The 70,609-nt window shown below is 45.0% G+C and overlaps 3 protein-coding genes across 10 annotated transcripts; 1 reads left to right on the forward strand and 2 right to left on the reverse strand.

Annotated features, from left to right (window-relative positions):
- Positions 1–2,332: 2,332 nt before the first annotated feature.
- Positions 2,333–5,577, reverse strand: LOC124352558 (phospholipid phosphatase 3-like). Of its 2 annotated transcripts, none has more exons than XM_046802089.1 (7): positions 4,932–5,577; positions 3,848–4,002; positions 3,542–3,771; positions 3,360–3,477; positions 3,147–3,262; positions 2,995–3,055; positions 2,333–2,918 (listed from the first exon to the last, which is right to left on the reverse strand). In XM_046802089.1, exons 1-7 carry the CDS (start codon positions 5,065–5,067, stop codon positions 2,697–2,699), a joined length of 1,038 nt encoding a protein of 345 aa, XP_046658045.1. In that variant the 5' UTR covers positions 5,068–5,577; the 3' UTR covers positions 2,333–2,696. The 2 variants fall into 2 exon arrangements, with proteins under 2 accessions (XP_046658045.1, XP_046658046.1); XM_046802090.1 differs by lacking the exon at positions 4,932–5,577 and adding an exon at positions 4,117–4,627.
- Positions 5,578–7,695: 2,118 nt separating this feature from the next.
- On the forward strand, positions 7,696–53,898 carry LOC124310759 (tyrosine-protein phosphatase Lar-like). 7 transcript variants are annotated; one of them, XM_046774725.1, is made up of 19 exons: positions 7,696–8,045; positions 17,841–18,033; positions 23,005–23,323; positions 33,471–33,527; positions 34,770–34,894; positions 35,729–35,894; positions 40,968–41,168; positions 41,676–41,786; positions 41,934–42,206; positions 42,328–42,618; positions 42,884–42,907; positions 43,787–43,887; positions 44,205–44,534; positions 44,664–44,814; positions 45,807–46,118; positions 46,825–46,836; positions 49,118–49,257; positions 49,324–53,262; positions 53,349–53,898. In XM_046774725.1, exons 3-19 carry the CDS (start codon positions 23,233–23,235, stop codon positions 53,421–53,423), a joined length of 6,399 nt encoding a protein of 2,132 aa, XP_046630681.1. In that variant the 5' UTR covers positions 7,696–8,045; positions 17,841–18,033; positions 23,005–23,232; the 3' UTR covers positions 53,424–53,898. The 7 variants fall into 7 exon arrangements, with proteins under 7 accessions (XP_046630681.1, XP_046630680.1, XP_046630682.1 ...); XM_046774724.1 differs by lacking the exon at positions 7,696–8,045 and adding an exon at positions 14,544–15,169; XM_046774726.1 differs by lacking the exons at positions 7,696–8,045; positions 46,825–46,836 and adding an exon at positions 14,545–15,169.
- Positions 53,899–54,917: 1,019 nt separating this feature from the next.
- Positions 54,918–55,828, reverse strand: LOC124310761 (sterile alpha motif domain-containing protein 13-like). Its single transcript, XM_046774731.1, has 2 exons — positions 55,420–55,828; positions 54,918–55,316 (listed from the first exon to the last, which is right to left on the reverse strand). Exons 1-2 carry the CDS (start codon positions 55,756–55,758, stop codon positions 55,176–55,178), a joined length of 480 nt encoding a protein of 159 aa, XP_046630687.1. The 5' UTR covers positions 55,759–55,828; the 3' UTR covers positions 54,918–55,175.
- Between the last annotated feature and the right edge of the window lie 14,781 nt (positions 55,829–70,609).

Below are 70,609 nucleotides of genomic sequence, written 5' to 3' on the forward strand. Positions count from 1 at the left end.
TAAAGGGTCCCAAGATTCCCCGCCAGGTTCGCTAGGTTAGGAGGCCCATCGCCTCTCGGAATTATAGTAAAAACTAGAGCACCTCGTTCGCTTCCGAAGGAACTATAACGACCATCCATTCCATTGACGAGCTATACCCTTCTCGACTCGCTCGACACTTCTCCATCCAATAAGAGTTTTCTACAGATCCTTTATATACAATTTAACAGAAGACATAACACCGATGACGTCATTCGCTTAGGCCTACATTGTTTCAAAAGTTTTTAAAATGTAATACCTTTTGAGCGCACCGATATAGGCCCTATGCCGTTGCAGGGCAGTCAAGTAAGGTGCTATGCGATTCCATCAGCAGCATGCGAGCCAATTACTTCGTGCTGTGTGTCAGTCGGAAAAGCCAACTGACGATTTAAACATTCAATAATCCTTTTAAATGTTAAAAATTATTGAAGAATATTCGAAAATTAATTACGCTTACCGGAATAATAATCATTTTGGAGCAACTAAACAATATAGATGACGAGCAACCTGAGCCCCGTTCAAATCCGGGGAACTTTGGTCTAGCGTAAATTCGAACTCTTTTGGTATTCGCATTTCTGTAGCTTAATCATCTGCCCGTATTAGATTTTACCGTGGGAAATCTGCCCAGTGACTAACTTACTTGAAGATTTCGTCATCACTACGATGCTATAGACATCTGGTGGTGATGCTGGTTGTTGCGTCATGGTCAGGGACATCACAGATTGCGTCATCACGGCGACGCTATAGACATCTGGTGGTGATTTGCATATTTGGGCATGTCTGGGCATGAATAAGCTCCTCCCCCAAAATGTTCGTGACATTATCCGTGACATTATCCGTGACAGACACAGGCTCCTCCCCCAAAAGCTTGCTGTTTTATTATATATGGATAAACAATTGTTTTAATGCAGCAAGCGACGCTGCTGCGTAACTTGCGTGGCGCATTTCGTTGCTTATAAGTTATACGAGCAACTGAGCCCCGTTCAAATCCGGGGAACTTTGGTCTAGCGTAAATTCGAACTCTTTTGTTGTTCGCTTTTCTGAAGCTTAATCATCTGCCCGTAATAGATTTTATCGTGGGAAATCTGCCCAGTGACTACCTTACTTGAAGATTTGCTATAGACATCTGGTGGCAGATGCTGGTTGTTGCGTCATCAAAGATTGCGTCATCACGGCGACGACATCTGGTGGTGATTTTTTCGGGCATGTTTGGGCATGTTCCATTTTGGGGGAGGAGCCTGTGTTGACACATTATCCGTGACAGACACAGGCTCCTCCCCCAAAAGCTTGTTCTTTTATTATATATGGATTTTTTGTTAAAGATGAATTTTTTTATTCATTTTTAATATTTTTTATTCATTTTTAATATTCAAAAATAGAATCAACAAAAATAAGTAATTAAAAACAATTGGTTTGATTTTTTTGGCGCAATTTTCAAAAATTTGCGACTAAACACCAGCCGTTTCTTCCAAGAGACTGGGAAAGCGCGAGAGTGTACCTTTCCTATTATATCGTGCACCAACAATAAATAAACTGTAAAAAATTGGGATTATCGGTTATGTTGAGCGCCGAAAATAATTCAATTCAGCGGAATGACCCAATACATGATTACAATCTCATTGGATCCAGCAGCGACCACGAAACAAGCAGACGACAAAATTTTGTAAGTGCCATCTGGCGAAAAAGAAGCACATCAGAAAGATGGCGAAAAGTTTGAAAAGTTTTCGATTTCATCAAAATAGAAATTTTTTCTAAATAGTTTATTGCCCTTTTTTACAGGGCAATGAGAATAACTTACAAAAAAAGTCAGGAGAGGATACATCACCTTATATTAAAAAGCACCAGATCCCACAAAAACAAACAATTTGATAAAGTCATAAAACAACTTTCTTTCGATTCTGCTTGTTTATCAGCTAAATAAAATTCAGAGCTGAAGGACGAACGAAAAGGTCTTCGGACTCAACTATTACACCTGTAACCAAAGAAAGTTCGGGCGATTCCGAGAAGAGATACTCAATTGATTGTATTTTCGCCGTCGTGTGATTGTTTCCATGTCCTTGAACAAGAAAGTTGCGACATCCACCGCATGATGCGGAAGAATAGATGAGAGATAAAGGTAAACACGGTAAATCGTCGCATTTTACTGATTGAATAAAATTTGTCGAAAAATTTGCAGGCTCGTTCTTTTAGTGTTTTTACTGTCCTCGGTTGAATTTTATATCCCAACATCAAGCGAAAGAAAAAAATTAGAAACCGCTGAATGCAAGACCGACCGTGCGTGACTTTAAAAAGAGCAGAACAGGGAACAGTAAAATCTTATTCCTACGTATATTCTTTCAGTATATTCACAGACCGATAACAGCGTAACGTATAGGTTTCTTTTCTTTTCGTCTGATAATCAAAGGCAATAAGATAATAATAAAAGACCCGGTGCCACTGTCACTATGCAAGGCGAAATCAAAACAAAACATACTGAAGCGGCACTTGGATGGGACGTTGCTCTATAATTACAGTCCATCGTCGAGTGAATGCATCTTTACGCGGAAAAATGGGAGAAAGTATTAATAATAACTTCGTTTGACGTAGTATTTGTGTTTTTAAAAAAATCGCACGATGAATGTCAACACAACAATTGAAACAAAACAAAAAAAAAGTGGGGCCAAGAATGAAGCTCTTCTTTAAATATTGATTTCGCTGTCTTCTGCGATAGTTGTGGCAGCCGAGGAAGTGGAGAGCAGCCGGCGAACGGAAGGTCGTTTGTTGTTTGACGAGGGATTGTTCGACTTGAGTTGGAAATCTGCACGACCGCTGCCGTCCTTGAACTGATTTGTTGAGTCATTACTGGCGGAATCAGAGTCGTCGTCGTCTCCCCATCGAATACTCCGACTCACGGCTTGAACCTTGTTCGATTCCATTTCAAATAAGAATGTAGTTTTAAAAAAAACAGGGAAATTTGCACGTTAAGTGGTCAAATACCAGCATGAAAGCGACTGACAATCCCAAGGTGCCTCCGGCCAACACGTCCCACCAGTGGTGTCTGTTGAGAGAAAAAGAATAATGGATCATGTTCCGCTCGGCGAAATAATAACACGCAGCGCGTTTTGAGTTTCGTCTAGTCATCGTCTTACCTTCGGTCGGTGATACGAGTCAGCGCGCAGAGGATTGCGAAACACGCCCACACGAGTTGAAGGCACGGCTTAAAGAAGTAGGAATGGCGCCAGTGAACGGCGCGATCTAAGTACCACTGCGAGGGTGAACGATAATAAAATAAAAGAGAGAAAATCAGGATTTTGTACGCTCGTTGGCTCAAATGTGACACGAAACGGGGATCTCGTACGCACCATCATGAAGGCGGCCACGAAAAAGGAGACGGAAGTGTGACCCGAAGGAAACGATTTCTGTGCATCCAAGATCTTACGATTGCTGTAATCCGAGGTGCAATTGAAGTCGACGATATAACTGTAGACATTCAAGACGCGGGTTATTAGAGCTAGGGCAGCCGGAAGGAAGTGATTCAAATTACCCCGAATCGCAGATTTCTTTGGTGACGTTCGGTTGGCAAGTGTCCCAAAAGTGTGGGCGCGCTTCAGAGATCAAACTCTTGGAGATCTCTGTCAATACTAGAACCGATAAATTTCCTAGAAGCACAGCCCTCCAAACCGACCACGATTTCTTCCAGGCGCTCGCCAAATAAGAGCGAACCGCTGCCTCCCGCGACTTTCTCCATTTCTTCACCAGTTCAATTGGCAGAATCTATAAATATTCAAAAATGTGTGTCATTCGACTTGTATGGTCAACGTAATGAGTTGCTGATGAAAGTGAGCCTTACAAAGAATATCGGTGCCAGCAGACTTCCAAGAAAGAGTTGCACAACCGAAACAGTGTCCCCTCTGTAGGGGAATTTGATGGTGTGGTCATCACAGTAGAATCCTGCTCCACGAGGGCGGATCAGCCCAGAGTAGGACAAGCTCAATCCTCCAATAACTGTTACAGAGCAAATGAAAAGTTCACAGTTATTATGCAACTACAAAAACAGGTATCGGCACATATGGGGAATGAATAACTTAAAAGTGTGCCAACGGTCAAAAACTTTCTTACACCACTTCCACAGCTTTGTCCCAAGCAGCACATAGGCAGACTGACTGAACCTGTTGACGTTGTACATGACCAATCCCAGCCAAGAAAAGACTAACCGAGTTAATAAGATCGAATCTAAGAGACACTCTTTTAATGATGACAAAAAGGAACAAAAAAAAAGCTAGTCTGAGACACACACACACAACTGGAGAGTGATGTCAGGGTATATTACATTGAGCTCTGGCCTTCAGCTGTCAAAACTAGAAAGCCGGACGGAGAGAGAGAGAAAAAGAGAAAGAGAAGTGAAAACTTTATATACGCGTCTCTACTCGGCAGTGACAGCGGCGCAAGTTGCCAACCAAATAAACACTCGAAGAGTAGGTTTGGAATTTGGCAAAAAAATGATTTATACAAGAACAACTTGGAAATGGCAGTGGGAAAGCACTTGGAGTTAAATAAGCGTGCTTGTTTTTTTCTTCAACACATCTCGCACACAGTCGACACAGTTCGATAAAAAAGAAAACAATTTTGACAGATAAGTTGCAAGGCAACGTTGCCGTTTTATCGGTAGAAATAATTCTCAAACTGCCGATCGAGAATTGTAAAAAATTTATGTTTGATTCGTGCGGCGCGTGAAATGAGCACTCACGAAATTGTTATCATGGCTTATAGCCGGCCAAATGTGATAAAACAATAAATAATGTGATAAAATACTTCATATGGCTTTCTCCCTTTGACCTAGTGTCCTAGTCCACCCCATAAAATGACCGAAAATGACAATTGACGGCTCGTAAAATTTGAAATTATAATTGTAAATTATAATGAATTGTATGTACCGAGAACGAGGACGATGACGTCAAGGATTCGCCCAGTGACTTTGATTGTGCAAAATTTGAGTAACCGGCCCATGGCGGTGGTCATAGGCGGGTGAATCTGAGGATGAACGGAGGTCGGCAGTGAATTTTCCGTCATGAAGGAAAAGTTGGCGACTCTCAAACAACAACAACAGTTGTACAACAACGTCACACACACTCACACACACTGAGAGCACAACAACAACACTTTTGGTAACGTGTGTGTGTGTGTGTACTCGACGAGTTTCGGTCGTAAAGTGACACACACACAAGTGTTGGAGTTTAGGAGGACCCCGGCAACACTTCCGCAAAATTTCGTTTCAAAAAAAAAAGGGAAAACCAGCAACACTAAGAAAAAAAACGACCTTCCCCAAGGTGGAAAGGGAATTTGAATAATCAGTGAAAAACCAAGCTGCGAATAATCGAGAAACAAAACGGCCAGCGCGGTTAACAACCCAAGGAAATAAAAGGAGCTAAACCATTGAGAACGATGGATGGGCCGTAACTGGGGGGAATGCCAGTCACTCCGGAGTCGGTGTGGATTCAAATTTCGTATGGGAGGGGACTAAAAACAAAAAATAAAACGCCTTTTTTTTTTAAATAACAAAAAAGAAGAGAGGGTTATTATTTAATTTTTTGGTTTTAATTTCGTCTTTTTGGGGGGGGTTTAATTTTCGAGGCGGGGCTGTTAACTGCCTGTATGCTTTGCTGCTGCTGAGACTGTGTGGCTGCTAGTTGATTGCCTTGATTTCAGCCTTCCTTTCTCTTTTTCTCTGATGTGCTGTGTGAAGTGGGCTGGGTCACGCTTTCCCTTATGCTCCCGCTTTTATTTCGTTCCTCTTTTTTAACTTTTCTCTCTCTCTCTCTCCGTTCTCTTCTTATTATTACGAAAGACGAAAATAAAAAGGAGGTACAACTAGTTGATGGTGTACGAGAGAGTTTCATCCGGTTCAAATTTTTTTTTTCTATCAGTTTATTTCTTCATTCTCGTTCCTTTCTTCTTCTTCTTTGCTCTTTCGCTCTCTGCCGGATGACGATATCGTGGCACCAGATCGACCGGAGCAGGAAATAAAAGACGACCGCACGACAGACGCGCAGCACTCCGTTGCTGCTGGCAGAATCTGTTTACACCAAAAATCTAAACAAATTTTTCCTTTTTTCTTTTCTTCTTTTTCTTCTTTGGAAAATCAAATCATTTTGAATTGCGAGGCTATTTCCAAAACAGACGCTAACCAGAAATCAGAGATTTTGATTTGAAGCCATTCGAGTGCTGGGATGCAACAGCTGATAAACTGGTCGTCGAATGATTGAAATCTTTTTTCTATTTTCTTTTCTTTTAAAACAAAATTTATTTAAAAAAAAAAGTCGATAAGAAGATATTTGAAAGAGGAAAATGTCAGAGGCCCGCAGCCATTTATGGAAATGAATTCAAAAAGAAAAATGAAAAATGAATATAAATTTTCCCCCCATTTGTTTCCCGATAGGAAAATTCCAAACAAGGCCGTGACGGACTGTGCGTCTCGACTTTGTGTCTGAGTGACGTCAAAAAGATTTATGCGGCCCAGGCACTGGACTAACTGCTGCTGCTGCTGCTACTGCTGGGTCCCATATTCTTTGACCCAAATGGAGGAAATATTACAAAACTCCCCAACCACAAAACGAGGATCTTATTTAAGAGACCCACAATTCATGTAAGGGCACGCGTGCATTGCACACACACATACACACACATCATAGGGGCCAACACATCATTTGCTTGATCCGCTTAAGCATTCCGAAACACAGTGGCAGCAGCCAGGATATTGCGCTTGGGGTTTTCTTTTTTCTATACGGGACTCACGAAATTCCGCCCACTTCCTTTTTTATTTGGCGGCCGCGAAATCGAAGATGATGACGTCACATCAACATCAGAATTGTTTTTTTTTTCTTATATATTCCCCAATCCGGAATGGACCTTTGATCTTCTTTGACCATCGACGGGGCAAGAAAAAAAGGAAAATGTTCACGTGCCGGGAATTCCTTGTTCTTTTGGTATTTTTTTGATTTGATGCTGCGCGGGAAAAAGAAAAGAAGAAAAAGTCTCTTGATGACTTGACATTGGCGTCCGTCTTTCCATCCGGAAGAAAAAAAAAAAGAGCCATCACGCGGGTATATGGAGAGACGTATATATATATATATATAAATACAAAAGATCCCAATATGAAAAGCCGGAGGGTAGAAAAAAAAATAAAATGTTTGAACGAAAATGAGAATCTCACGCAAGTCGTCTGAATGGCGATCATTGTGTGCGCCTGGCCCCTGGATATGTGTGGGTGGGTAGGGTCTACCCCCGCATCGTCATTGTCTGGGAAACAATAGGGCGACTCCATATACCATACGACCAGATTCAAATTTCGCGCTCTCAATCGGAAACGAATTTCCTCACAGCACAAAAGGTGTCGAGCCCCATTTCTTTTTTTTCTTCCCTCTCTCAGAATCCAGAAGGTCACCACAAACAAAAAGAAATAAAAGACCAATCAAAATCTAATCACCCAAAAATAAAAAAATGACTCCCGCGTGAGCGCTGCGCTGCACAACCGATCGATGAATGGGCGTTGCTCTTTTTATATAGCCACCCCGGCCAGTGGAATCGTCTCACATATCGGGTGCGGTGACTTATGGTATCCGCACGCGTCTTCATCTTTGCGATAGAGTCGAGACATCCGCACGTTGGTGGGGGACGACGAGGTTTTCTTCCGCCGGCAGCAGCTCAGAACGAAGAAATATCTGCGACGACGACGATATTCATATCGCTGTGCTCTGCTTGCGCTGCCGAGTTGATTGATGTAACAGAGCGCGTCTACTAATCAACTCGCGTCGCTCCTTTTTTTGGCTTGTCTTTTGTGTCTGCTGTGCTGGGCGTCTGCGAGTTATACGCGGTGCGGATTAGATGTCAACAGTGCGGATGACATCGTTATTCTATCGCCATCCAAGCTGCGGGTGGATAGACAATTAGACATTGCTGAAATCTCATCAAGTCCAATCTAAAAGCCACGCCCTTCTATCTTCTACTTCTACTCAGACTGACGTCTAATTGGAATTACTTGACATAATCAGGTGAGTGAATACCTCTCTCCTTATATCCTGATTGCCGAGAGTAGTATGTATTATAGAGTGCTGGCCAATGCGCTGGCCATGCCAGCAACGGGTGAAATTCATGTCAAACGAATAACGGACGGACGTCGGATTGTGCTTCTACTTTCTCGCATTACAAACGTGCAAAATCAAAGCCGGGCTGGCATCGATCGACGTCGCCGCCGACACCACTCAACATCTCATGCGATAATGAACAAAAAAGGAGGGAAATACAAATCCGCCGCAGTATATAAAGGGGGAAACAAGGCACTCTAGCAAATTAGACAGATAGTATAACGCAAAACTTGGCTATTTCTTTTTCCCCCCATCCTCGGCTCATATCCTCTGAAGCTTTATTGCATTAGCTCGAGTCTTATCTATTACGTCGGAATATCATTTAAAACAAAATAAATGCTGCTGCTGCTGCGAGGCCCTCGGATATATTTATGGCGGCTAAATGACTCGACTAGATCGTCTAGCGCGCGCGCGCGTTATTAACTGCCGCAGAAATGTGTAGCGCATCCCATGATGGAGTATACTACTATATATAAAAGTATATAAATTTACCGGGAAATCAGAGTGGGAGAAAAAAGTATAAAGTTACAGCTGGTAGCTGCCTGATAAGGCGAAATTTTCTCGCTCCGCCGCCTGATTTATAGACACACAACAACAGCAACAACACGACTATATATACGGCACGAGCTGGTAGAATCAGAAAGAATAAGACAGAATATAACCGAAGAGAGAACTCTATCACTTTTGTGCTCCAAGTGCAGCGAGCTGTGTTCCGTTTACATTTGATTGCCATTGCCTATATAGATTTCGATACACAAAAGACTCGACGCTGATTGGCCGTTAGTCAAGCGAATCGATGCGGATTCGACGAAATTTCAATCCTCCACCAGAAAATAGAAAATCGCTTGGCGAAACATTTCACGGAAATGCGGAATTTTGATTTTATTATTGGATGCGCTGGAGAGAAAAGAACGAAGGTTCTGGGAATCGATTGAATTATTCTTTTTCCAATAGACTGAAATCGTCATGTGGGTGGCAACTCTGAATATCCCCAAAAGGGAAGGAATATAAAAATATGAAAGAATATGGGCCGTGTTGGTTTACATGGAGTAAATATTACATGCACCTTACGTGGGAGAGAATAAAGAAGAAAGAGACGATATGTGGGTTGTCAAAATTCCTCAAATGTCAACCGCCCCTGCTGCTGATCTTTGGTTGTGTGCTGCATCAGGTGGAAAGAGGAGAGCTGTAAATAAATCTCGGTCGTGACGTCATCATCATCTCGACATTCATCGATATTTCATTTCCCTGCATGCGCTCACGTAGACAGCACGCACACACACACACAAAAGCCCAGCAGTGAAGATACTATTATATGATAGAGATATTGGATATGTCTTCTAACGTATATGTTGGAGAACTCTTCTTCTTCTTCTAGCAACAGCAGAATATATAAAGAAGAATCTTTACAAGATTCAGCCAGCAGCCATTTTGTGTGTGTCTAGGATAACATGGGGGTCTTATTTTCTGATTTCCTCCCAGTCAAGATTTTCCATATACTAGATTTCGCTTTTAGACGATGAGATTGACTGTTATGTGTATAGCTAGCTATAATATGATCAACTCTAAAATATTTAAACTCCGCCGAGTTTGAACTTGCGAATATTGGACCAACCTCTGCGATGATTGAATTTCAATTTTGGGATGACGCAGGTTACATTAGTTAGCTGCTGCTCTGGCGTTATTCTAGTATGTGTGTAGTGTAGTCGAAAGTTAGTTTTGCCACTGTGTGATGCTCTATACATACACATCTACAGGCAATTTCGACATAATGAAGTTATAAGCTCCTTTGGCTCTCCTGTTGTTTCGCCAGCGGCAGTGATTGTCCATTTTCGCCGTAGAGAATAAGAGAGAGAGAGGAGCTTCTCCGAAATGATATGAGATGTTCTTTTGTTTATTTTCCTATTAATTACATGTGAGACACAGCCGAGGCAAGCTAGACTATACCACTGTGAGCTGCACAAACTCATTAGTTGTTTTTCTCCTTAATTGTAATACTCTGCGCTTCTTCTTCTTCTACTTCTTCTTGTGTGGTGACGAGCAAATCTCCGTGAATATAAGCCGCACTCTATTCTGGTTGATGGCTGGATTATAAAATCTTTTATCATCAAGTTATTTATAACAAGTCGCCAAAAAAACAACAAACAACAAAATGATGAAGTTGAATCACGGAAAAGAACAAAGTCTAAATGTAACTTGTTTCTTTGTTTTGGAGGGGTAGTGGTGGTGATGGTTTAATGCGAGCAACATTTACATAACGTAAAATATGCGACATCCGGCCGCCGCTCGTGTCAGTTTGAATAAGATGAATCACCGCCCGTCGTCGTCTACTAGCTGCTGCGGTTGAACAGCTCTACACACATTCTCGTGTATATGTACACTAGTACATGTGTGCCATCAAACGGAATAACATTCTAGTGTTAACTCTACAGACATTTCATTATTTCAAGACTGTCTGTTATAATAATAAATGGACGGGGTGTACTTTATCTCATCAACAATTGAAGGAAACGTATATACAAACACAGCAGCGGACAAAATGAAGTGAATTTATTTATTGACACGGAATTCCATTTTTGACGTATACACACAACACACAACAGGACAACTAATCACAATCATTATACCAGCCAGTCCTGAGTACATCATATAAGCAATAATACAAATAAATGATGATGAATAACTGTTTGCCTATGCTGTATATACTGTATACCTATATAGGAGATACACACGTGAAAAAGGTATTTCCAAGTATATCTAATATTCATATGTGCGGGAATCAATCAAAACCGAAAATGCCGGTCGTGATGGATATCCGCCAGGCGCTGCTGGAGGGCGGGATTTATACCTTGTAACCAAACAGGAGAAGTTGAATAAGGGCGGAATATCAAAAAGAAAGAAAGAAAGAAAGAAAAAAAAGGAGAGATCAAATCTATCAAAAGAGCGCGAGCTTCAACTTGTGTGTGACTCGGAACGTGACAGAAATCACGCAAAGGCTCCCCCCCCCCCTCTTTTCTCAATATAATAATAATATGATACAATAATATTGACTCTATATCTTGTATGTTCTTTTACGGGTGATGATATCTCTTTCGATATGATCCTATATATTGCGTAACAGCCAAAGAATAAGAAAGAAAAAGAAATACAAGAATTCGATAACGACGTGCATTGTCGAAGGAAGAAAAAGGAGTGGGAATCACCCGCGGGATCACATTTACGACATTGTGTATCGCCATGTTGTTGCTGTTGTTGCGATATAGTATAGATCGTCAATCAAACTTTCGGCCAGGCTCTATGCGTATATAGTAGTACCAAGTCCATATCAAGCTGGAAAAAGAAATGGCCGCCTTCAAACTGTGTGTGTAATTCGCTTTTGGTGGAATTCCACGACAACGCAAAACGATTTCCCCCGGTCAAAATGAAAAAAAAAAAAAAGGTAAACGGACGAATATACAAAAAAAAGAAAAGGGGGGCCCGAATATCATCAGTTTGCGTGTTTATCTCGTCTGTGTGCATTTCAAAAGCTGTGCAAGGCAGGAGAATGCGATTCTCCATTTCCCCTTTGATTCGCCAGCCCTTTGGTGCGCATGGTAGACGTAGTATAACAATAATGCACATTTCGCCATGTGTAATATAACACAGTAGACCGCTACTGGCTGCTGCTGCTGGATCCAGTGTGCTAGTATAGTAGTATATCTATTTGGGCTGTTTTTCTTTGCCATCGGAAATCAATGCCCAGCCGACAAAACCTTAAAGGCAGAGAGTTGTGGCCGGTCACTGAAACACACATCTTCTTGCGCTAGCTAGCTGTGTATAGTTTCGCCTTAGACTTTATTTTGTTTTTTCTCCTTTTTTCCCGCTCGGATAACCAGCCGAGAGCAACTATTATTATACACAGCCGAGTGTGTGTGTGTGTATATATTTCTCCAACGAAAATTGTGTCTGAATAGGAGCGAGAGCGCAGTCGGGGTGTGTATTAAATTGCAATAAAACGCGTTGCGCGGGGTCGGAGAGAGAGAAAAGTTGTGACATGATTGCGTCAACTTATATGGAATAAGAACTAAGAAGAAATATAGAGAAGAAGAAAAGACCCTGCTGTGCTGTAATAACATGGGCGGCACTATATACGACGACGGCGGCCGTTGGGTAGAATTTAACTCGTCCATCTATCGATCCCCTCCAACGACGACGACGATGCGGATATGTGTGTGTGTGCATGTCAAAGGGACGACGTTAGCTCCATTACTGCATGTGTATAGTACTAGCTATAGTATATAACGGACGTGGGAAATGATTCAGGTGTTGTGTGCGTATTCATATTCCACTCATCGTTAGTTTAGACTTTGGACACAAAAGAAAAATGTTTAAATTCCTTAGAAAAGTAAAAGGAGATGATGGAATCGTGTAGTAAAACCTCCGGCGACCCTGGTTATTATATATAGGCCTATTTCAGTCAACTTTTTTTCGTCGTCAAATATCTTATAACTGAGACGACAAAAGAGTGTACACGGAGAACTGCCAGGATACTACATACTACTACTACGTACTGCGCTATATAAAAGGAAAAGATGAAGAACCCGCAGTGTACCAACAAAAGAGGAGATTTGAAAAATAACAATATGGTGACCAGCAAGAGATATTATAAGGTGGATCAAAAAATAGAAACTTATTCAAATCGTTGTGTGGTTCTACTGCACGCATGTACGACCAGCAACTTGTTTTATGTGCAGCAGAGAGAAAAAAAAACAACTTTGGTCGCGTAGAGCTATAAATATATCCGTCCAATTATTGTTATTGTTATATTCCACTGGAAAATCCCCTCTTCTTATGAATTTAAAAAATAGAATTTAAAAAGGGGAAAAAAAAACACGTCGCGGGTATAGACGGGAGCCATCCAGCAACGGTCTATGACACACAATACGACCCGACCGCAGACCCTGGGCTTTTGTGCTTGATATGAAGCCTCATATCAATTAGCTCATTGCTATTGATGTACCCTGGAGAGCAGCAGCAGGCACTTGTATGGGGTTTGACGTCAAACCCATCACTTTTGGCCTTGTGCACTCTAGATCTCTCTTAACTGCAATTACACTTGGACTTTGGACTAGAGAGAGCTAGCTATACTGGATTGGCTTTCGTTTTTCTCTCTATTCCCCATCGAAGCGGACGTGGGATTGAACTGTTGGCTGCTGGTCGTCGTCCGAAAGTGGTGAGAAGATCAGAGCTCCTTTTCTGTATCGTTGATAACAACAGTTGGACGTGAGAGCTCTAAATAAATGTCGAGGAATCATCGTCAATCAATTTGATAATAATCGGATGATCAGTTAGCGACGCCATCTGATGACGACATTTATTCGGGCCCATCTCGGACGTAACCGACGGGCTGGAACGAGTCCAATCGGCGCGAGATCATTGACAATGGCCAGCGGGTCTCGTCTTGTGGATAGTTAATGGAATGACACGGGCCCACGCCTGATGACCTCCACCATCTTCTCTCTCTCTCTGGCGTATATAGGGCCGGCCATTGGCAGCGACTGCAGCAGCACCTGTCAGAGAGATAAAACGGGGTGGCCGGCAACACAAAAGCGACAACGATGTATAGCACTACACGTCACAAAGTGGCCGAAAGTGGCTGCATTCCAACAACAACAGAGCAACAACAGCAACAACAACAAACAAAGCGGCCAGACTGAAACATGGACAAGGAAATGGACGAGGCTCAGCTGTCATCGTCGAGTCGTGATGAATCCGAGATTGGATTATCCGGCGGCAGCTCCTGCTGCCTATAGCTGGGCCTGTTTGGGTGTGTATAACTGACGTCCTATACGATACTGCGTTGTATAATCGGCTTTTGATTCGGGAGAGCCGGGCCAATCGTGTCACTGCCGAGTAGACATGTTTCCCAGTGTGTTGTTGTGGTCGGTCGCAATGTCGCCTGGATCAATGACACCTCGAGACTCGGCAGCTCCTACGACCCGTGCCGCTTCCTATCACGTCACGACCGACGGCTTCATCATGAATATTTCATCGGGTTTCATGCCCCCCCCCCCCATCCTTCCCGTGATGTCGGAGCATTGGCTCGCGGGGGCTCAGCAGCGACTCTGTCAGCCCCATCAACAATTCATTCATTCTCAACAACTCCAATCGATTCTTCTTTCTTTTCTTCTTTTTATTGTCGGAAATATGATCGCGCTAGATCTTGTCCCTCGCGGCTGATTTGTCTTTCGACGTGCAACATTTTTAGTTCTCGCTCTGTGCGAAAAAAAAAAAACAAAAGAGAAAAAAACCCCGTCCCGCCGGCCGAAAATTTGAATTTCCGACGACGGTTGGATTTGTCAATGATCTGGCAACGCGGCATTAGGCTCCGCCCACCCCTCCGCCAGTTGTTTGCCAGCGCCCACTGCGCCAGTGGCGCCCCCCGTGTCAGACTTTGACTTTAGTTAGTAGAGGCAGCCCTATGGTAGTAGCAGCAGCAGCAGTTACAGCCCCAGCTTTTTTTTTCTTATTTCAGAGAGTCGTGAAACAAGAACTGAAGAACAAGTTCCACCAAAGTTTTGTGTGGTGCCCACACACCAGTCAGTCGTCAGTTTGGACCATGTTTCCTCTTGGCATCTGCTCACCAAGTTCCTAGTACTACCAATGCCGATGTTGAATCGGTTCGACGTTTAGTGAATTTGTTTCCGGCCCACAGCTATGAAACGTCTCGTGTGAAAACAATCGAGAGCTAAAGTCTGGCTGCCCCCCTCACTAGTGATTGATTGGCCTGCAACGCCACAACACACACAAGACAGACGAAAAATAACCTAAAACCTAAAACTTAAAAGAAAAACTTTTTGGTGCTGCTGAATTTTGTGTTTCAGTGTGCTGCAGCTTGTGTTGTGTTTGCATTTCAAAGTGTTTGTTCATCACATCACTGACGCCAGTTTTTTCGTTTTCGAACCTTTCGTTTTGTTTTTTTGGATCGACCATTGGAATTTTACACACACACACTCGTTTAAACATTGACCGAAAATCCCCAGAAAAAAAAGGTAAAATTGTTCATCCCCCCTTCCCCTACCGTGTGCAATGGCGGCGTCTGAAATCTTATTGGGGGTTTTTCTTTTCCCCACAAGAAAAAATTCTCTTTTTCTCGACTGCACCCCGTTACCCTTAAAACAAAAAAGATATTATATTTATTTTCCCAAAGAGAAGAGAAAAAAGAAAAAGGAAAAAAAAGAATATGAAAAATGGATGAGATAACGCCCTGGAGCATCGATTTTCTTTTTTTTCTCTCCATGTTGTTGTTGTTTCGAGATCGATGTAAAAGAAAAAAACAAGTTTACATTTTTTTTTCTCTCTCTCTAGTCCAACGACATTTATCGCTCACTTGTTTCTTCTTTTTGTTTTTGTGATTTGGCGATCGTTTTGTTGTCGTCGTGGCCAGTTAGCCGGAGATGTTGTTGCAGCTGCAACAACAAGAAAGTCACACAAGTTGGCAAAAGGTCTAAATAAAATGTCTGGTTGGGAAAAACTTTTGTTTTCCAACTCGTTGCTTTTCATTAGATGCCCTAGGAAAAAAAAGAAAAAGAAAAACTTTTTAGATTCAATCGCATTTTTATTATTACTTTTATTTCTTTTCTTGCCGGTCGTACGACGTGACCCTCACGTCCGGTCTCTTGTTTACTTTTTTTGTTTTTCACGCCGGCAAACGAACGCCCGATGCTCCCGTGTGTCGGTAACAGAAGAAGAAGGAAAAGAAAAAAGGGTCGTAACTCTAAACGCTTTTTTAGATTTGTTGTTTTCCTCTCAACCGGAGAAGGAAATCGCCAGAAAACGTCTCCTATTTTTCATTCTCTCCATTTTGTTGCCGTTTAGTTTTGACGTCATCCTCCCCCCCCCCCCCATTCAAGAAAAACATCTTTGCAAGACACCTTCTCAATCTAAAAATAAATAAATATAATTTGTTATTCTTTATTTCGTTTCCTAATCTTGCTCTGGTTACAGGTACCCCCTTTATTTGTAGACTAAAGGAGTTTGTTATTTTTACCTTTGAGGGGGGGGGGGTGGCGAATTTCTTGTCAATTTTCTGATTGTCGAAACACATTTTACTTGTCAAGTCGCCACGAGTTTTTGATGGAGAAAAACGAAGAAACTTGATCTGTTCACCGTTGAGAAAAAAAGAGTTGGTCCTCCTCCCTCGGTCCTAACTCGGTTTCAGTTTTCTTCGAGTCAAAAGGAGAGATGGTGAATAGGTATTTTCCTTTTTATCCAAATGAAAATTTTTTTCCCTTTGAATATTTAAACAGAAAATGTTTCTCTCGTCGGGAGAGATACGCCCTCGTGGTTCACTTTTACAGCTTCTCAGGGGCTCTTTAATGATAAGAGATGGAACACACACACCAACAAAAAAATCCTTTTTTACTTTCTTCTGAAGTTAACAAACACGTGTTTTTCCTACCCTGGCTGGCGCCAACTGTGTCCAGCTGCCTCTTTTCTGATAATTTCCCCAGTCGGTAGAGAATAGACGGGAGGGGGGTTCTCCCCTTCTCCATCAAACCGATCGATCCCTTTCAAGTCTTGCCCGTCTCTCCTCTCTCTCTTTCTTTTATAGAGTCAATCGATGGCGCATTTGTTCAGGCGCTGGGCGTCAAAGTGCGTCTAAAAAAGAGAACAGGCAAAGGGGGGACCGTTCCCTCTCTCTGTCTATTGATCTGTTTCGCCCCAATGTTTCGATCCAGTCCAGTCACCCGTGTAAAAAGAAGAAGAAGAAGTTGAGAGGCACCCACAACCTAGTAAAAGAATTCGGATCGATTTTTTTTTCCTTTTTTTTCTGATTCCCGCCGACTAGTCGTCGTCGGCGTAGTATTTGACTCGTTACTTATTACGTATTACATGGATCACTGTGTCTATTATCGTTGTCAAATAAGTGACGTCGCGCACAGTCGACTAGTGGGGGAAAAGATGTTGGTGCAGCTGTGCAGCCTTAGACTTTTTCTGCTTTTTCAATCACCTTCTTACTTCTTTTCTCGACGCCGTCAAAGGGCCGAACGCTTGAAATTGCTCCGACGTCAATCTCGTGTCGGCTTCAGGGCCGGGCTTCTTCATTTACTTTTTTTCTTTGCTGGGCGCCCAGACGCGCACGCCGGCCAAAAAGGAATAGGATGGATGGTGGGGGGTTTCCCCCCTTTTATTTTCTCGTTTCGTTGGCAACTTCATTTTGTTTCCTCCGATTTTGTGACTTGTTTACAAGGACCTGAAAGGACTGGTTGGAGGACGACCCGCCAGCTGGTTAACGTTTCCATTCGCTCCGTCACTTTGCGGGCCCCGTTTTCTAATAAGAATACGGGATCGATGGGATGCCCGTCTCGAATTTCCCCTTTTGTCTATTCGGTCGCTTCTTCCGAACTTCCGTTTTGGGCTGAATCCAAGAAATTCGATGAATGTCGTCGTCGGGCCGCCGAGGAGAATTGAGTCTATAGGTGCCGTACCATGCCTTTGGGATATTTGTCAACCTTTTTGGGGTTCGGGTGATTTATGACGTGATGGGGGTCTATCTAAGAAAGAAAACGATGGGACCCCCATCTTCATGTGTATTTTCCGTTGGTGGCGGGTTGCTGGAGACGTTCATAGACTCTCTTTTTTTTTTTGCTTTGCAAGTTGTTGTGTGTTTCCTCCCAATATTTAAACATCTTTTTTTTTCCCTCTATATTGTTTGTTTAGGTGTTTCCTTTCTTCTCTTTGGACTCGCTGGGTGGTGGTGGTGTGGCCCGCTCCTCCTGGATGGGAGTTCTTCCGAGAAGATTGCAGCCACGACGACCGACTCCGGAGAAGACGAAAGAATTTCGTTTTTCTTTATCATCCGCCTCCCGTTTCAACCAGAATCCTTCTTCTGCTGCTTCTTCTTCTTTGAGAGGTATATAGAAACAAAACCAGAAACGCTCCGTCATTCCGGCACGACGATCTCGAGTCCATTTCCATAGATACAAAAGACACACATCTAAGCTGCTGCCAGCTGTATCTATAATATTCATAGGCATACAGACATGTAGTGTGTGTGTCTCTCTCTCTCTCTGTATGTGTATGTGGAGAGAGAGAAAGAGAGGGCTAGCCCCCTAAAGGGCTGCTAGACAGTCGCACAGCATCTTTTGTATCTATGGAAATTTTCTTTTTCTATTTGTGAGTTTCAATTTTTCCTTTTTTCGAAATTGTTAACAAGAGAGCAGACGAGAAAGAAAAAAAAAGAGTATCATCCGTTGCAACTGTTTGGTGGGAGGGTGGGCCCTTAGAACTAACGATTCCACGTAGCATACATTCACGGCAATAAGAATAACAAGAAGATGGTGGTTCTCTGGCGTCAGGATCGATAATCAAAATAACTCTACACGGCGTTATTGCAGCTCACGACGAGCAGCAGCAATAACAAAGTCAATAAGTCAAACTAGAATCAATCGGCTAGTAGTTTTAGTAGACGATTTTCATCTTTTTAAAAAAAATTTGAAATGCCGAGAGACTATTTTGACGTGACGGACGGATCTATACGGGAAAATGGTTGTTTGGGTGTGTGTGTGTGTGTAAAGGCTAGACGTTTTGGGGGTCGCCATGGGGGTGGAGCTGGAAAAACGCACGACTGTCGAGAGAGATGTAATAGATGGATGCAAGTTTTTCCCTGGTTGGTGAGGCAGGAGGGGTTGGGGGAATTGAAGAGGGGAGAGAGACACAAGAGTTTTTCTTTTTTTCTTTTTACGACCCTCAAAACTCGAGCCGAGAGAGAACAAGGGGGGATTATATATGCCGACCAACGTGCCTGTCGGGTGGGTAGGAGGGGTGTGTGTGTGGCGTGCGTGGTGTGGTTTATTGATCGATGCCTACACTAGTGCCCGATGCGGCGTGAATTGTCAAATACAACCGAGTCGTCTCGCCCACCGTTAGATGGCATGGGTGTAGTGACGTTGCCTTAAATTTGGGATTGGGACCTTTTTGGCGGGCCGATTCGATCGACCTTAATTGAATTGAATCGATTTTAATTATCGGTCCGAGTTTTAAGCCTGGGAGGACACAGAAAGAGTCACGAACAGCAATCGAAAAAGAACAAAAGGTCATCTCGACCACGGCCAATCGACTTGTTCTTTTCTCTAACAAACAAACCCAAACAGCTCCAAACTCGTCGCTCAAGAGAAAATGAAAAATAAGAGAAATTGGAAGGTACTCTCTTCCATTTGTGCGTGTGTGGGGGTGTGTGATGATTGACGTTTTTTCTTTCTTCTTCTTTGGGTCCCTATTGATTTGTGGCTTTTCACAGGATACCTAACCGGTAACAGAGAGAATAGAAAGGGGGGGGGGGGAGAAAGGACTTGGTCTTAATACTCGCTGTCGGTCCCTTTGGGAAAAGCTTTTAATTTAGAGGTTTTCATAATGAAAAGGTGTTGAAAAACAACGTCAGAGACGGGAGAAGAGGTCTTTGTTTTCCCGTCAACAGGGGAGATATTTTTACCTTTTTTGTTTCTTTCTCTCTCCTTTGAAGATTATGTGAAAACGTAAGCCAAAGTTGGACAGGGAAAGGATTTACCCTGGGAATGGACACGTCCAATGGAATTCACCTTCACCCATTGTTTTTTTCTTCTTCGGAGACTTGGGAGAGAGAAACGGCTCGATAGGATTTCATAAAAATAGTCGAAACGATTCCGTTATTTCCGCGCATTTGCTTTCGGATTGGGAAATGATTTTAAAAAAAACATGAGCCTGGGATTGTTTTTTGTTTCGTTATTTCTGTTGTGATAGGTAAATCCCGAAAGATAGAAAGAGGATTGACTGACGGTATAGTCTATTAGTTTGCCTCCTCCCAGGTTCTCGTTGAAAGGGAAAAAAGAAAAGAGATTTGAGAGAGAAGATAGGGCAAGACACACGTCCATACCTCACACACCCTTTTCCCCAGTTGAAATTTTTTTTTGTCATTGGAAGTCGTCGTCTTCCTGGAAGAAGAAGAAAAAAAAGGATCGGGAGAAAAGGACAGTGTAATCCGATCAGAATCGCCTTTGCCAATGTTTTCACTTGACGAAAAAGAAAAGAAAATGCCAATAGAGTTTTTCTTCTTTCTTTCTTCTGGGAGGTGAGCTTTTTTTTGGCTTTTCTCGATATCGTACACACTCAAAGTTTAGTGTTGTATTTCATCCAGTTTGGGATATTGGCCGGGGTTTAGACGACACGCACGCATATACGCTGAGCTGCCCGGCCCCACTCTCGTCGACCGGCATTTGTTTTCCTTTCATTCTTTTTCAATGGGATTCGTTTCGTATTCAGGTGGGATACGGAGTGATGGTTTCGATAGACAAAACACGAGCAATACACACACACACACGGACGACGAGAGGGGGGGGGGGGTGGAGGGGCCAGTGTCATCGGACACAGACACGAACACAACACGAAAGACAAGCCAACAGTTTTTGACTTGCAATAATAATCCCTTCCTTTCCCTTTTTTTTCTTCTCCACTCCACTACCGACGGTGGATGGACGGATGGAATGTCTTAGCCGACGCAAGAGAAGGGTGGTTGGTGGGGGAGGGTTATTTGTCTTGTTTGTCTTCTTTCGTCTTTCTTCTCGCACACAGTGGCAACATTCTTCGTTGAAACTCTATACAAACAAGGCATAAGCCGATTGAATATTTAGACCGTGAGCCAGGGGGTACGCTACTCGAACAGGGAAATAAAGAAAAAGAGGCCCAACACATTTCGGGAGAAGTAGAAGCAAGAAGAAGAAGAAAAAGAAGAATAACGAGTTGGCCGGTCATGTCGAGCTGTAATGCGATTAATCAGTCCCGGGGAAAGGTAGACGCGTGAGTTCAGTACCTGTGGGTGTATGTGTGCTCTTGCTTGGGGTAGTAGTGAGTTACACAAGAGTCGCAAGTCCAAATGAATAGGCCGCTCTCTACCTCTCATCCGCTGGCTCTCAATCCATTAACGACGTGAAAAGAGAAGATGGGAGTTGGGAGGAGGGGGGGGGGAGCTGCACTAGCAGTAATAGAATTCCGCACTTTACTTTACTCTTTATCATGGGGGCGGCGGCCCCGAGTCTTATTTTTTGCCTTTGCTTTCCCACCCTGGAACTGGCGGAATGCTTGGGAGGGTCGGGAATTGGGATGAAGCCGGAAGAGAATCGTAAGGCGAAAAAAAGAAAAGTAATAATCAAAAAAGCTTCTTTCTCGTTACCTTTTGTTTGATTGTGCAATCAGAGTGTAGTGTAGTTGGGTGTAGAGCGCAGTTGGTCGGTGACTGCCGAGCAGAGGGGGACGACGACGACGTCAGGTAGCCAAGAGATGACTGGGCAGACTAGGGCGCTCCTTGGGTTCAACACTTGGATGGAATCGGGCGGCCCGGCCCAGGAACTCTTATCCTCGTTCGTGGACTGGTGTGCGCCGATCTGATGAAAGAACCCCCCCCCCCCCCCCACACACACACGGAGGGAGAGATAGAAAAGCGACTTGCGCATTTGAGCGATCCTTTCCAGCGGCGTTCCAGCTACTCATTTAGTCTGCCGTAGTCAGGGTCACAGTGCGGATGTGTACAAGTTTGCGCTTCACAAGTAACGAAACTCATCGGAGCACATTTTGGGCGCCAAAGTTGATTTTGATTTCTCTCTTCACTTTTTGTTGACCAGTGAATCGTCCGTCCGTCCGTGTGTCTCCCCCCACCTTTCCCCTCTCTCCCTCCCCAGTGTCCAGGGGCCCACCAACTTTCAATGATTGATTAGCAATTACCGAAAAAACCATTCCGCAAAAGGGTGTTCCGCTGGGTGGGGTGTGTGTGTTTGTGTGTGTGTGGTTGGAGGTGTACACACACGAGTCAAATAAATAATAATAAGGAAAAGAAGAAAAAAAGGGCCGGGTTCTAACGATCTAGTAATCCAGTCACTCACTCAATGGAATGGAATCCATCCAGCAACAGACCGGAAAGGAAGAAAGTCGTTGAAGAAAATGGAAAGGGATAATAATAATAACCAAAGAAAAGGAGGGGGCTAAAAAAGGGCAAATAAGGAATCGATGTGAAACACGCAAACTTGTCGTTGCCGTCTCCTATTAGGCTCCTAGTAGAGTCCCGCTATCCCGTCGACAAAAGGATCTCGTATAACCCACCCTCCACTAGCTTATTCAATTCCTGTTTGTGTGTGTGGGGTCACCGGAACGTTTCTTTATTTGGCCCCGACCATCAATCGTCTCTTCACCACCACCGCCACCCTTCTCTTCTTCCTCCCTGGACGCCCGGTTATTGGCACAACAATAGAAAGGGGGAAATGTCCACCAAGATTAGCGTAGCACAATGACTCATCTGTCGTTGGTTATCACCTGGAAAAGGCACGAATGAAAACATTATCTGATTGGGTATTTTCCTTGTCAGGAATAGAAAAGAGAGAAATTGAATAAATTACCATTATTATTATGCGATCCCACTTCCTCCTTCCCTCCTCCCGGCTGAAAAGCGACGACTCTCTGCCATAAAAACGGGACAAAAATGGCCGTCAGAACAATAAGGAAAGAGCAATTATAAGGTTGTTTTGTTTTGTTTTCTTCTTCAGTCTGTGGCGTGGAATGTGCAACTTGAACGGATGATACTCGACGTATTGGTTGTTACTCTCTTGTCTGCTCTTGTGCGCAATGTGCTTCAGAGTTGTCGATATCCCAGTGATATTCCTCCGTTTGCTCTTTCTGTCTTTCCACGTTGCGACGGGCAGAGAGGGCAAAGTTGTAGTACGTGCCAGTGTCTAAAGTGATCAGATCAACTGCTTAAAAAAAAAGAAAAAAGAAAAAACTAACGATTTTGGTTCGGGTTTGTTGCCATTATCTCATTTTTTTGTCTTGTTCTTGTTTCCTCCCCTTTGCTCGGTCGTCACAGGTTGAGCCACGAGTCGAATTTTGGCTCCGTGTGTTATCAGAAGCCTTTTCAAAGAAAATCACTACCAGATTTTCCTTTATCCAATTTTTGTTTCACTGCGAGCAGCCAAATCAGCAACAAAAAATCCTCAAAAAACGAAAAAGAAAAAGAAAAAAAATATTTTAAAATTGGGGAATTTTTGTTGGTAAAAGAAATCCCTCCACCGGAAAAGAGACACACACACCAAAAATGGAGCGGTCTGGCCGGCGACCGTGGCTCTGGTTCCTCACCTGCTTGACGCTCGTCTCCTTGTTCCAATTGATGCAATGCGCTGCCGATGGTGAGTCTAAAATTTTTCCTTTTTTTCTTTTCACATTTTTTTGGCGTGTGGGGCAAATTTGGCGGGCGAGTGGAAAAAAGAAATCAACCCGGAATTCAACTGGATTTTTTTTTCAAACACGGAGAAAGAGATAGAGGATGAAAGGAATGAATTGATCGATCGATTGACGTGCAAAACATCATTACCCACATCGAACTGCCTCTTTATTTTTTCCCCTCTCTTTTACGTCAAACTCTCCAAACTTTTACATTTTTTTTTCCTTCCTCCTCCCCTGGCTCGTGCCGCTCGTCATATTCGTACGGGGTGGAAGCGCAGGTTAAATGGCTGAGCCGGAGGACTTGTTCATCACATTATGGAAAAGTTGGAAATGGCAGCCGAGGTTTGCCTTAAAAGACTATTAGAGTACCCACCGCGGGATGAGAGAGAACAAAAAGGACAAAAGTTTTTTCTAAATTTTTGGGTGTTTTTTTGTTTCTTGCCTATTCCCTCGATGAGAGATGACACGCAACAAAAAACACGGACCACAAACTACGCGGTTTTGTCCGTGGCCAGCTACCGGTGTATAGCGCCCAGCCAAAAAAGGCTTCTTGGTTGCTTTTTGCTGGGCCAAGTTTTGAGCCCAGTTGGAGGCTAATAGACGGGGAAAGGGGCCACGTCCTCTCACAGGAGGGATCGACGTTGGACCCGAATAAAAAACAAAAAAAAGATGGGCCGGATCCCGTTGGCTCCTTTCGGCTATAACCGCATTTCCAGGCGGAGGTAAAAAAGGAAAAACGAGTGAGGGGAAGATGTCTCTCTAGGGAGGAAGAATGTGAACAACTTTCTTTTTCACGGGAGTTGCTCCCGCTGTTGGTCGGTCGGTCGGTCCGTCGTCAGGGCCGGTCGAACGTACATAAAGAAGAAAAGTAAACCCCAAACTCTTGTACACCATAAACACAGCCTGGAAGAGAGAAAGCGCCGACGTCGTGTGTGTGTGTGTGTGTTTGTGATTGTGATTGTGCTACTCCTGTTAGTTTGCTTTCTTTTTGTGTGTTGTTGTTGTTGCCGTTGTTGTACAACAGAGGACAAAGTTGGGGGTCCGATCCTTTTGTTGGCTGCGGGGAAACGTAATCAATCCATCCCGATTGCAAAAGGCAGAAACGGGTGACGGTTGATCCGAATTTTCACGAGGGGGGAAAAGAAAGAAGGAAAAGGAAAGGAGGTTGGATCCGCCATTGACGCAATCAAACACGTACGAGAGCCGCCGCCGCCGACCTTAGGAGAAGAAAAAAGATCCACCCGTGCGTGTCCCGCTCTTTCTTCTCCCTTCCGATGCAGCCAATTGGAAATGAATTGAATACAAAAGAAATAAGAGAGAGAAAAGAAAAAAGGAAAAATCATTGGCCGACGACGACTCTCTCGGAGGGATCCTTTTTGGAGTCGACGACAACCTGTCGCCATCATGTCGCTCGTTCAGCGAGTGGGGTGGGGGCTTGTTTGTCTCTTTATTTTATTTCAACTTTTGTTTCCCCTGGCAGACGTGCGTGCGTGAGGGACAGCGGGACACTTGCATTTCTTTAATTGGGACTCGGACTAGAAGGAGAAGAAAAAGAAGAAGAAGCGCAAAGTCAGCGCAAGAGGAACAAAAGAAAAGGAGAGAGAATTGACCAACAGCAGAGGGTCGGGATTGTTAATCCTCGTCTGTAGTTGGCCTCTGGCAATTATCCTTCCCTTTTTTTTCTTCTTCTTCTTCTTCTTCTTCCCGTTGTTGCCCGTTGATAGTTAGTTTATAGATCCCAGGCTAATAAAAGAATCGCCTTTGATTTATTCGGGCTCGGGATTTCATTCGAAAAGTTGTTGGAAACAAATCACCCCACACACACACACACACACGGAGCGCCATCAACTTTATAGGAAGGAGGCTCGAACTGCAATTGTGTATCATCGTCCATGGCTGATTCCAGGGCTGAGAAAAAAAGTTTTTCCCTTTCCCCATCCCCATCCCCCTGCACATACACACACACAAGACACACAGACACACACAGCGGGGCGGACAAGGAAATAAAAAAAAAGGGGAGTTTTGATTCGATTCTTGTTGTTGTTCCCATTGTGTGGTCTTTTCATCCGCTGAATACCAAACGGACCGCCATTGTAGTCCTCATCTTATTCCCGACTCTATACTCTTAGTGTATATATATATATATATATTGTATATTGTCTGTCCAGGATTTCCAGTCGACTTGGACGGGCCACGATTGTTCTCTTTTGCCCTTTTCTTCGTCTTCTTCTTCAAACAGTTGAAGGAGAGAAAACTCTTTTGTCGTTGCTTTTTACTCTATTGCTCCAGCCCCGGCTAGCCGGGATGGATCCATCCAGGAAGGATCGATCCTCCAATTCTCTCATAACTTCACTGGGGGCCACCACGAGCCGATGACGGTCTGTGTGTACTGCCGGCCTTGTTCTATTGGAATATGTTGCACCCCACCCACTCACGTCAAGGATCAGTTACACTAACGGCGTAGAGTGTGTGTGTGTGTAGCTGTAGATTGTGTCTTGTGTTTGTGCACTTGATGATGGGCGGGCGAGAGAAGAGGTCCAGGGGAGAGGCTAAAGGAATGGATCGAAAATCTGTGATGATCCGTAAGGAAAATGGGGGGAGTGGAAAGAGGGAGGGGTGGGGGCAATTAGCGACTCCTTGTCGTTTAATCCTCTCTCTCTCGCTCGCTGCTGCTTTTCCCTTTTTGTTGATGTTTTCATCCTTGGCACGGCTTAAAACAAGAGAGAACCCAAACACACGGACACACTTAAACCCCTTGGAGTGAGATCCAGGCACGGGCAGCCGGCGGTGATGTCCGGCTTTGTCTCCCTGGGACCCTGCCCGTTGTCGTCGTCCTCGTCGTCGTCGGACACGTTTGACACATGGAACGGGACGTCGCTTATCGATTGTTCCAACATTTTTTCGTCTTTTGTGTTTCCCCCCAACCGTTTTTTTTTTTTTTTTTTTCTGCTTTTTCTCTTTTGGCGACGGATTAACTGTGAAATGCGATGAGATGCGACGTGCAGAGAGACAGTCGGGACAGAGACGGTCGTCCGTCAGAACAACAAGGACCGTGAAAGTCCACAGAGTTGGAAATAAGAAAAAGGAAAGAAACGGATAGAGAGCAGAGAGGGGGAGAAGCACATCATCCTCATGACTGGATCGATGATTCAACCATCTCGTGACTCTCGTCGTCGTCGGGTCCATTCTGGACATATCTTAACTTTGTCCGTCCGTCCCCCCATCCCCCTACCCATCAATTGCTGTGTTCCTTGTTTTGACTTTTGCTTTTGGCTGGGATATATAGACTAGATTTGAGCTGATAATCGGAAGACGGGCGAACTCTCCAAACAGAAGCAGAACCGGAGCGGACGTTTGATTGGCAGTGATCACCCCGGGTTCGCCGGGTTGTTGTCCGGGCTCTTTCAATAACCGAGGACTGTAGACAATTCACAACGTTATGTTTCCCTTTCCATTTTGCCAGTCTGAGGATGGCCAAGGGATCCGGGCGAAGAAGAAGCTCGTGGACTATACTTAGTACCGACCAAGGATCTCTGATGTGTTTGTCTCGCTTCTCTCTTTTCTCTGTCTGGATCGAGTCTTTTTGCTTTATTAGTTATTGAAGGGCTGCGAGAGACTCGCATCCGTCCCTCATTTTCCAAGCGGGCGAGATTCGAACTTCGTATCATAGTACCTTCCATATCTTCCATCTTTATATCTCTCTCTACGCTCAGAGTAGTAGTGTGTGCGATACGGATAGTGGATGGAAATACGGGATCCATATCTACTAGACGATTCCAAACGTCAAATTGAATCTGAAATGAGACGGCGAGGGTTCGGTTTCGTCATTTTCCTTCCCGGTACTATGACAGACTCTGTCTTTTCTCTTCTCTCTCTCTTGCCTTTTCTCTCTTTTATTTAGCGATTTGATGGAATAAGAAAACACAAACACACAACAACAAAAAAAGAAGCGGATATCCATCATGACTTGACATTAACTCGGTTTTTTTCTCTTTTCTTTTCTTTCTCTTTTTGTGTGTGTGTTTGTGTGTGTCGGTTGGGAGTTGAAACTTGCCAGGGCGACGTGAATCGATTGTCAAATGGACATGTCTGTTGTCCGGTTATTAATGTTTCACTTTTATAGCTAGTCGCTTGTTTGAACTGTGCAATTGTAATCATCTTCCTTGTGGCCGTCGTCGCCCCGACAGCCGCAGGGAATTTGTCCAATTGATTTTGAATGCCAACACAAAATCCCGCCTGTCGGTCAGACGGACCAAGAGTCAAGTCGCAGAATGATTTGACGATGGATGGATGGATGGACGGATGAGTAAGTAGTCGGAACGGTGGTGGGCGAAGACATGTTTCGCCGATTCTGGATGGGCCCCGAGGCAACAACATCAACAACCCGGCAACTTTTGAGGGGGGAGAGGGAGGGGGATACTACGGATATATCCAGCGGTCGTCGACATAACACAGCCGGCGGGCGGCAATACTTCCGAGACGGGACACGGGCTGATGGGCAGACTTTTGATGAGTTAAAAGTTTCAAGCCAACCCGCCGAGTTTAGGAAATCATTCCACGATCAGCCATCCGTGTGTGTATGTGTGTATGTGTGTGCGGGGGGTATTATGCTACAGAAACTTTTCTCGGCCTGAGTTGTCTATGTTTATTTGTTTTCGTTTTGTCCGCGCGCCCAAAATTGCGACAGCCAGCAGGGCGGAAAACTCAAACAAAAAATAAATAGAAAGAAAAAGAAAAAAAAAAAAAGCCTGGGAAGTCTGATTGAAGTGTAAAGAATATTTTTCCCATTTATTGGTTCGCGCCACCCGCTAAGAATACGCCATCATTTCTTCTTGTTGTATTTTCTTTCTTTTCTTTCTTGCCGGTCGTTACTGTTTGGTTTTTTTGTTCTTTTTACGCGATGATGGGTCACACGAGTCGGTTGGTGGTGTGCAAGACGAGTGGCGGGGGGTTGGTGAGTAGTATGGCGCAGGCCGTCACCAGCGAGCGAGCAAGAGCAGCCTGTGGTGTAAAAGAAAAGAAACGTTTCCAGTTGCGTTTCTTTTATTTGGCGATTCTTTCTTCTTTCCTTCCCGTCATCGGCTGTTTGTTGGTTTCCTCTTACAAAAATGGGAGACACATCTCTCTTGTAAGGGGGGTTGGGTGGGAGGACGACGCCATATTTGAACTGCCGGGCCGTGACCCCGTAGACTTTTAACAGAGACATGCAGGAGCGTGTGTAATAAGTTTCGGGTCGATTCGTCTCATTCGCTTTTCGCCATTTTCCCCCCTCTTTGCCACGGCCCTGGCAATTCACTTTGTTGCTCTGCCACGCCCTGCAACTCTGCGAAATGAAGAAGCGGGAAGAGATGGATGGATGCGATGGATAAGCGAGGGATGGGGCATCCATCATTCAAGCGCCTTGAAACTGTTGCCAAGACTCTGATAGCGCCGCCATCTCGACTCGACTAGAGGCTAGAGGAATAGAGGTACGACGTGGTGGTATAGGTACCACCTTAATTCCATGCAAACAAGGCGGGCTAACAGTTGGAGGAGCAGTGCACGATAGATGGATGGATTGCCCGTCGGGTTGCCCTCGGCAACACGTGAGCAACCGTCTCTCTTATCTCGTCTCTCTATTCCATTTACTTTGTGTCTTATTATAATAAAGTGATGATGATGTTCTCGTCTGGCAAGACTCGCTAACTTGTGCCGGGCTCATCTGTCTCTCTCCACCTCCCTTCCTTCCTCCACGAAACTTGACACATAAGGTGAGTGTGTGTGTGTTTTGCCAAACGGGTTTGTTGTTGTTGTTGTTGCTCCTGCTGCTCCAGTCACTGTGAGCGGAGCAAACTGAGATGGAAGAGCGACTTTTGGGCGGCGGGAGAGAGAGTGACGTAAGCTGTTCACCTTTACCGAATTGTTCTTATCTGCTCCTCTCGTCAGAGTTTCGGTTCCTTTTTTTTTTAAATATGTATTCCAGATCTGAGATAGTCTGCGCTCTTATTTTGATTTGATTTGATCGATATTCATGAAAAGGAAGATGGCGGGAGAATCAAAGAAAGAAGTCAAAGGAAACAGTTTTTGTTGTTGATCCGACTTTTTTGAGTTGCGAGTTTTTCTCTTGCGTCGCAGGAGACGGGATTCAGGCAACTGCAGACATTCGTGCGGAATGTTTAGTCGGCAGTCTGGCATACAAAATGGATCGCGACAAAAGAGATGATTGTTTGAGATTGTCTGGCGCTGCGACGGTATATAATACGCACACACACACACGCAGCCTTTCGACATTGAAAAATGTTTTGAAAAGAATAGGCCCCATTCTGCCGATGAAAAAGTTGCTGTTTCTAAACTCCTGTTTTTCTTCTTGCTTCCTTATTTATTCCTTAATGAGGATCGACGACGACAGTCTCAACGTTTTCCTCCTTCCCAAAAAGAAAGAGAAGAAGCGAGATGGGGGGGGGGGTCGGTCTGTTGCTTTTTTCCTCGGCGGCTATGATCGAGGCTAGATGAAGCTGAAAGCCCTAATAATCCCTCTTCTTCCGCCCTCTTTTGTGCACACACACCCACTCTGGCCACCACCCGTTTTTATGAACTTGGCGGATGAACTATGACGTGTCACTTTGTTACACAAGCCTTTTTACGGCTTGTCGCTGGCCGTAGTGTGAAGCTCAAAGAGTTGCAACTGGCAAGGGAAGAAAAAAGAGGATCACGAACGGACTGTTTGCGGTCGAGTTCCAACTTTTTCTTTTTTATTTCGGGAGTGGTGGTGGTGGTGGAATCGGAAAGGGAAATAAAAAAAAACTCAACTCTTCTCGCACCCACGCCCCAACTATTAGCCAAACTTTGACGGGTTCTTCCTTCCTTGCTCAATTATCTTTTGTGTCACATAAATCTATTGGCATTCTCCGCTGCTGCTGCTGCCGCTGCTGTCTAATCCAGCTGATTGGATTGCAGCAAAGTTAACAACAACAACAACAACAACGTTATTCCTTTAGTAGGTCTTCCCTGCGGCGTACGAGTTCCTGCTGTTGATAGTTTGACTATTTTGAATGTCCTTGTTTTGTTTGGGATTGATATGTCACCGGCGCTGAAAGGGTCGGTGGGTGGTTGTGGGTTGGGGTGGGTGGAAGGAAGGTGGTGGGGGGGGGGCGAACTTGAGAGTCTATGAAGTCGATGACTTGTTTCCGGTCCCTTCTTTATTCGCTTGTTCCTGTGTACGACAGTTGTTGTTGTTGTTGTTGTACGACTAGTAAGTCTGTGGGGTGCTTTTAAACGAGTCTTCCAAGGCCCTTTTGTGTGTGTAAAAACTCGGACTGGCGACTTGCGTGTGTGTGCGTGTGTGTCCGTTTTCTTTTGTCTCTTTTGGGACTCGTTGAGTCGCTCGTCCTCCGCTCGGCTGTTTTCGGCGTATCATGGGCGGCTCAAGTAGCCGGAGCCGGCCCCATCCGTCCGTCCGTTGGTCGGTCGGTCCTTTTCCCTTATCTTGACTTATTTAATGTCTACTTATCTTATCTCTCTCTCTCTCTCTCTCTCTCTCTCTCTCTCTCTCTCTCTCTCTCTCCTTTTTGCCTACCCTTTTCCCTTAGGAGAATCCGTAGTTAGACGAGGAGAGAGAGATACTGGCACCGGGTTTGTAGTTGCGCGCCTACGTCCGTCCAAGACGGAACACACACACACACAGACACACTTTGATGTGTGTCTGACTGTCTGCCGTGTGTGTTGGCGTTTTCCTTCGTGTTTAGTCGGGCAGAAGCGACGGGAGAAACGACCTCGTCAAGACTCGATTCTCAACGGCGCCATCAAATCCGTTAAAAAGTCCAGCGCAGGCGACTCGCCCTTCAAATATAATAAAAAAACAAGAAGAAGAAACAAGAAAAGTCAAAATGGCTTCCTCCTGGTTCCGTCTTAGGGGAATTTGTTGGGGCCATTACAATTTTTCTTATGGATATGTAAGATGCAGGGGAAAAAAGTTGCGGTCCTGTCGTCACGGCTTGTGTCTTTAGGAGCGAATCGATAGACTCACCCGCTCTTCTCTCTCTCTCCTTTTGGCACCTTCCGTCCTCCTCCTTCACCCTCCACGCCCGTTTTCGGCAAATGCTTTTGGCTTGCCAACGCAGTAGGTCTCTGGTGGCCCAACCCGGTGCGAAGGGCCAACACTTTTCTTCATTTTTCTCTTCTCTTCTCTCGCCCCCCTGAAATATAACGAACGGTACACTAGCTGCAGTAGCTGCTACTGCTCATTACCATAGGTGTGTCAAGGAGGTCTTTGAAGAGTGTGACGCACTTGATAACGGGAGCGACCGTGATGATTTTCACGGCAAACGGGACGAGTTGAGAGTCAGTCAGGAGCTCGGTGATGGATGTACGGGGAAATAAAAAAAGGAAAAAATAGAAGAGAGAGAGAAAGAGATGGGGGAAAAGCCATGCCATGTAGGAGGAGGTGATGGACGAGGCGGGAGCGGCGCCACTTTTAATAACATCACACCTAGTCGTTTGAGTTGAGGGTGGGTGGGGGTTTCTCCCTGGTTCGCGTTAAAAGTTATAACAAGGAGTGATGAAGAAACTCACTTGTACTCTGCTCTTTCTCTCTCTCTCCCGCCCACTGTTTGCTCCTAGCGTTTGGCTTTTCCGCCGCGCTGGGAAAGATGAGAAATGCACTTGATCGTATTTTGTTGTTGCATTAGACCTTCCTTCTCTCCCTCTCGTTCGTTCGTTCACTCTCATTCAATGCGACAAGGAGGCCGGGAGAAAGAGATAGGCTCCACACGTGTGGCGACAAGGAGCTCCTGTTATTTTTTTATTTTATTTTATTTCATTTTTTATTTTCCTTCTTGGAAAACAAAAGAAAGTGAAACCTGCACAATGCAAATTATTCTTGGACGGAGAAACGGGCAAACGGGCAAACGGCCATCGTCGTACTCTGGCCGACGGCTTTATCTGTCTGCGTGTAGACACTGTGTGTCTGTGTGTGGGGTGTGTCACAAAGTCTTGGGAAATCTTGACGGCCGAGATGTATTGGTGGCTCCTGCTTTACTGACGACGTGCCGACAATGTCAGAGGAGCCAGGAGTGGAGCGGAGAAAAAGTGAAGAAAAAGGAGCAGCTTTTTTGCGGTTGACAAGGAGCAAAGTCGACGACGCCTAGAGAGACTCGAGGGGCCGCCCTGTCGTTTATTTATTTATTTTGCGCGAGATGAAAAGATACCACCACCGGTCGTGTGTGTCTGTGTGTGTGTGTGCGCGCCATTCGACCGGAGGGAAATTTTTTAATTGACTTTATTTTCCCCCTTCCATCTCTCCCGCACGCGCTCACGGAACCAGTACCGAGATTTCAGCCCCCCGGCAATGTTGGATCAGATTTTTTCTCGTTCTCTATTCCAAGCGCTTTATTGGAAAGTGAAAATAGAAAAAAAGGCAAAAAGCCAACGGTGTAGTAACTTGCAACTACACAGGCTCCTTCTCATCGTGTGTGTGTGTATGGGCCGTCGCTCTATACGCAGTTCATATCCGCCAGCCAGGAGCCGGGCGCCAGATCAATAGACTTTGAAAGAGTCCCGAAGAGAGAAGGAGAGAGAGAAGGAAAGGGGATCTCGCGTGCCTTGTGTGTGTGTACATGTCAGTGTGCAGTGATGATCAATGTCTTGCAATAATATAGGAAGCCTTTTGGGCCCGCCTCTTTTGCTTTTGCCTTTGCCTTTACAAAATATGGCGAGTCAACTTTTTCTACCCTCATTCATGCGGAATGGAACGGGCGGAGGAGGAAAATAATAAAAAAAAAAATCAAAATAAAGGTGAACTGTGGAGGAGCCGGGCGTATTGAAATTGCCTTCAGGTCCAGGGCATCATTAGTGCCGGGACTGGAGAAATCAGCCGAAGCTCCTTGCTCCTGTTTGGGATTTTTTTTTTTGTGTGTGTGTTGCGCCCCCGCTTTTGTTGGATGTTTTGCGATGCAAATCAAGAGAGAGAGTCGGCAATCGATCGTCAATTCATTTGCTCTGCTGCCCTTTTTTATTTTTATTTTTTGTGTGTGGCGTTTTATTTCGTCGACAAAGGGACAAAAGTTTATCGGGTAGTTCTTTTCATTCTCTCTTTCTCTTTCTCCGAATGAAAAAAACAAAAAACAAAATCAGGCTCCTTCACTTCCAATCACACCGTCAACTTCATCGACTTCGTCAAATATTTGACACGTGAGTATATATATAACAAACGCGGCGGGAAACGACACCATTTGAATTGGTTTCCACCTTCGTTTCTTTCTGTCTTTTTTTCTTTCCTTTTCTTTCCTTCAGCCCGCAACGAAAAATAATTAAAAGTGAGCGAATAATAATAAAAGAAAAATAATAAAAGAAGAAGAGGAGGAGGAGGAGGGAATAGAATCTAATAGCAATAAACCTCTCACACAGTCCAGTGACGCTAATGGCCACAAGAGCCACGGCCATTAAGTTCTCAGTTGGGCCGGGGCGGGCCGCCGGTGCTGTGTGAAACGTCGGGGGCTAAAAGAAAGATGAGACGAGCCTTTTGGATTGATGGGTTTGTTGCGCCTTTCTCTCCCTCCTCCCTTGAAACTGGACCTACACACACACCGACCGAGAGCTCTGGTAGACGGACACGGTCCAGTTGTAATGGCCGCTCTGGTCTAGTAGCCGGCCCATTGTCGTAGATTTGGAACTAATCAAATAAAAAGAAATTCCCGGAAGAAAAGAAACTTCCCCTCGTCCAGGAGAGTCCAGGGCGGGAAGGGAAATGGGGTCGGGTTCAAGCTAAACTCTTATTGAGGCTCCCTTCTCTTAATCATTTTCTTCTTCTTCTTCCATAAAAAGTTTATACATTTCTGCATTGGCTCCTTTGTTGTAAGTTCAATCCCGTTTGTCCGTTTCTCCGGTTTAGTTGTTGTTGTTTCATCGAATACACACACAAAGTAAACATCCAGCCGGACGTAGTTTCCATTAAAAAAAGGGGGAAGAAACAGAAGGGTGGGGGCAATCTTAAAAGAAATGTTGGCCATCAAAGAAATCGAAAAAGTATCGATGCGTTTACAAATGACCAGTACCCTCGTCTCCAAGTTCCATGAATGTTGTGAATTCTTCTTCGCTTCTGTTTTTTTTTCGCCCGTCGTTTGTTGAATCGATACTCTCCGATGTGTGTGGGTAACGCGTGTAACTTGTGTAACGGTAATATGTCAGAATATCCAATGACCCACCTACCGACCCTCTCCAGGACTCGGCTCTTCCCCCCTCCCCGTCGGATATATATTTCACTTTCCACGTTGTTATGAATTTCCCGTTTTTTTATTACTTGTTTGTTTGTTTGTTTATTCATTTTTTGCGATAACGTCAAGGAGGGACCGGGAATTTGGGGGTTTGGCGAGTCGAAAGTTGTTGGAAAACAAAAACAAAAACTAACCGGATATTGTGTGTGTGTGTGTGTAGATCCGCCCGAGATTGTGGAGCGACCGAAAGACGTTGCCGTTCGTTCGGGAGGAATCGCCGCGTTTTACTGCCGGGCCCGAGGAGAACCGACGCCTCAACTCTCATGGCGCAAAAACGGACGCAAGGTGAGTCCAGCCAAAAGAAATATTTAATGTTATTTTGTTTCCCCCCGTTGCTTTTGGGTTATTATTCATTAGACTTGGGACCTCCATTGTCCAGGACTCAATTACCGTGGGTGGGCACAGACGAGAGACGAGAGATTGTTGTTGACTTATCAAGACTCTTTTTGAGTGGGTGGTTATACATGTGACTAGGTCCAGGATCGATCTGATTTCATAGATGATGACCAGACTGTCATATTGCGCCACATTCTCCCCCACATCCCCCTTCCACTGTAGACAATCGGATTGGGGCGGTGGCTTGGCCGCCAGTGGGCCGAGGGTGGTGGTGGTGGGGGGGGGGGGATATCACGACGGTTCCTAGAAATTCTGGCCGGGATAAATGTGGTGGGTGGGTGGGTTGGGTGGCTGCCGCACGTAATAATGGACGAACGCACAAAATCCCTCTGTTGGATCATCTTGATGCGCCAATATCTTCCCATTTCCTTTCATCCCCTCTTTTCCCCGTTTTCCCGTTGGCCATCAGAATCTAATCATAGCCGCCGTCCCGATGCTGTGCTGCTGCACGCACGCACGCACGACACGGCAGCAGCAGCAGCAGCAGCAGACCAAGAATATTGCCGCCATGAAAAGAGAGGGGGATGATGACGATTCCGGATGGTCTCCTCCTTTCCATTTCCTCTTTGCTTTGTTTCTCCTTGGTCGTCATAACGTCTCATTAAACCCTCGTGATGATTTTGAAAACGTCCAGCAGCTTCTTCTTCTCTCTCTCTATCCTCCTGCTCCTGCTTTTCCTTTTGGCTCGACGTTCATCAATTGTTTTCTCTGGTTGATCGGCAGGTTTCCCCGCAATCGCCGCGCTACCTGGTGATCCCGCAGCCGTCCATGTCGGTCCTGCGGATCGACTCGGCCAAGGCGGGCAAGGACGACGCCAAATACGAGTGCGTGGCCGAGAACGGAGTCGGAGACGCCGTCGTCGCATCCGCCACCTTATCCATCTACCCAGGTAAGAAGAACGAAGAAAAACAAAAACGAAAACTTTTGATTCCGTTCACGTTCACGACTTTTTCTGATCCTTTCTCCGTCGCCCGGAGCATTTATTCATGCGGGTGGCGGCGTGGGCGTGGGCGTCGTCTGAAAATGACACCCACGAGGTTATCAAAAGTGAAAACTATTCACGCTGCGTGTTGAAGCGTCGCCCTGGAAATTTTCGGGGGGTGTATAAAAATCGACATAAAGTTTTCCCTTTTTTTTATGATTATTATTATTTTTGATCGCTCCTGATTGGAAGGATTGCCGGAATAAAACGGTGAAAAGCGTAAAATTCCGTTTCACAGTCAATGGCACTCTCGACCGTGAATGGTTGGCACTTTTCAAATCCCCGAAGCTAAACAGAAATTCGTCTAAACTGCAATAGTAAAAAATGGTGGGCCAATTTGGGTATTTTTTATTCGTCCATTTTTCAGGGGGTTCTTGATGCATTTTTCACGAGGCAATTTTCTTTGGCTTCATCAAAGTGAATGAGGGCTGGAATCCCGGCCGGGGAGGCGGCCAAAATGAAACGGCCAACTCGTGAATGTTTCAATTCAAAAGTTCATCGAGCATTTTTATTTTTTTCTTCTAGATTTTAAACTGGGAAAATGTCCGTCCTCCTCCTCCCTAGACGTTTTTCCTTTTTTTTTCGGGTGGGATGGAATCTGTCTGAATAAATATCCCACGGGCTAGTCGGAAGTGTAGTGGGGAACGGACCTTTTCATTCCTACGAGAAGGAGCCTTGAATTAGATATATTTCCCTTTTTTGTTTCTTTCATCGTTTTATTCCTCTACTCGTTTTGGAGATGCAGAAGAAGAAGAAGAAGAAAGAAAGAAAAGTGAGTTGAGTTGAGTTGCTCATTGAATCAATAAGAGTTTGGACTCTTTTGGACTTTTTGATTTTCTTTCCTTTTCCTTTTTTTACCTGCCAAGTCCCTGGAATGTTGCTGGAAATGCTTGGGCCCTTTCATGTCGTTTATTACATCATTCATGATGCGTCTGCTATCTCGCAGTCGCCTGGTACCGACTATAGCGGAGGATCCTTGTAGTCTGGTGGTGGTGTTAAACAGCTGAGTCGACGGAGTGTAGGAGGGGGGCGTCCAATTGAATTTCAACCGGACTGGTGGCTCTTTCCGTGTCCAGGGTTACACCGTGTTGGGCAGGTGGCCGGCCTTCTGTCCCATGTCGGACGGTCGTCCGTCCGTCTGGCATTACGCATACAAATTGGGTCAAGATTGCCGACGAGTGCTCGAGGTGATTTGATCATTTTTTCACGCAACGGGGGAAAAAAAGAAAAAGGAAGGAAACCCCTGTGCTTTTCCTGGACCTTCCCGCGGTACAGTGAGATCGATATCGTGTGCCAGTTTCAGCACCTGAGTAGCAGCACCACCAGCACACCGGTACGCATACAAACAGCGAGTTTTATTGTGTGCCTTTTCTTTCTTTTGTTTTGTTTTTTTCAAAATCGATTTCCAACTTCATGGCCAGAAAACGAGTTGCTCTGGTTCTTTTTGCACGGTGTGGGGGGCAAATCTTTTTGCTGTCGAGTCACCGAGTCCATTCCCCCCTTCCCTCGCCACCGATTCACGCAATGCGCACGAACGTGAGCGTATATATCTCTACCTTCTCTACCCCCCTGCAAATATCAAGTGATTTCCAAGTGAACGAAAAGTAAACGAAAATAAAAAAGGAAAGAAAAAGTCAAAAATTGTCGATGGGCGGAGCGCGGGGAGAGAAAGATATGTGGGAGTGTGGGTGGGAGCCGGTGCTGTTGATACCGGATCGAGGGATGAGAGATAGGATTTCATTTGCAATTGGGAATGGAGAGACTTCGTGTGTCCTCCCTGGAGCAGAGTGCAGTATCTCTCTGCTTCTCCCTGCGACGACTGGCACTGGGGCAACACTTAAATGTCGACGCCAATAAAACGAAGGGGGCCCGCCTAAGACTATTTGATGTCTACGTGAGAGACGGGCCTAGGAGACGAGACGAGACAGACGGAGAAACTGGATGGAAGAAGAAGAAGAAGATGGAGAAGATGGAAAAGGAGAAGAGGGAGGAGGAGGATCATTAAAAAAGAAGAGTGTGCAACACTTGAAGAGACTTGATCTCGTAATGCTCTTGGTCCTACTCTCTCCGTCTGGCTGGCGCTTTATTGTAGGAACGGCCGGGGCATTTGAAAGGTTCTGATCGGGCGACAGACGGCCCTGTCGTATTTCGGATGAGAGTCAAGAGTGAAACGAGTGAATAAGGCAGACGGAACAGCTAACGACGGACGACATGGGCCACCCACCCACCGTCAAATTGCACGAGCCACGAGCCACGAGCCCAGCCCAGCCCCAGCAGAGCCGAGCACATTGAATATCTTTGCCCGTCGATATTAAGCCCTGGCGCTCCTTTATCCCTTTCGCAAGGATCTTTTCTCTCTCTCTGGCTCTCTCTCCTTCAGCCGGCCCTGATGCGATATGACGTCGTTTCACTCCGTCTCAAAAGGTATCATAATAATGTTAATAACAGTGTGTGGGGAGGGAGGGGGTTGGGGGGAATCAACGCCTGCGTATGGCCCGGCACTATCTCGGCCCTTTCCTTTCTCTTTCTTGTCCGTCCGGCAACAAACGGAATATGAGAAATTGTTTGCGAGCTGCTGACGCACCGCACCACCCGCCCGCCACCCTATTGTTATACGGCCGTTGCGCTGCCGAGAATCAAAGATGAGCGGCTTTGCTGAAATCTCTCCTTCCTCCCGTCTATTTCCCCATCCATCCCCATCCCTCAGTGCGGCGATGAGGATCGAATGAGGAATGAGGAACATGGCCAGCGCGTCACGGCCGGCACACACACATACACATGATACTCATTTTCAGTAGGTTGTCACGACGACGACGACGACGGGCAGAAAAGGAAGGCAGCAACCGCAATCACCTCATCCCTCCCCCCCTGAATTTATATGTAAGAATAATACGGTTGAAGTGGATCCGACAGGGCCGACTCCTGCTGGCTGGTCCCCATCCCGGACTTGCTGCCGGCCCCCCTCCCACAGCCTATATATCCTCCTCCCCCAAGTAAAGGGGCTAGAGATGGATGGCTGGATGGATTCCTTTTTCCTTGTGCTCTGAGCCCAAGTGGATCATTTCTCGAACGCCGACGACGACGATCATCGATGGATCATAAGAAAAGGGACTCGTATAGGAGATGAGAATGAAAGGACTCGGCAAGAGCAGCTCCTTGACTCCTTGCCATCAGGAAGAAGAAAAAAGAAGAAAAAGAGGATCGAGAAGATGAGAAGCCATTTTCGTCCATTTCTTTTCTCTCCTTTATTTGATCCTTGCTACTACCACTCGATCCCCGGCCAAGCTTTATTGCCCAGGTCCCACACACACACACACACACACACACACATGCTCTTCTTCCTCCACACTTCTTCTTCTTGTGCGGCTAATGTAATCATAACCAGCGGCACCAGCAGCGGCGGCAGCAGCCCATCTCTCTTATTCTTTTTCTCTTTTCTTTCTCACCACCATCCGAATGATGGCGATTATTATTATTTTTAATAAGAGTGTCGTATCAATCAAGGATCGTTTCAGCCAAAGAAAATGCGGATCATCAATGGGGGAAAGGCTTGGGCGAATGTCGTTATCTCTCCTTACACGTCCTTATTCTTTCTTAATTGTAATCATTTGAGTTTTTCTTTTTTCTTCTTGTTATGGAATGAGGCCGACTGATTTTGGTGGAAGATGAAGACCACAGGATCACTCGTTAAAATATCGGTTTGCCATCCGTAAAATGATGTCAAAGGACGGACGAGACATTGTTGGTATTTAAATCCGTTTCGTAATAATGGGGGAGAACTGGGGGCCACGCCTGTGACCGTCGATGGACTAGGGCCGCTCGTTAGTTTTCCCCCCAGTCAGGAATGAAGGATTCGTTGCCCTGTGCCTTCACCAATTGTTTCTGGGTTTGGATGGCACACACAAGATGCCTTGTATAATATATATATGTCGTTAGTTTTCGTTTCTTTTTTTCCCCGGCCGCCGCCTGCTTATCTCCGCGACGTTCTGCTGGAGACAGACAGACAGCAACACCAGCAATCCTCTCTCTCACTGTGCGCTCCTTTCCTTATCTTTTTTTCTTTCTTTTTGGGTGGGGAGGTTGGAAAAAGGGGAGGCAGAAGCGAATCGCTGACTCGGTCGTTGTCGCCATCCGAGCGGAAAATGCTTGACGGGTCAGAGACACACCACGACACCCGCAGCCCGGCGAAAGAAATCAAAAGAAATCAAGAAAAAAGAAAGAAAAAAATAGGCAAAACATATAAGGAAACTTTTATTTTTTTCCCTTTATAGAAAAAAGGAAAAAGAGGAAAAGATTTTCTGTTGGTTGGGTGGAGCTGGGCGGCTCAATCGTGGCCAGCTAAGCAATATATTATTGCATCGCTTGCTGTCTCGACTCTCTTTCCGAAAGAGCCAATAAACACGGGACGGACGGCGACGACGACGACGACGACGACAATGGACCCGCCCGAAACGGACGATAGTTAGGCGACAGTTTGCCACTGGGTGTTGGCCCGTCAGTCAGAGAGTTGCTGTCAACTTATTTCACCCGACAGGGAAGAAAGAAAGAAAAAGCGAAGAAGAAGAAGAAGAGGAATTGCAACTATCAAATCATTCCGACCCTCCTATTCTTCTTTCTATTATTTGTCCGGATGTGTGTCGAAAGGAGAGGGGGGGGGGGAAGTGGGAGCCCTACCCAATCGATGGGCAAGGATCGATATCGGGACAATCTGGTCCAAAACTGACGTGATGCAACGCCGGCCGACCAATTAGCCGCAGGCCGTCCGTTATTAGGGCGACGATGGCGATATGATTAGGCCGTTGTCGATGAGGTTTTCCAACAACTGTCAAACAGATTCTTTTTGGAATCAACCGTTTTAAGATTTCTTCCTTTTTTGAATCAATCAATTTTGAATTGAACAAGTTTCCTGTTTTAACTCAATTTTCTTATTTTAAAAATTTCATTTTCCCTTTATTTTTATTTTCTCTACCATCCCGATAGAAACGGATTTGCCCTCTGGATTTCCGCGCATCACGTCGTGGCCGGCTCAATTACCCGTCGTGGAAAAGGGGCGGACTCATCTCCTGGAATGCGGAGCTTCCGGCATTCCGGAGCCGTCCATCTCTTGGATTCGTGACATGGTGCCCGTCAATCTCTCGAATCCGCGCTACCAGCAAATCGCTTCCGACTCGAAATCCAAAGGTAACCTCATCACTTTGATTCATCCGCCCAGTCATAAAACTTGACAAGTCAAAAATCAAAGGCAAAGTTTGAAAAGACGGAAAAAAAATTACCGTCAAGTGAATGCATTTCGTTCATCGGTCCGTGCAATTGATCCCGGCCGGGCCCTTTTTTTTAGTGGCCCCCTGTAGTTGCATGAACAACTAACGAGCCGCCCCCGAAATGATTTGATGATTGATGCCTAAAATCATTTGGCTCTTTTGACTCTTATCTCTTGTCGATTGAACGAGTTTTGTGTGAACCGGCCGTCTGTCGATGACGTGATTGATCCCCGCTCTTGCGGAAATCCTTTTCCACTCGGCGGACATTTTTGCGCAAGGTTACGGGTTGAAGGTAAAAAGGTCGGACAGCCCGTTTGATTATGGAAGGGATCGATTCATTTGATTACATACAATTTGATGCGACGGCCAAGTGGAAAAGAATTTTTTATTTTTATTTTTTAAAATTATTTTTCAAATCATTTTTCAGGTTCGCTGCAAATCACCAACAGCGAAGAAGAGGATCAAGGCAAATACGAATGCGTGGCCGAGAACTCGCTGGGCATTGAAATATCGAACGTGTCGACGCTGCACGTCAGAGGTGAGCCGCAGCCGTCCTCAACTCAATTCTATTAATTTCTTACGTCCATTTTCTGGCCGTTTGTTAATTTTTTTTTCTTAATTGTTTTTCTATTTCTGTCAACTTGCACTTTGATGGACTAACCAAAAAATGAAATGGCCAAAAAAGTGCGCCGTGTTCCGCCCTACTTTTCGATGCCGCTGCAATCGATCCACGAGGTCAAGCCCGGCTCGTCGCTCAACATCACTTGTGTGGCCGGCGGCTCGCCCATGCCGTACGTCAAGTGGCGCAAAGGCCTGGAGGACCTGGAGCCGGAGCATTCACTGCCCATTGGCCGCAACATCCTCGTCTTGGAAGACATACAAGAGTCGGCCAATTACACTTGCGTCGCTTCCAGCAAGCTGGGCCAAGTGGAAAACACGACATTTGTCCGCGTCGAAGGTAATTCGCCCGGCATTCCTCTAGTCCTTTAGTCGAATTTAGACAATTTTCCGGCCGGAAGAAGAAAAAAAAAAAATGTTTTCTAATTTAATTTTGGTTCATTTCCACACCGGATGATTAGAACTGCCGTACGCGCCGTCCAACGTCCGCATTTCCGAGATAACGGCCACTTCGGTGCACATCAGCTGGCACTACGACGGGCCGCCGAGCGAGGCCGTCGAGTTTGTGATCCAGTACAAGCCGAAATTGGCGGCGGCCTCTGAGCCTTCGGAAGTGGTCGGCCTCAAGACCAACTACTACACGGTGCAGGGACTCAACCCGTTCACTGAATACGAGTTCTACGTCGTGGCTGTCAGCGCCATCGGCCGTGGTCTGGCCAGCACGGCCACCTTCGTCACCACGGGAGAAACAGGTAAATATCGGCGAAACCCACCGGTCCCGTGTCGGGAGTGCGTGCGGCAGCATCCAGCCGTTGAAAGTCTTAGTCCGACTCTGATAATTAAATATGCCTAACGTGGAATTATTGAATTTGAAAATACTCGCAACTTTGCACTTTGCCATGCCATGCCCCCCTACCACCTCACCCCATCGATTAACCGACAACCGTTCTAAATTTCTAACCAAATTTCCATTGCAATTTGCGGCTCATTTCTAATCGATCCGCTTTGCCTTTGAAGCCGATCCCACATACGGAGGACCAAGTAAGTTTCCTAATTGGAATCACTTCGAAAATCACAAAGTTGTTTGGTCGCTTCTATAGCAGTTCGTATTTCAGTAGCACTGTAGCAGTTCTTCTTCTTTCTTCGCTGGAAGTTTAAGTTTTTCCTATTCTTCCGAGAAAATGGCGTTTCTTCACTTTTTGTTTCCGTTTTAGCCTTCACCCCGGAGGACTATTTGCATACGCTATTCGCCCTCTCGTTTAGTTATTGTGATAATGATCTATTTTTTTATATCTCCCCCCATTTGTGTTGCCTTTCGTTTGGGGGCGGGAGGGGCTGGAAGAAAGAAGAGGAGATGAAAGAGGAGAGAGAGAGAGAGAAAAAAACAGTTTTCGCCACTCTAGAAACGACCTACTCGACTGTCTCGAGTGCTCGCCTCGTTAACTTTCATTTCCCCGTCTTCTCTCTACCCGCTTGTTTTGCGCCCCCCCCCCTTTCCTTGTATTATGCACTCGGTGTATACTCTACATATTCAGTCGCTTTTTTATTTTTTTTAGTTTAGTTTAGTCTGATCATTTTGACACAAGTTGGAAACAAACAAAACAAAAAAACTTTTATTTTAGTTTTTTAAGTTTTTTCTCCATTTTACTATGTCGGAGAAAAGTTTGGTTTGTTTTATTTATTTTTATTTATCATGGAGATTAGTTGTATTTTATTTATTTTTATTTATTTTTATTTTTCCTCGTTTGGTTTGATTATGATTTGACGTTGAATTGGATTGGCTGTTGGCCAAAGAGAAGAGGGGAGGAGTCGAGTGTCTTTTTTTTTTCGTTTCGACTTGATTGTTTGTTTTAGTTTTTTATTTTTTGTTTCGGTTGAAATGGATAATGACGTTGTTGAATGTTTTGACGCGCCTTGTAGAGCCCGGATCTGCCCCTAAAAACGTGCAAGTGAGACCGTTGAGCTCGACGACGATGGTGATCCAGTGGGAAGAGCCCGACACGCCCAACGGCCAAGTGATTGTAAGTGCCGACGCTGCTACATCCCATTTTCTCCCTTTTTTTATTTTTTTAGTTTTTAGTTTCTTTTTTGTTCTTTTTGGTCGACTGGGCCAATAATGTCGAGACTCTATTTGATGGACGACGTCAAATGCCGCCGCTCGACTACTGTAATTGGTTTCTAAACGTTTGGGACTTACTTACCGACTATGGGCGTGTCTCGATTGTTTTTGATTGATGATGATGACCCGTTGATGATTTTGTTGGGTTGTTTGAGGCTGGGGCAAATGTGAAATAATAAATGGGTGGTGTACTAATTTTGATTTGTGGCTGTTGCGCAGGGCTACAAAGTGTTTTACACGATGAACCCGGGGATGCCGATCGCGTCGTGGGACTCGCAGGTGGTGGACCACAACCCGCTGACGACCATCAGCGACTTGACGCCGCACACGATTTACACGATCCGCGTGCAGGCGGAGACGAGCGTCGGCGGCGGACCGCTGTCGACGCCCGTCCAGGTCAAGACCCAGCACGGCGTGCCCAGCCAACCGACGGGACTGAGGGCCATCGACGTCTCGGCCACTTCGGTCTCGCTCGAATGGGCACGACCTCATCACACGGGCGAAAATGTCAACAGCTACGAACTCTACTGGAACGACACGTTCACCAAAGTACGTGCTGTGTACCGGCCCGTCGCCCGTTTCTTTCTTTTTTTTTCATTTTCATTTTCATTTTGATTTGATTTTTTTACTTTTCCCGCCCTTCTTTTGATGATCATTTTCGTCCACTTGGTCGATTAGGAGAAACATCATCGGCCTCTGCCCGTCAGTGAAACGTATGTCCTCAACGGCCTCCAACCCAACACGCTCTATTACATTTGGCTGGCGGCCAAATCGAAACGCGGCGAAGGGGCCACCACCCCGCCGATCCCCGTACGAACCGACCAATACGGTAAGTCTTTTTTGCGTCAAACCGTTTCTCTCTCTCTCGTTCTCCTGATTTTTTTGGTCAGTTTCTCTATTGCGTCCAGTCAACCGGAATGCTCCGTCCAACATTCCAGCGTTGTGCTCGTCTCTCTCTTATCTCTCCCGTCTCTCCTCCGGTATCCTCCTCTCCAATCCGATTGTGAATCTTTTCTAATTGGCCGCTAAACGAATAACTTAACGACACACAAAAAAAAATGACCCGAATTTCAATCTAATCTGTCGATTGATTAGTCAAATCCCGCTAGCGAACGATGCCCGAAACTAACAAAGTTCTAATTTAATACTAACAAGCTTTGACAAGGTAAGTGGCGAAATTGAAACTGAAACGTCTGGACGGTTTCACTCACTGTGAGTTCCACTTGACTCGTCACTAGCAACCATCACCGTCGCACTTCGTTCGATGTTTGATGCCGCCAATTTTCTGCTCTCGTTGTGTCTCATCACGCACCTTTTTTTCATTTCTGCATCGAAATAATCACTTTATTAGTTTAGTTTGTTCACTTAAATTCCCGTTTTTTTACCATTTTTTACTTTTTTTTTTAATTTGACAATTTTTGCGATTGGCCCGGCTAGTTGAACCGAACCAATAATAATCGAACGCGATTGGTAAAAACCGTATGCTATGCATGTATCGCCAGCTAATCATTATTCACTCATTCGATTGTTTAAGATGCCAAGAGGTTAAATGACTTCATAATTTTATTGCGCTAAATTAAGGATAACAATATCAAATTAAGACAGCACTACCTAACCCTCGTTACGTTATGATTTCATTCCATTTCATTCTGACAAAATTTTGAAATTTTTATGTTTTTGACCAGTTAATTAAATATCCCAATATGTTTTTGTTTATTTTCATCTGATTCGGTTGCCCGTCCCCCTTAATTTCGTGTCACGATGATTGAAAAAACGCCACAAAAACCAAAAAATCCAAAAAATGCCTTGCCCTCCTCAAAGTGCCGACAGCGCCGCCTGAGAATGTGCGGGCCGAGCCGGAGGACAGCAGTTCGGTGCGGGTCATGTGGAGTCCGCCGCCGGTGGACAAGCAGAACGGCCACATTTCCCACTACAAGCTGTATTACGTGGAGGCCAGCCGGCCGGACAAGGAGGCCATTGAGATGATGCTCAAGAGTCCGTTGCAGGACGGGACGGAATTCAAACTGGAGGAGCTCAAGAAATGGACCCAGTACCGCATTTGGCTCCTGGCCGGCACCGTGGTCGGAGACGGCCCTCCGTCCGAGTCCATCACCGTTCGAACCCAAGAAGATGGTACGTATCTCTTTCTCGATTCCGGGCCAGCTTCAACTCTCTCTCTCTCTCCCCCTACTTACTGCGACGGCGTTTATCTTCCTTTGCGTCTTGCCTATCTCTATTCTAATATGCCCGTCTGTTTCTTCTTTTTTGGATCTCTCATCTCCCGTGCACTTTGGACTACTACTAGAGCCACTAAGACTTGCTAAACTTAAATTACTGATGCCTTAACTTGCTATTCTCACGTGATTAGAAGGGCTAATGTCTTTCGTCGTCTCTTGTCGTCTAATGAAGAAACACAAAACGTTCATTTGCCTATTCAGATTCTATTTCAAACTTTTCCTGGTTGATTCTTCTCCACTTTGACTCTTCTGTCTCTCCTTCTTCTTCTTCTTCTTCTTCTTTCACTTCTTCACGACGACTTTCTCCGTCACTCTGTCACTTTGCATTTAGCGTTTAAGGGCGTGAGACGATTTGTACGATTAACTTGGCAAGCGTTTGAAACGGCCAGATGAATTTTTTTCTGGAGCCGCTGGGATTTGATTGCAGTTTGTTGCAGGTGTCGTTTTTTTAACTCTCTTTCTTTCTCTTTCTCTCTTTTTTTTTTGATCGTGTGTGTGTGTGTCCGTGTGTGTTGTGTGTCCGCTGCCTCCACACTGTTGCGCCACCTCACACGCACAAAACATTATGTCTCTCACAATGCAAAAACAAACAAATCACACAGACTCCGTCATTGGTACAGTGCCTTTCATTTTCCAATCGTTTGTCTTTTAGCCATCGTCTGTCTGTTTCGTCTTGACTTTAATTCGGTTTTTTAAAGTTTTCATTTGGAAATCTTTTTATTTCTTTCGACGACCGTTGTAATTTGACTTGGATGTTGGCGTTATTTTAATTTCTCATTTGATCATTTTTTTTTTGCCAACTTAAATAATTTATAGACTAAATGGCATTTGTATTTTACTCGGTGATATTCCTTCCGGTGGCGTTTTGCTATATTTCACTTCTTTCCTTGTCTCTCTCTGATTTTATTTCTTACTTTCTTCCGTCCATCTTTCTTTCATTTTTTTATTTTTGGGTTGCTCCCCTTTTTCGGTTTCCTCCTGTCTGGTTGAGCTTGTCCCTTTTTGTTTTTGCTTTTCCACCATTTGGTTTGGGCTTGACTTTTCACTTCTTCTTTCCATCTATCACCTTGTATTCAACTCTTCTTCTTCTCAGTCTATAAATTACGTATTTTCTTCTTTATTCTTCTCGTCATCTTCCGTCTCACCTTTTTTCTCTCTCTCTCTCTCATATCCTCGTTCCTTACTTCCGGTCCCAGACCCTCTCCTCTCACACTCACGCCTCCGGTTCAATTCGTAAAGCTCTTTGAACCCAGTACGTCCCCGTCAGACTTAAAAAAATATTAAAAAACCATCCGCATGTCTCGTCTCGTGCCGACAAGTCGCTTTCCGGAATTTAAAAAAATAAAATAAAATTTTTTAAATTAAAATGTCCCGTCGCGACAAGTCACTCGGATGGATGCGATTCGAGCCCATTTTTCACATGTTTTCTTTATTTACGTAACATTTCTCATATATCTTTTTTTTTTTTTTACTTTCTTTTATTCACTTGTCTTTGCACTTTCCGCTCTCACTCACTGCACCGACAAAAATTCACTTTGATCTCGTCGTCGTCGTCAAATCCGCACCGGCACTCGGACCGTTTTTGTCTCGTTTTTCACACATTCACACAGTCTCGCACTTTCACTTTGGCGAATTTTCTCGTTTCTCACACATTTCTCACCTACACGTTGGCATAATGCGAACAAAAAAAATAAGAAATAAGAAAGGAAACAGAAAAGAAAAAACAGACGTGAAAGGCTCTACACAACAGCCGGCCGCGTTTGGGCTCCTTCCGGCAGATGGCGAGTAAGTAATCAATACGGTGTAATAACACGCGCCCGCCTCCGCTTTTCGGCTGGCCCCTTTGAAGCAACTGGGTCTCGCCCTCCCATCCAGCAGCTCTACGGCAAACACGCTGGCCATTATCTAGACGTCCTCTCGCTCTCCGTTTTCATCGTTTTTCGTCGTCGATCCGTTAAGACGTCGAAATGGGGCGACTTTTCAACATACTCCTCCCCATCCAGTCGATCCAGGCGATCCACTCGCGTCCCGTTTTTTCTTTTTCTATTCCCATCCGTTTTTTTTTTTTTTTTTTTTTTTTTTTTTTTTGGCTCAGACTGCTGCCGCCGCTCTCACGAGCTCGCCGGATGAATTTTCATGACCGGTTATGAATCCCGCACATTTCCGCTCCTTATATTGCTGGCCAGCTTCTTTTTTTTTTCCTTTTTTTTAGCGCGTAGACGCTTTTATTGTAGTCGGCTGGTGAAAATGTGTTGCCTCGGTCAACGAGTTTGCGTCCGTCCAATCTCGTCAGCCGATGAAATCGTCAAATAAAAACAAAATGGAGAAAAAAATAAAAAAGTTCCTCGATTCCCCCCCCCCCCATCATCCTCAATCGACGGAAATGAAAATCTACCGATCCTCCCTCAAATCCGACCCACAGTTTGTCCTAGACCCTTTCGATCCCAACTTTTGATCAACATTAACATCTTTTTTTGTCTGTGGTGTGTGTGGGATATAGATGACCCTCTCTTTTCTCTTTCAACGTCATTCGAATGGAACTCTTCATATCGTCTAACCCGATCCTGAATTATTTTAATTTTTTTATTTCTCTTTTCCAGTCTCCACATCCAACGTGTTTATAATGAAAAGAAAGACCAAAATTCCTTTCGTGTTCGTTTTGATTTTTCCGTGTCTTGTTTTCTGTTGTTTGGTCACACACAACCCGAGTCCAGTTTTTTCGAAATTAATTTTTTTTCCGTCAGTCAAGTTTTCGAATTTCTTTTTTTATTTTATGTTTCTTTTTTTAAATTCAATTGATTGATTGTGAATGTTCGTCATTTCGAAATTGTGCGGAGCAGTCGACTAATTTATTTCTTTTCAAATTTCCCTTGGGTGGCCGTCGTGCGATTTTAGTTCCCGGCGATCCGCAGAAAGTGGCCGTCGTTTCGGTCAACTCGACGTCGATCCGAGTCGAGTGGAAACCGCCCGTCGAAAAGGAACAGTACGGCATCATCCGCGGATACCAAATTCACGTCCAGGAAGTCGACGCAAAGGTTCCAGTTCTCATTAAATTTTCTTCCGGCTCAACTGATCTTTCTAACTTTGACCGTTTAATTTAGGATGCCGTTGTTGGCCAGCCGTTGCGATACGACGTCGGCGCCGTTGAGGAATACACGATCGGCGGTCTCCAGCCGGACACGTCCTACTCGATCCAGGTGGCCGCACTCACCCGTAAAGGCGACGGGGCTCGTTCAGCTCCCAAGAAAGCGACGACGCCCGGCGGCGTCCCCAACCGCCCGGCCGTCAACCTCAAAATCGTCAAGGAAGAGCCGACCGTCAGCGTCGAAGTGGCCTGGAGCCGGCCCACTCAGTCGTATGGCGAGCTGAAAGGCTACCGGCTGCGTTACGGACCCAAGGACACGTCGGGCATGCCGGCCAGCGACAACAACATGATCGAGCTGGCCCTGGACGGAACGCAAGTCCAGCACCGACTCATTGAAGGCCTCGAGCGCGGATTGGAGTACGAATTCCGGGTAGCCGGACGCAATCACATCGGCTTCGGCCAGGAAGCTGTCCAGGTTCTGCCGACGCCGGAAGGGGCCCCGTCGGGTCCGCCGACCAACATCACGTACCGTTTCCAGACGCCCGACGTGGTGGTCATCCGCTGGGACGTCCCGGCCCTGGAGCACCGCAACGGCCGAGTGACGGGCTACCTGATTCAATTCTACAAGAAGGTGGACAACAGCGTCGTGACGGAGCGCAACGTGTCGGGCTCGATGGGCAAGGCCGTCTTCACTTCGCTGGAGGAGAACATGGACTACGAATTCCGCATCTACGCCCGGACCAACAAAGGATCGGGTCCGTTCAGCGACCGCGTCCTCTTCCGGACGGAGCGTGACATTGTCCGGGCGCCCATGACGGTCCGCGCCATGGCCACTTCCTTCTCTTCTGTCGAGGTGTGGTGGGAAACGGTGCCCGGCCGGGGCAAGGTCATCGGCTACACGGTCTTCTACACGATGACGGCCGTCGACGACCTGGACGAGTGGCAGCAGAAATCGGTGCCCGTGACGGGCTCTTGCGAGCTGTCCAACCTGGAGCGCAATTCCCAGTACGCGGTGACGGTGGCGGCCCGGACCAAGTCGGGCTACGGCCGTCTGTCGGACAAGGTGACGGTGACGGTCAAGCCGGAAGACGTTCCGACTGAGCTGCGGGCCCACTCTGTCAGCACCCACTCGATGTCGCTGTCGTGGCAGCAGCCGATCCGGCTCAACCCCATCAGCTACAAGGTGACGTTCGACGCCGTCAAGGAGTTTGTCGACTCGCAGGGCATCACTCAGACGCAGGTCATCAGCCCGCAGACGTCGATCCTGTCGCAGGACACGCTGACCTTTTCCGTCAACGAGCTCTCGCCCTTCACCACATACAACGTCAACGTCAGCGCCGTGCCGCCCGACCGCTCCTACCGGCCGCCGGCCCGCATCACCGTCACCACTCAGATGGCGGCCCCGCTGCCCATGGTCAAGCCGGACTTTTACGGCGTCCTCAACGGCGAGGAGATCACGGTCATCCTGCCGCAGGCCTCGGAGGAGTACGGACCCATCAGCCACTACCTGCTGGTCGTCGTGCCGGAAGACAAGCGCAGCGAGCACAAGCAGCCGGACCAGTTTATGAACAGCGATTTGATCCAGGCCAACAGTCACGCCGGAGGTGGAGGTGGTGGCGGTGGTGGAGGCGTCGGTGGGGGACAGCAGGGTCACGGCAATCTCAAGGCCGGCACGATGAAACCGTCGGAGGAGCGGGTGCAGCCCTACGTGGCGGCCAAGTTCCTGCGCCGCAACGTGCCCTACACTTTCCTGCTGGGCAACGGCGAGGAGTTTGAGGGTATGCTCAACCGCAAACTGGACAAGATGATGCGCTACCGGGTCTTCCTCCGGGCCGTCGTCGACACGCCCCACAAGCACCTCTACACGTCGAGTCCGTTCTCCGACTACCTGGCGCTGGACATGCGCGAAGCACCCGCCGGCGAACTGCCGCAGCGGCCCAACCCCAACGTGGGCAACGTGGACTCGTCGTACGTGCCCATCCCGTCCGAGACGGAGGAAGCCGGCCTCCTGTGGATCGCCCTGGCCACTTCGGCCGTCGTCTTCGTCATCCTGCTGGTCATCGTGACCGTCGTCTGCTCGCGCAAGAAGCGCCGCTCGCCCAAATCGTCTGACCACTCGTCCGTCACCAAGCCGCTGATGGGCGGCGTCGGTCTGGCCGACGCCTCCCTGTCGGCCGGCGGGGCCGGAGCCGCCGGAGCCTCAACGGCCGTCAACGACCCTGTGGAACTGCGTCGGCTCAACTTCCAGACGCCGGGCATGGCCTCCCACCCGCCCATCATCATCCACGACATTTCGCTGCACATCGACACCCTGAAGATGAACGACAATCTCAAGTTCTCGCAGGAGTACGAGTCGATTGAGACGGGCCAACAGTTCACGTGGGAGCACTCGAACGCCGAGATCAACAAGCCCAAGAACCGCTACGCCAACGTCATCGCCTACGACCACTCGCGCATCATTTTGGAGCAGGTGCCGGGCGTGCCCGGCAGCGACTACATCAACGGCAACTTTTGCGACGGCTACCGCAAGAGGGACGCGTACATCGCGACCCAGGGGCCGCTGCCCGAGTCGTTCGCCGACTTTTGGCGCATGTGCTGGGAGCAGAAGACGTCGACCATCGTCATGATGACGCGGCTGGAGGAGCGGGCCCGCATCAAATGCGACCAGTACTGGCCCAGCCGTGGCTCGGACACGTACGGCGTTGTCAGCGTCATGATCACGGACGTCCAGGAGCTGGCCACCTACTGCGTCCGCACCTTCCAGCTCCACCGGCTGGGCACCAGCGAACACCGCGAGATCAAGCAGCTCCAGTTCACGGCCTGGCCGGATCACGGCGTGCCCGACCACCCGGCCCCTTTCCTCCAGTTCCTCAAGCGAGTCAGGGCCCTGAATTCGGCCGAGGCCGGCCCCATGATCGTCCACTGCAGCGCCGGCGTCGGCCGGACGGGCGCCTTCATCGTCATCGACTCGATGCTGGAGCGTCTGCGCTACGAGAACACGATCGACGTCTACGGCCACGTGACGGTCCTCCGCGCCCAGCGCAACTACATGGTCCAGACGGAGGACCAATACATCTTCATCCACGACGCCCTGCTGGAGGCGGTCACGTGCGGCGACACGGAGATCCCGGCCCGCTCGCTCCACGCCCACCTGCAGAGTCTGATGCAGCCGTGCGTGCGCGGCGACTCTGGCACCCTGTCCAGCATGACGGGCATGCAGCAGGAGTTCAAGAAGCTGGCCGGCATCCGGACGCATCCGGGCCGCTTTGTCAGCGCCAGCCTGCCCGTCAACAAGCCCAAGAACCGGCTGGTCAACGTGTTGCCCTACGAGTCGACGCGGGTGATCCTGCAGCCGATGCGCGGAGTGGAGGGCAGCGACTACATCAACGCCAGCTTCGTCGACGGCTACCGCTACCGCAACGCCTACGTGGCCACCCAGGGGCCGCTGGCCGAGACGACCGAGGACTTTTGGCGCATGTTGTGGGAGCACAACTCGACCATCGTCGTCATGCTGACCAAACTGCAGGAGATGGGCCAGGAGAAGTGCCACCAGTACTGGCCGTCGGACCGATCCATCCGCTACCAGTACGTCGTGGTGGAGCCCGTCACCGAGTACAACATGCCGCAGTACATCCTGCGCGAGTTCAAGATGACGGATGCCAGGGACGGACAGTCGAGGACGGTGCGCCAGTTCCAGTTCACCGACTGGCCGGAGGAGGGCGTGCCCAAGTCGGGCGAGGGCTTCATCGAATTCCTGGGCCAGGTCCACAAGACCAAGGAGCAGTTTGGCCAGGAGGGACCCATCACGGTCCACTGCAGCGCCGGCGTCGGCCGCACCGGCGTCTTCATCACGCTCAGCATCGACTTGGAGCGGATGCAGTACGAAGGCGTCGTCGACGTCTTCCAGACGGTCCGCATCTTGCGCACCCAGAGGCCGGCCATGGTCCAGACGGAGGTAAAAACACACCGTCCATTGGTTTTATTTTAAATCTCTTTGATTTGGTCAAGTTTTAAACTCCTTTTGCTATTTGATACAATCAGGATCAGTACCAGTTCTGCTACCGGTCGGCGCTGGAATATCTGGGCTCGTTCGACCACTACGCCGGATGCGACTGACGTCAGGGGACACAGTGCGAGGCGGCCGGTGGCTCGTCGACACCGTCACCGCCTTGGTCGCAGGCCGAATCCCGACTTGCTGTCCCTCCGTGGCACGCCTTCACCACACCGCCACTCTCCTCGCACTGTGCCCTTCGATGATAGGATGATAGGACGAATAAGACAAACGTTTATGAGAGACGGATGGATGGATGGATGGAGTCCGTCTCGTCTCTTTGTCACAAAATAAGACACTCGAACAATCCTTGCAATGCCCCCACTACTCCTACCCCCACTCGTATTCCTCCTCCGCGACCTCCTTTTTTCTATGTCACTTTGCGTCTGATGTTTGGGTTCTAGTTGAAATCCATTACCGTGTGCCGTGTGGTTCCATCCGTCGCCATCACAAAGAAAGTCAAAAGAAAAACAAAAAAATAAAAAGAAGAAAAGTTGCGGCCCGAAATTTTTAATTTAAAAACTGGAAACTAAAAAAAAAAGAAAAAAGAAGCGAAAACATAAGGCACAAAAAGTCAAAATGCGCGTCAATTTTTTGGGGGGCCGGGTGACTTAAAATTAAGGAAAGAAAATAAAACTTTTTTGAAATTCAGAAACCAACTCGCAACGCAAAAAAAAAACCAAGAAAAGATTATTAAAATTGTGTAATGGCGCCAATAATGTACAGATCCGGGTGTGGAGACGAGACGAGATTTTTTTTTCTTGTTTGTTTTTAAAAAAGGAAAAAAGACAAAATTTCCCGCAAATACCGATTATTTTCAGTGTTCCGCTTTTTATTACCATACCGTACCGAATTTGTGCGCTTTTTTACGGAGCCCCACGTCAGTATATCGAAGGCAGCTCACACCACACCAACATTCTGCATTCTGCCATATCATTCCCGTCACGAGAAGACAAATAACTAAAACAAAAAAAATGGCACGCTGTAATTTTGGGATTTTATTTTTAACTTTGTAATTTATTTATTTCGTTGTTTTGTGCGATAATTGTTTTTTTTTTAAGAAAACAGAAACACGGAAACCGGAAAGGCCTTCCTCGGGGCGATTTCCACTTTGTACTTAAGTTTTCTTTTTTTTTTAAAAACCGTCGAGTTTCATTTGTGTTTCTGAACGATTACAACCGATTTCCGTTGGCTCATGTCTCTCAGCCTCATACTGTCAGCGCGTTCGATCCCCCACTCATTAATGATTGTATTATTATTCTCTTCATCGTCGTGGCCAATCCTCCCAACCGTTTCATTATTATTTCCGTGTTCCCTCCCCCGTTTCATTTTGAGTTGCGCGTTTTCGTGTCGTTGGTTTTTCTGGTTTTCTTTTGGGCGCAGACGAATATTTCTGATTTTTTCGAGAAAATGTTGGTTTGTGTGTGTGTGTGTGTGTGTGCAATTGCCGCGCGCGCGCGAGTGTGATGTGCGTATGTCTGTGTGTAAGTGTTTCTCATCATGCGTGTATGTAGCCGCTTCGCTGGAATTCGAACTGAAACTGAACTATTGTGGGCAGCTTATTTCGTTTTTCCCTTTATTGTAAATGTGTGACGATTATTACAACAAGAAAGGAATAACGAAAAGATGATTATGCAATTCCACGTCTGCTTGTTTTGAACTTGATCGGCGTCGAGATTTCATTGCATTTTGGGGGATTTTTGTCTTCTTCTTCTTCCGGCTTTCTTGTTCCAAGTTTCAAAAATGTTGGTGAGGAGAGGAGAAAGGTGGAAGGGAAATGTTGCAAACTTAGCGACGGTTTTTCTTCTACAATTGGCTTAAGCGTAAATCAGATCGTCGCGACGTGTCTGCAGACGGCGAATGTGGTTGTAGATCTTGACGGCCGGGCCCAGCTTCAATCCCATGTTGCCGACGACGTCGTTTCTCTTCATCAGCAACAGGGACGGACCGTCGATTTCCTGCCAATTGGAAAAAAAGGAAAAAAAAGGAAAAACAAAAAGGTGAGAAAATAAGAAACACACAGCTGCTGGGAACCATTTGTCGTTTTCTCGTGTCAATTACATTGTGGCGCAACAGAGCGGCCTGCTCTTCGAATCCCAGCCGGCTGAAGTAACTTTGAACGTCTTCCGAAGTCCAGAGCGAAGCGTCGGGAATACTCGGGTCGGGATTGGGGACGCAATTCCACTCGAACGGAGGGCCCTTGAGTTCCAGTTGGCGCGTGCCAAACACCCACGGACCGAGACTAATTGGCGCCAAGGGCTGAAACGACGATGACGACGAGATCTTGCTGCTGTTGTTCTCAACTTTGCCTTCTTCCGACGAGCTGTCCTTGACCGGAGTTTTCTCCACCGACTCGTTGGCTCGGCAGTCGTCGCAAGCCCAGTAACATCCGTCAGGCATAGACGCCGGTGGTGAAGCCAGGCACGAGCGGTGGAACGTCGTGTCGCACTCGCAGCATAGCAGAACCGTGTCCTATAGTGACAAGAGACGAAAAGAAACGATGAAAACACATACATAGAGGGGGGGGGATGATGTGACATTCGATATGACGATCGTGTTCGTTCATGTTCGTCATGAATTAAGGAACATTCGTGCAAAACAATCACTTTCAATACGCTAAAAGTAATCGTTTTTAAGTCATCAATTACAGGTGTTTTTATCACTACTATAAATATAGTTCAAATTAGGCTCCAAACAAGATTTATTGTGATATAGGCGAGTCTGTTTACGGCTTATGCTGGCTTCTTGTGGCCTGGTAGTGGGGGACCAAGGGGGACTGTATTTCAAAGGTGTTATCGTCGATTCTAATAATTCCAGTCAATCGAACTTACGATGTGAAATTTGAAGAAGGAATCACTTATATACAGTCACGCTTGTTAATTTCTTGAGCAGGCAAATTGCTCTATGTGTTTTTATTTCAAGTTGACGGAAGGTATACTGAGAATCAAACTACTCCCCCATTTTTAAATCCCTTTTTCACCTTTTAAAAGGAAAATAATGAGAGAAAGAAAAGGTGAAAAAGGGATTAAAAAATGGGGGAATAGTTAGATTTTAAGTATACCTTCCGTCAATTTGAAATAAAAACACATAGAGCAATTTGCCTGCTCAAGAAATTAACAAGCGTGACTATATTAAAAATTACAAAAAACGTTTTACGAATCATTTTGTCATCTCTGCACTTAGTTATTTATATCGGAGAGGGAAAAAGGCTCGGAAAAAGGCATCCGTCAAATGGAGGTAACGATGTAATGATGTTATTTTTATAAATGGGTAGCAGGGAGGGAAGAAGAAAAGGTCTCATTTTTGGTTCTCCTTTTTGGCAAGACCATATGTGGTTATCCTCTGAATATTTTTTTTTAAATGTACATTTTGACCATTTTATCACAAAATGTCTCGTCCCCAACCACCTCGACCTCGGCACAGACCGAAAATTTATGAAAAACGGCTGAAAATACACGACGTCCGGTCTCTCACAAATTGATCAACTATAAGAAATTAACAAGCGATCCACGATTCAAGTAGACCGAAATCCCGGAGTGGCTTTCCAGATCTAAATCCGGAAAAAGCCTTAAAAATATAAAAAAATATAGGCATGTTTGTCTTCCCACGCCGGATTTACCTGCGTTTGCAGAATGACAAAATTCCTACCCGTTTAGGAGTTATTTAGCTCTAAAGTTTGGGTTTTTAAAATTTTGTCAGAAAGTGGGGGGGCTTTAACATCCATTTTGGGAAAAGCGGGGGAGCTAGGGAAAAAACTAATTTTTTTAAAAGGTTTATTGCATACTCAACCATTGAAATCCAAAAGGAATTTTCTTTCCGGATTTTATTGGTTGAGATATGACTGATTTAGTGAAAGGATAATTTAGCTGGTTTCCCTCCCTGGCTTGCAGCCATTTTTTCGTACGGTCCGCTGCGCTCCTGGTGGAAGCCAGCAGAAGGTCTTATATATCGGCCTTCACATTAGACCCATTGCATTTATACAGGCCTTTATATATAGTGAACCCAGATTTCTTATTGGCCGATGTATAAGACCTTCTGCTGGCTTCCACCAGGAGCGCAGCGGACCGTACGAAAAAATGGCTGCAAGCCAGGGAGGGAAACCAGCTAAATTATCCTTTCACTAAATCAGTCATATCTCAACCAATAAAATCCGGAAAGAAAAAACGGGGTCAGGACGAAGCGTTTAGACGGAATCAAGCATGGCATGGAGATCGTTTTCATGTACCGGACCTTAGGTACGACTTAGATTGGCGTCGCGAAGACGAGGAGCGACGCCGTGAGGAGAAGGAGCAGCATCGCCGTTTCTTAGCCGATCAAGAGGCAGCGCTCTATGTAGAACGGCTTCGGCTCGAGCAAGAAGAATTAAGCCGACATGCCGCCACTGAAATGGTTCGTTCGAGTGCGTCTTCAGTCTCCGTTGTTCAAGATCCAACGCATAGTGCCCCTTCTCAGTTACCAGGTCAAGAGATTCCGCAGGAACCGACTCTACAGCCAGATGGTGGGCCTGATGATGCGTTTGATGGTGAAGTGACTCCCTGTCCTTCGGTTTCTGCGTCCCTTTGCAACGAAATTTCAGGCTATTTTACGTCAGGCATTACTACAGCGCAATCGAAGTCGATTTCGGCCATATATCCTCTTTTTTTAAGAGGACGGCTTCTCGTTGAAGCCTCCCAAGATGGACAACTATCTGTTGCGCCAAGCTAAAACGAAATCTATGCTTAAGGAGGTCCAGAATAAAGATGAGGCGCTGACAAAAATCCAACTGAAAATTATGGACATCGCTCCCCCACTCATAGAACTAGCTGCGCGGATTAGAAGTTTTAGCGACGGTCAAACGGAGGAGCCGTCGCCGATGGAAGCTAGAATTAGGCGCACAGTGGAAGCATCCCTGCAGCAGTGGGGTTGGGCGTACGCCAACATCACCAAGTTAAGACGTGAGGCATACGTGAAAAAAGTGGAGCCACACTTGGAATTTCTTCTGGAGGAAAAGAAAGCATTCGCGGAGGGCAAGGAGTCTCGAGAGCTCTTGTTCACCGACGTTTTCCTAACGTAAGCTTAAGGAAGCGCAGAATTACGTCACACTTAATGCGGCTGACAGAGCTATTGCGGCCTCGAATCCCGCTTCACTCGGAAGAGGCAAGAGAAAACCGAATTTCCGTCCAGCCCGCCACGGTCCGGCTGCTGGCCCACCTTCTGAGAGCCGACGCAGCGAGGGCTTCCGCGATTTTTGTTTCCAAGGAAAGAAAAATGGATTTCAGAGGCCAAAAAAAAATTTCAGCAACGACAGGAGGTATGTGCCGAGGTTGTCATTCATTAATTCCCCTTCTTTGCCCGTCATCTCTCCACCTCCAAGCGTAGGTGGTCGCTTACGGTGTTTGCGTCTGTTTGGGCTTCTATCTCCAACGATCCTTGGGTCTTAGATACGATTTCCAACGGGTTGAATATCGACTTTATTTCGGTCCCAGTTCAGACCGTCCGGCCGAGAGATATTGCTATGTCAGCTTAGATGGCGGCTGTTTGTAATGCGGAAATCGACAGCTTTTTACAGAAGAAAGCGGTTGCGGAGATTTTTGATAATTCTCCGGGCTTTGTGTGCGCTTTTTTATGCATTCCTAAATGCGGTGACGGCTCGTTCAGGCCTATCGTAAACTTGCGTCCATTGAACAGCTGCATCCGTTACGAACATTTCAAAATGGAAAATTTGAACTCAGTACGGTCGTTACTTAGGGAGGAGGACTTTATGGTTAAAATTGACCTTAAGGATGCGTATTTTTTAGTGGGCGTGCGCGAGTCGTTGCGTAAATTCATTCGTTTTTCTTGGAATGGCAGGATTTTTGAATTTCATTGTATGGCCTTCGGTCTTGCCCCTGCCCCCCGCGTTTTCACCAAGTTAATGAAGGTTGTCGTGGCTTGGCTTAGGAAAAGGGGGATTCGTTTGGTAATCTATTTGGACGACCTTTTTTTAGCATCACGAGGGAGGGGGCTCTTTCCGATCTATCGGTGGCCATTTCTTTGCTTGAGAGTTTGGGTTTTATAATTAATAGGGTTGGTGCATGAATAAGGGATTTGATTGAAAAAATACCATTAGAATCAGTTTTTCATGCTGATTCTCATGGTATCTTTTTTATATTTTTAAAATAATTTCTTTAGAGCGTAATCTGTGTTCAAAGTACAGTTAGGCTCCTCCCACTTCAAAACGGACCCCCCGCCATTTTTCCCTAAAATGGGATGAAGTTTGCTCTTTTTCCCCCCTTTTCACCCTTTTTCGTGCTGCCTATACCCCCTCTTTTGCCCTTAGGGTCGAAAGGCGAAAGACGAAAAGGGTGAAAAGGGGGAAACTTCATCCCATTTTAAGGACCGCCCACCAAAAATGGCGTGGGGTCCGTTTTAAAATGGGGGGAGCTAATCTCAACTTTGAAGTGAGAGTACGGGGGATATTATTATTTTAAAAATATAAAAAAATACCATGAGAATCAGCGTGAAAAACTGATTCTAATGGTATTTTTTTCAATCTCTCAAACAGCCAACACAGAGCCCAAATTTCTTAGCCGTAAGCCAAATTCTTAAAATTCAATTAATGATATCTCGTTTAATTTTAAATATTATATTACGTCCTTTTGCTTAATTGCATATCCCCCCCCCTATATTTTAAATTTAAAAAATTAGATTTTGCAATAAACCTAAATTTTTTTGTATTTTACTTAAAGAAAAATCGTCTATTGGTGTCCCAATTCGCGTTTTTGCGGGCCGTGTCCCAGTTCGCTGTTTTACTCTAGTGAGATTAATGCCAAAATTATCAATTGGGAAGAAAAGAAAAAACTACTCTGGGCGGTGAGACTCCGGGATAACAAACCACCTGAACCTGTACATTACAGTCAAGTCACAATTGTAAATATCCAATTTAATTCATAAAATAATTAATAATTAAGTTTTTACCAAAAAATAAACACATTTACGTATTTAATTCACGCAATAGATTCTTGACAGCTGTCTTAATCGGTTAATCATAGGAATGTTCTACAGGTTCCCTAAAAGGCTATATTCTTTCCCTGAAAATGAAATCCATGAATTTTTCTTCAGGGAAGATTATCAACTATACAAAGGAATTTTAGAAGCAGACTACGATATATCAGAGAGGATCAACGAAGTGAGATATTACACTAACCCTTTGTACAGATGGCAACTGTCGAAATATTTCATTCATCACGCGTTCATCGTATTTAAAACTGAAAAATGGTGGTGGTCCATCGAAAAGAACGGAGAAGGAATCAGCACCATCGCGCGAGCCCAGCATTTAGAAAATGTTCGAGACAAATATCAATTGCGTCGAAATCGCATCGTTAGTGAATGGACTGGGATCGAATTGATAAAAACAGCTCCCCATCCCGTCAACATTACGGTGAAAGAACTCATCGATCGTTTGTGGAAAGGAAAACAAATGAATTTGAATTATAAAGAAAAGAACGGCAAGCAATTTGCCAATTACATTTATGATAAAATATTTCGTTTTTTAGATTAAATTGTAACATCTTAGTTTTAAATTAAATGTATTGTCACGAAATTTCCTTTCATCGCTCGAAACCAAACCTCTTCCCCATATTACAGTACCGGACCCTCCTCATTGAAGCGTGTACAATATGAATTGATAAACTAAGAATTGAATAAAACTTGTGTCTTCTGCATCTATTTTTTCTGAATTTTTTTTAGTGCCAAACAATTAACGCTCTGTTAGTTTTTTACTTTTCACTGCATTTGAGTAGCACGGGGTCTGCGACGGGTATATGGACTGTAAAACGGGCTTTTTCCGGCTTTAAAAATATTAGTAGACGGATAATTGTGTCGACAGTTTTATCGACATTGTTTGTTCGACTGTGAGATAAACGAGACCATTTGGACTATTAAGTTAACGTCAGCAGTTGGACAGCATCAACGATAGCCTACTTGACAGGGTGCAATATTGTTTGTTAGTATATTCTAGATTGAGTTACACAAGTTACACTCAAAACCGTAAATTAATCAAATGGGTTTTAAAGTGGTATCCATTTTTAGTTAATTAAAAGGAATGTTCAAAAGAGTTCAAATACAATTGGGTGTTTTACTTAAAAAAGTCTTTTATTCGGGAAAATCACTGCCAAAATCGCCAATTGGCAAGAAAAAGCAATTCTTAATTATTCGAATGAACTCTAAATTGTCTAACCCGATCCTGAATTATTATTATTTTTTAAATTTCTCATTTCCAGTCTCCACATCAAACGTGTTTCTGATAATAATGAAAAGAAAGAAAAAAATTCATTCCGTTTTCGTTTTGATTTTTTCGTGTCTTGTTTTCTGTCGTATGGTCACACACAGTACAGTTCTTTCGAAATTAATTTTTTTCCCCGTCAGTCCAGTTCGGGGCGGGGCATAGAAGATACACGGTGAAAATCAACGATTTAGTCTGCACACGCACACGGCTATATGCGCACACGAAATAGTCTGGCCCCTGTTGCATCTTTAAGATTTTCGAAACCGCTTCCCTCCCTTTTCAATAGTCGTTAATGACGTAATTAGCTCAAGTGAATCTATCACACGTCATTATCAGTAATTTACTCTCATTAGTTAAAATGGAGCATGTTTTCGTTACCGTTAGTGATTCTCAAGATTTTTCATCTTGTTGTGGGATCCCTGAACGTAATTGGGATGCATGGGTTCTTATTGAAAAACATTTGATCACGCTATCGGCGTGCTTCAGTGATAAAGAACCACAGTAAACAGGCGCTTATTTCCAAAAAAGACAAAACTTTTATTGAAGCGTCCTCAAATCTACTTTACTTTGTCTTCTTGGATAAGAAATGGCAGCGTGCCAAAGTTATTAATCCTGAAGTTAGTTCAGAGGGGACTGTCCAAGTGATGTGTGTGGACTCTGGAGAGACTGCAAAGATTCTTTTCGGCAGTGTCCGTTCTCTTGGTGGCTTTGGATTTGCCATGGAGGATGTCAGAGAATAGCCAGCTTTAGTAGAACAATACTTCCTTGCTGAGGACGAGAATTCTTGTGGTGCATCAGGGGCTCACTCGACGCGATCTACTATCGTTAACCAAACTTGTAAGGTTTTCCCTGTCGACGGCTATCAAGTGAAATTGGAGTACCCAGACTTTACGTTCGGTCACCGTTCTGGTGTCAACCGTTCTTTTGTTCACAAAAGAATGCCGTGCGGTGAACTCAACGACGCAGTTATCTCCCACGTAGTCAAAGACCCCTCAGAGTTTTACATCCGACTGAAAAAAGAAGCTAGTGCGTTTCGTTCATTGCGCGATAGTCTGATCTTGCATAAATTGAACCCCTTCGAGGGAGTACCTCAGCCAGGATCTCTGTGCATCGCCCTTTCTTCCAAGGACAACTTTTTTCATCGTGGTATGACAACTGCTACAACTGAAGTCGGGTTCATCCATTTTTTGTTGTTGTTCTCGTTGATACCGGAATCAAACAACTTTTCAAGCAAAGTGAGCTATTTAACATCCCAGATGATCTTGCGGCACTCCCAGTGTTTTGCTACGTGTCTTTGTCTGACATAGGGGAAATTGTTGAACTCGACTGTTTTCATGAGCTTTTTCCGCTTTGGTGGATCAATTCAAGGATCTGCAGCCAACGGGAACAGTTTGCAAAATATCTTACGAGAATTTTGCTTAGGTGTTAGGTTGTAATCTGGGTAGTTAATTAAGTAAATTAACGGAGTGTATTCAGCGAGGCGAAATGAGCTTCTCTCTACAAACTCAGCCGAAACCAGACTGCCCTTCTTCCTGCTCGCTGCTTCCAAGCTTCAGCGCTTGAGCGCCGCACGACATCTAGCGGTCGTGGGAAGAAGGGCACAATAACACAACATTAGGTTACTTTTGATTTCATTTCATTATTTCTTTAAAAGTATCAATCACATCTGTTTTTATGAATAGCGCCTGTAGAAGATGAGTCAGAAGTCAATTCCCTTCCAAGCGACAACAACGTAAACGAGCTGCGTAGCCCTACGAGTCCTTCCATCTTCCATGTCGACCGAACCCAAACGGAGAGGAACCGGAAAAATGGAGCAGAGTGGAGGAAATTTCGAGCAGCTCTCTTTGGTCAGGTAGAAGAGAAGCCAGAAGACCTTGGTTTTTTACTCTTTATTTAAAAGAACAAAGCTAGTGGATTTTGGCTTTTTTTTTATTTAGCATCTGTAAAACAAAGTAATTTTTTTTTTCTAGAAGATCCAGTTTTCGTATCGATGTGTCTTTCTTGTTAATTTTTTTTCGGCTCAGAAGAAAGGCGAGGGTTGGGACATTTCTTTTTGAATTTTTTTGCGACCGTTGTGAAACCAGAGACCCGAGAATGTGTAAGCGGTTAGAGGAGGCTTTCAAATTTGGTCCTGACAAATTCCTTTTATTCGCACAACTCAATGGGCTTTTCTTATGTATGTGTCTGTAAAACCAATGCTCTGTGTGTATATGTGTTTGTACCAAAATTTGCATTGTCAGATATTGTCTTGCCCTCTTTTGGATATTTCTACTGAAAAAACGGATCCCATTTCTACAAAACTTTGTCATGAGACTTTGTTTTTCTTATGTTTTTTTCTTGTGTCTTTTTCGTGAATTACTTTCACTTAATTCAGAAATCCAATAAAATATGATCGTTTTCATTTGACCGTTTCAAATTTTCAACATTTCTTGTTTACAGCGCTAGATGGCTTTCAGATGTCAGAAACATCATGAATATGACAATGACATCAGTTTCAGTTACTTTTGATTGATGACCATTGAAGACATTTATCGGCAGCTAACGTAAGATAATGTTGTGGATAATTGACCGTACATTTTCCAGCAAATAAGTTCACTTAATAGATTTTTGATAATTTAGCTTTTATGTCTACTTCCAGAAATTTGCATTGAGCTAGCAAGTTTCTGTGTACATTTCTCAAGATTTTATGTACGTTTAATAAGGCTTTAAGCTAATTAAAGTGCGTTGCTCAAGTTTTGTGAGTATTTAAATTTATTGTATTTGAAGTTGATTGTATAGTAATTAAAGTTTTGTGAGTATTTAAGTTTTCATCTGCACTTAAGTCTATCTAATGTTTAAGAGACGATTTTGATTCTTTTAGATCATAGACGTCAAGCACATTGACGAAACAAATTATAAACAAGGTGACTTATCTATTTATACAGCCATTGAGACGACCAAGAGACTATAGAAATACCGACTATGGGGTATGTTGTGTCAGTGTGCCCCTCTTTTCGTGACCGCTAGAATAAACCCTAGAATAAACCCCCTCTTCTCCCGATCTGTTAGTCGATGAGATCCGTGCGATGGCCGCGGATGACGGCGATTATTCTGCGTTAATCGCAGCGATTGAATCCGGGTTTCCTGACCGTCGAGACCGCGCACCTGCTGCAGTGGGAAATTATTGGGGCATCCGGCACCAGCTATCAGTGGACCACGGTATTGTGTTGTTTGGAAAACGGATCGTGATATCTCAGGCGGCCCGGAAGAACGTCCAAAAAGCTCCACGCGGCCCATCAGGAGATCTTGCGGACTAACAGGCGGGCCCGACAGACCGTATACTGGCCGGGCATTACTAATGAAATCACAACACTTCTTTCCACCTGCTCTACATGCCAGGAACGTTTGTCAAGCAACCAGCAGGAGCCTATGATGCCCGACTTCTTGCCGACGCACGTGTTCAAGGATGTCTCAGCCGACCTGTTCCAGTCGGGTGAGCTCCATATGCTGGTTTACGCCGACCAATTGTTCGGATGGCCGATCGTCCACAGATGGAAGCGGGACCCAACCGCGCAGGAAGTATTGCACGCCGTTATCGACAATTTTGTCGAACTCGGTGTCCCAATGCCTTTCCGTTCCGACAATGGACCACAATTCGACGCTGGAGTTTTCCGAACAGCCATGGACCGATGGGGCGTCGCCGTCAGCAATTCTACGCCGAATTACAGTCAAAGTAACGGCCACGCGGAACCGGCCTTTAAGGCCGTCAAAGAATTGGTCAAGAAAATTTCCCCATCCGGGGACTTAGACGCGGAGGAGTTTAAGCAGAGGCTCCTAGAATTCCGGAACAGCCCCGGGAGAATGGACTGTCACCCGCGCAAATACTGTTCGGTCACCAGCTTCGTTCCATCGTCCCAGCCCATTGTTCGGCGTACGCGACGTGTTGGAAATCCGTCATGGAGGCGAGGGATCGGCAGGCGGCAATCAATGCGGACTCCAAGACACGATACGACCTTCGCTCCCGTGACCTCGAACCCCTTCCAATCGGCACCAACGTGCGCGTGCGGGACCCCAAATCGAAGCTGTGGAGCCATGTGGGCGTGGTCGTGGCGATCGGACGCTATCACGCATACCGTGTGAAATTTGCGAGCGACAGCGTGATGTGGAGGAACAGGCGTTTCCTACGCTGCCTGGTGAACGCCGAAGAAAGATAATGATAATGATAATTTTTATGTACTCAACACCCTTACGAGCGTGGGGAGGAGCTAAAACACCATTACGCTACACAAATTCTTTCGTGACACCAGCAGGTGGCGCTACGCTACGCTTTGCTCCGTAACGTTGCGTTAGTGGCAGTGTGAAAGCACCTTTACACTCAGGTTAGTAAAACTGTTCATTTTCACAAAATTCTGACCTTGGCAGTTTATACCTTTTTTATGGCAACACTAATGGGCCACCAGCTAAAATTTGGTGAACAGAAAGACTTGTACGTCCCAATATTTACATTTCTCCAAGTATGGGTAATTTTTTTCTTTCCTGTTTTACCACAAAGTTTTGCTGCAACGGTCTCAAACTAAATCTGATTTTTCTTTTTGTGTCTGTCTACTTTTTATTCTACATGGGGTGGCATGGAAAGTTTGGTGAAACCGTTTGGTGAAGACAATGACGACTTTGAAACTAACTGATTGATTGATCGCAATCTCCAGGTACATATAGAAAGCGAGGCAGGATTTGAAAGCCATTCTTTCATTCACAATTTTTATTAGGTGTCATACTTGATCGTAGACGAAGTATATAATGAACATCCAGAGCTACTTTGTGATCAGTTCGTACTGGGACAAAGCTACGCCGCAAGAACTGCCGCACAGCGGCGTAAAGTGGCTGAAAATTCACACGGCGAAGAATGCTTAAAAGTGACAAGGTGCTTAAAATAAAAATGGGAGCTTAAAAAACTGGGTGCTTATCGTATTTTGAATACTTAAAATAAAAGTTGTTTAGAAATATCTAAACAAGAGTCGTTTGCCACCGCCTGAGAAATCGAATGTTTTCAAATTTTTTCGAAACCAAAATTTTTGCTAAACCTTAGCTCATTGTATCAAAAAAAGGGGCGCGAGTCCCTATTATAGTCACCTAACTCTTCCTTTCTACCTCATCAGCCATCTCCCTCGCCTTATATTCGTTCCCAACACCCACCACCACCCTCGGTTAGGTAACAGCAATCAAAAATTTTACTTGTCAACTTTTTTACTTTTTATCACTATGAGCGAGGTATGAACCTAAGACCTAATTGTCTTACTGTGCTACTGTTCGTTCCTCATAAACATTTAAGTATATCACACTAGCGATGTATCACTTGTGGTATGGACTTAGAAAATTTTTGAGTTTCACACTAACTGTCACAACAATAAACCTTGTGTAAGCGGCTTAGAACTACTCGTTATCTTTTAGACTAATTATTATTATGATACGGTATAGATGTATGGCGATTGTGTCGTAAATAAGTAAATCGAATGGCTAAAACTGTCATTACTTGACACATAGCTGGGCTTGATTACGATCTGTTGGGTGATTGTATGTTGACAGTTAGGGTTGGTGGGTTCAAGAGAATTTAGCCCACAGCATGTCACCTGCTTTCACCCTTCTTCCCACTCTTTTACACCAAGCCTATTAAGCTGCCCACTAACAAAAGAAAAAACCGAGGACAAGGTCAGCACCAAGAGGAAACAGACGAGTAGGTGGGAGTAATAGAAGCCGACAAAAGAAAATAGTCGAATCAAAAAAATAATCTTTCCCTTACTGTTGCTTATGAATATCGCAACATTTTCTAACAAACCTTTGCTGTCTCTTCCCAATCAAGGGATGAAAAACGGCCATCTTTCCCCTTGCATAGGAAACGATGTTTCGAAAATGTACCGATTTTTTATCCATTCCCTATCCGCTTCTGGTAATGGCGCCAAATCCCAAGGAAGGGAAACAGCGCGAACAATTAGCAAGCTCAATGTTGGCTTATATGCAACCTGAAGTTTTTAAAGTTAGCGAAATATGCCCATGTTTACCTATTTCAAAACAGCGCTTCAATGAGAGCATCAGGGGAATGGCATCATAGTGAAATTTCATCAGGGTGCTTAAAAATTGAAAAGCCCTTTCTAAATTAAGCACCCTACAGAAAATAAGCATTGACTGTTGAAAAAAAGTATTCAGAGGGGGCTGAAAATTAAAAGTGCATGCTTAAACGGAAAACAGGGTGCTTATTTCCATAGTACTTTTAATTATTAAGCATGAAAATTGCGTTTTAAGCACCCAAACAAGGTGTAACTATATTTTCAGCATTCTAATAAAAGTACTTCGCGATTTAAGTATGCAGAGGGTTCTGAAAAACTGAATTTTAAGTACTATTGCGCCACTGTGCGTACACAGAAGCCTCTCAGCCTTCCGCACATCTACTCACATGGGCTCAACAGCTCAATTGAAGATAACATCTTACGAAAAATAATTATATCAATGATGTTCACAACTTCACAGACTGGATGAAGAAAGTGATGGAGATCCTTTTACCGAAAGTGAGGGCATCATTCCAGATGACGGGTATGAAGAACCGTAGTGTTATAGCAGATTGTCTCATTTAAACATTTATTTATTTTTGTAGTCCACCGGTTAAGAAATGAAGCCCAAAAAGAGAGTGCAAGGGCAAATGTCCTTGCAAATTTGAGGCCCGAAATTCGTTAATGATTGATTTTTACAAAAATAAAATTATTTCGATATAATAATAAAACAAAATAAAATAAAATAGATCATGATTTGCCACCAATAGAGTTGGCTAACTCTTGGTTTTTTCAATCACCTGGCACAGCAGTCACTCGACATAACTCTTCATTTTTCTCCTCCCCAATCACTTTGCTCAAATTCTTTATCTCCCCCAATCACTTGGCACAATTTCGTAATAAAGTTTTTTTCCAATCACCTAGCACAAATCTTTAAAAAAAATTGTTGTTCGCACAACTTCTCATTTAAAACCCTTTGTCTCCCAACACTTGGCGCAGATTTTTTAAATAATAAAAAAAAAATGTTTTAAAAAACAATTTTTTTGTTCTCCCAGTCCCTAGAAATAATTTTTTTTACATTTCATCTCCAAAAATACTTCCATAATTACAATTTTTTAGAAAATCTTTCCAGTCTTTTGACACGGATTCTTGAAATAATCTTTTTTCCTCCATATCTCTTCGTACATAAAATTAATCATTTTTTTCCCTAACCACTCACCCCAAGTTTTCAACCATTTTTCTTTCCATCACCTGACACAGCTCTCCAAAATATTTTTTCTCTCCCAACCACTTGGCACAACTCATCAAGGATTTTTCTCCCTAAACACTTGACACAAATTTTCTTTAGAAACTCTTGTTTTCCTAATCTTTCGATACAACTGATTTCTAAAGAAAAAGTTTTTTTAATCCAATCACCTTTATTACAATTTCTTTTCCGCCTCCAATCACTTTTAACAACTCTTCAAAAATCCTTTTTCCTACTCGAGCATTTGACAAAAGCTCTTTCCTTCTCTTCTCTTCCTCAACCAAGCCACCGTAAGAATTCAACTTTGTGTTATTCCTTGTTTGACTAAGATCCTCCTCCCAATCACTTAGCTTAACCTTGTCAAAAATTTTCTTTACAATCACTCGACACAAACCCTTTAATAAGTGACTTTTCCCAACTATAGCTCCTGGCACAAAAAATTCCTCGAAAACCCCTTTCATAACTAACCTCTGGAAAGACATCCCTTTATCTTCCGAACTAGGGACTATTTCCGTGGTATTAGCTCTCTCCTTCAAGCTATCTTCACTGAAAAGTTCAGCTTGTTTGACTAAAAATTCTTCTCCCACAGCACTTGACGAAAAAAAATCTTTTTTCTTAATAATTTCTTTTGTATTCCCCATATCACTTGACATAACTCTCAAGATGACCTGACACAATTTCAAAATTTTTTTTTTCAACCACATGGTAAATTCTTACCAATCACTTGGCACCAACCTGTTCTGGCCTATATATCTAAAATTTCTTTCCCTTTGCACAAACCATTCTTGATGGTTACCTTCCCCAACAGAAGCACCAGATACAATTAATCCCTCTAAACTCCTTTCATAACTAACACTGGCTACTATACAAGAAACAACTTTTTTAAAAATCTTTTCAATCCGTGATTAACGCTTCGCACAAATTCTTTCGAATTTATATTAGCATTCTTCTTTGATCACCATCAGCCCCATAAAAACCACTTATCTCCCCCTTCTCTCTTCCACAGTTAAGCACTCTTATCTATACGACCCTCCAATTAAAACTTGATTCTACCAATCACTTGGCATTATGGCACAACTCTTCCAAAAGAGTTATTCTCCAATCGCCCGGCACAACTCTTCAAATGTTTTTAAACGATTTTATAATTTTTTTCCGATCACTTTGGCACTAGTTTTTTCCCCAACACCTGGCAAACTTTCTTACACTAACACGTTTTTAAATTTTGTTTTATTATTTCATCCCAACTCCTTTATTTTAATTCTCTCCAATCACTTGGCGCAACTTAAAAAAAAAATAAAATCACTCGACAAAAACCCTTCATTATATGGTTTCTCCCACCTTATGCACCTAACACAAGAATCCCTTGAAAATACTTTCTATTACAAACCCCTTGTAATGAATTTTTTATCTCTCCGTACTAACACTCAGCACAAATTCTGTCAAAATCCATTTTCCAAGCACGAACATCTGACACAATTGGGGCTATTTCTCTTAGTAGAAGCTCTCTCCCTGGCACAATTTTCTCATAATCTTAATAAAAATTCTTTCTTTGCTATCATATCTCTTCGAAAACAAACTTTCCTTCAAAGGGAATCTTACTTGACACAGTTTTCTATGAATCAATACTTGGTATTTTTCCCCACAATCACTTGGCACTTTTTTCTTCACCCGTCACCAACTCGATAAGTATGAATTTCTTTTTCTCCAACCCCGGATACTAACCTCTCTTTGTAAATTCTT

The sequence above is a fragment of the Daphnia pulicaria genome, chromosome 8 (assembly GCF_021234035.1).
Source record: "Daphnia pulicaria isolate SC F1-1A chromosome 8, SC_F0-13Bv2, whole genome shotgun sequence".
Lineage (NCBI taxonomy): Eukaryota > Metazoa > Arthropoda > Branchiopoda > Diplostraca > Daphniidae > Daphnia > Daphnia pulicaria.

Bases quoted from the DNA above. Each gene is read 5' to 3' on its own strand.
- LOC124352558 (XM_046802089.1), bottom strand. From the start codon at position 5,067: ATGACGGAAAATTCACTGCCGACCTCCGTTCATCCTCAGATTCACCCG. The intron at 3,478-3,541 runs GTAATTTGAATC...GAATGTCTACAG, and splicing joins AAAGAAATCTGCGATTCGGG to TTATATCGTCGACTTCAATT. The intron at 3,056-3,146 runs GTAAGACGATGA...TTCTCTCAACAG, and splicing joins ACTCGTATCACCGACCGAAG to ACACCACTGGTGGGACGTGT.
- LOC124310759 (XM_046774725.1), top strand. From the start codon at position 23,233: ATGGAGCGGTCTGGCCGGCGACCGTGGCTCTGGTTCCTCACCTGCTTG. The intron at 33,528-34,769 runs GTGAGTATATAT...GTGTGTGTGTAG, and splicing joins CTTCGTCAAATATTTGACAC to ATCCGCCCGAGATTGTGGAG. The intron at 42,908-43,786 runs GTAAGTTTCCTA...CGCGCCTTGTAG, and splicing joins TCCCACATACGGAGGACCAA to AGCCCGGATCTGCCCCTAAA.
- LOC124310761 (XM_046774731.1), bottom strand. From the start codon at position 55,758: ATGCCTGACGGATGTTACTGGGCTTGCGACGACTGCCGAGCCAACGAG. The intron at 55,317-55,419 runs GTAATTGACACG...TCCAATTGGCAG, and splicing joins CCGCTCTGTTGCGCCACAAT to GAAATCGACGGTCCGTCCCT.